Source organism: Quercus lobata, chromosome 12 (genome assembly GCF_001633185.2).
Source record: "Quercus lobata isolate SW786 chromosome 12, ValleyOak3.0 Primary Assembly, whole genome shotgun sequence".
NCBI classification, from domain to species: Eukaryota; Viridiplantae; Streptophyta; class Magnoliopsida; order Fagales; family Fagaceae; genus Quercus; species Quercus lobata.
Window position 1 is genome coordinate 26,570,031 of NC_044915.1, and position 70,757 is coordinate 26,640,787.

Genomic DNA, 70,757 nt, shown 5'->3' on the forward strand with positions numbered 1-70,757 from the left:
CAAAACTTGTAATTTTTATAATTCTTTGTACTTGGTTTCCCCATAGGCTTGAGTCCGAGGACTATACAAGACCTTGGTTCTGTCCAAAACTTGTAATTTTTATAATTCTTTGTACTTGGTTTCCCCATAGGCTTGAGTCCGAGGACCATACAAGGCCTTGGTTCTGTCCAAAACTTGTAATTTTTATAATTTTTTGTACTTGGTTTCCCCATAGGCTTGAGTCCGAGGACCGTGCAAGGCCTTGGTTCTGTCCCTGGGCCGCGAATTTACTGGGCCCACAAATTAAGAGGTGTCTCCATAACCTTTGATCACGTGGTACCTTTTGGCGTCCCAGTGTTCGAGGTGCACCTTCTCGAGACTCCTTTAGCCTCAGGGTTGCAGACGACGTTGGAAATCGAGCCAGAGACGTTTTGTCTGTAGCGTTCCTTGGGACGCTGCGCGAATTAAATGCCACCGGTTTACTTATGGGTATAAATGGGATAGGGGATCACTTCACTTGCACATGAACTCTCCCGTTCCCTTCAGAACTATATTTCTTCCATATCTGCGATCCCTCTTTCTAGTGCCACTGCCCCAAAGCAAGATGTTTGAGGCTTGGATAGGGACGAAAGGTCTCCGTACGCTTCAGAGGCACCGAATCCTCAAGGTGATATGGTATGGACAAGGATGACACAGATTTAAGCCAGTCCTCCATCTTGAGGGGAGGAAGATGGTATTCCTCCTTCTTTTAATCAAAACCCGAAGCAGGTTCTGGTCATGCCAGATTTTTGGTATGTCAGAAAAAGGAATTTCCGCCATCAGCACTGTCTACTTGGTGGTAGGCAGATTTTTGCGGGGGCTTCCCAACTTCCGGCTCCCTGCACCTTTTCTGTAGATGGTGTTAGCCTGAGGTCAGGTTCTTTTGCTGCTTGAGTTACGGGCGTGCAAAAGCATGGAGGAGGAATAAGGTCTCGAGGCAGAAGCCAACCTCTCCTCTGAACTGCCTCCTCGGCTTTATCTTCACTCTCTTGTATTCTTCGTTACTCACGTAGTTAGCTTCGATGTAGGTTTTGTTTCAGCTTTCCATTGTACACTGTACTGTTCTTTTGTCTTAATAAAATATGGGTCTATTTCTCTATACATATCTTTCTTCTCCGTAACCACTACTTTATGCATGAATATTAAATATGAGCTTGCCCTTAATGATATTCTAGGCAGAGAAACGCCTTAACACAGATTCCTACTAGTTTAGACTTACAAATATTATCAAGCGTAACAAGATTAATCATCAATAAATTAAACTCCTGGAACTAACCGGGATAACGGCTAAGTGCTGCGCGATGCGTGCTAGAGCGATGTCCGAGTACGATAAGCTCTAGGTAATTCGTCCAAGAGGGTAGCCGAGTAGCGAGGGGCTTTGGTTGCGCTTTTGGATAATTTGTTGCGCCGTATCGCATCAACCCCTTTGATATTGGGGGATCAGAGGGTAGACTGAGGAACCCACGCAATCAAGGTATTAACCCATCTGTTAACGCGGAGCTCTCTTCAGATGAATTTTGAGGTTTATGTGCCATAGTTTTTTTTTTTAAATAGTGGGTTCCCCATCCAGGTAGTTGGTTTCCCCTGAGGCTTGGGTCCGAGGACCATGCAATGCCTTGGTTCTGTCCAAAACCTAGTTTTCATTACATCTAGGTAGTTGGTTTCCCCTGAGGCTTGGGTCCGAGGACCATGCAATGCCTTGGTTTTGTCCAAAACCTAGTTTTCATTACATCCAGGTAGTTGGTTTCCCCTGAGGCTTGGGTTCGAGGACCATGCAATGCCTTGGTTCTGTCCAAAACCTAGTTTTCATTACATCTAGGTAGTTGGTTTCCCCTGAGGCTTGGGTCCGAGGACCATGCAATGCCTTGGTTTTGTCCAAAACCTAGTTTTCATTACATCCAGGTAGTTGGTTTCCCCTGAGGCTTGGGTTCGAGGACCATGCAATGCCTTGGTTCTGTCCAAAACCTAGTTTTCCCTTTGTGCAGGATCTTGGCTTTAGGGGAGTTAGCTCCTCAGCCAAGCCCCTAGAGTTTATCCATACGGTTAACGTTATTAAGTGCCTAGTTTGCTCTTTACGGGGGACCTTGGCTTTAAGGGAGTTAGCTCCTCAACCAAGCCCCTAATCAAGAAACGTAGTTCCTAACAGAACTTTATACTAGAACCCTATAACCAACGGTTAGATATAACGAAGAAACTCTATCAACCCACTTCCTATACCAACACACAAGCCCTCCCCACAGACGGCGCCAATTGTAAGGACGCGATTCGTGGCGGACCGTAACAGTGTCGGGTTCGCACGTGAAAAGGCCCCCAACAATATCATTTGTAGAGCGTGGGTTTGGAGGGCTAGGCCTTGATCGATAGGAGGTGGGTTTTTCGCGGTGTCCGTACAAATTTAAGTTTTCCTACACCTCTGGAGTCTTTCTCCTGGAGGTAGGCTGGGAAGCTCTGGTTTCTGGCCATTTTTCCCAACCACCTTTTAGGTTACTTCTTTTTCCTTTTTATATTCGCCTGCGTTCATTGTCCGTCGTCCACGTATAGGGTCAACCTTTCCAAAATTGATACTTGTCCCATCAGCCCATATTCAAAATCGTTGAGGGTGGTTGTAAAAGCCAAATACTGCGGCTCTGTCAGGTTCAGAGCATAGAATGGCAGTGAGAGCAGCTTTCCCTGGATATTTTAGATCTTTCGTCCTGATTTCGGTCCTATACCGTTTTTACCCTTTCTTCAGGGAGGGGAACTTTGGGTCTGCCGAGGACTGAGCCATCCTCGGCGATATCCACAGGCTATTTTGTCGGGCTTGGGCCATAGCCCTCCTCGGCTTGGGCCTTCGGATTTTTCCCAGGTAAACGGGCCCGGCCCATAAATCATTTGGGCCCCACAATAACTTTTACACATTCACACAACAAATGTTACAACATTTTCTCAAAACATTTATTTTCAGTTGTGGTTAGTCATAATCTTATATTTTATTATTTTATTTCAATTTATAAAAAATTGACACCTCAATAATTGTGAAATTATTATGAAATTTGTTGTGTCAGTAAAACAATATTTTTATTTTTAGTTGTGATTATTTTCAGTATGATATTTTATTTTGACATATAAGGAATTAATATTTAAACAATTGTAAAAATATTGTGACAATTTTTTTTGAGAAACAAATATTGTGACAATTTGTTGTGTTAACTAACAGCTATATATAAAAATAAAATAAAGAAAGAGTTGACGTGGTGATATTGCAAAAAAAAAAAAAAAAAGACCAGTGAATAGTGCAAATCAAAAAGGAAAAAAAAAAGAAGTAGCTATTACTATAGCTTTACACATTCACACTTTTGTTATGAAAATATTGTGAAAAATGTTATAGATGTAACACTTCTTTTTTCACAATATCTTTATTTTTAGTTATGATTAATTATAGTCTGATATTTTATTTTGACTTATAAGGAATTAATACTTCAACAATTACAGATTCACACTTTTGTTATGAAAGTGTTGTGAAAAATATTATAGATATAATATTTCTTTTTTCACAATACTTTTATTTTTAGTTGTGATTAATTATAGTATGATATTTTATTTTGACTTATAAAAAATTAAAATAAAGGAGTGGACTAGACAATAATGCCCCAAAAAAGAAAAAGAAAAAAACAAAAAAGCGGCGAAACAGTGCAAAGTATTGAATAAATCAAAATACTGTAGTTTTTTTAACTGTTGCTTTAGCGCATTCGCGCTTTTTATATATAGATACTATGATTACCAGTGTGTTCTGTAAGTCCAAAATTTTTCTTTAAACAAAAGTTACAAAACCCTTTTTTATGCTTATTTTTAAGTGTTCTTTTTAAGAAGGAAAATGCATCCAAGTCCAACACACACATACGTGTAAAAGTTTATCACAGATGACGCGGTTTAGGGATTAATAAAAGAGAGGAAAAAAAAAAAAAAAAAAAACAAGCGTAAGGAAAACGCAATCCCAACTTTTCCACGTGGACATCCACCGACAGACCACATATAATTTAATGTCAGTTCTCTGTCGAAACTCGAAACCTTAACGGGGTTCTAAATTGGAGTACTACTTATTTCTCTCAAGTTAAAAAAGTTTTTAATAAAAGAAAAGAAAAAAACAGAGAAGAAGCCCTAATCTAAAAGACTAAAACGAGTCGATCTCTGGTGGCCTAGGTTTTCCTCATCGGAAAAGCCATGGTGTTCTACTTCAAAGCTCGACCAGAGGCTGGCGATTACACTATTTTCATGGGCCTCGACAAGTTCGAGAACGAGGAGCTCATCAAATACGGCTTCCCCGAAGATATTTGGTTTTTTCAATTTTCATTACCTATTCACAGCAATAATTCTCGTTTTTTTTTTTTTTTTTGTGTATTAATTACTGGTTTCTAAGTTAGTTAGTACAACATTGCACTTTTGATCTTAGTAGGGTTTGTTTGTTTGTCTGTTTGTTTCTAGGTTCCATGTGGATAAAATGTCTTCAGCCCATGTTTATATAAGACTGCACAAAGGTCAGACTATTGATGATATTAGTGAAGGTGTATTGGAGGATTGTGTTCAGCTTGTCAAAGCAAATTCCATCCAAGGCAAACTATCTGATTACTGTCATTTTGTTTATTTTTATTCTTTTTTGTGTTCAAAGAATCATTGTGTAGCTAATAATTATTGGAATAGATATTGTAATTTCATTATTTTATTGAGGTTTTATGTATGATCATTAAAAAAGGGTCACATATATGTAATAAGATCACTTACTAGACATTGCCAAGAGCCTTGTAGCTCGATTGGCACTTCCTGGTGTTTCCAATGGAGACTTCTCCCCCAATTTTTGAATTATCCAAAAAATATGACTTACTAGACATCAGAATAAAGTAGAAGAGAGTTATCATTTATTCTTTTTACGTGTTCAAAGAATCAGTGTTTAGCTAATAATTGTTGGAATAGATTGTGTAATTTGATTGTTATTGAGGTTTTATGTATGATTATTAAAAAAGGGTCACATATATGTCATAAAATCACTTACCAGAGATATCACTTCCTGGTGTTTCCAATGGAGACATCTAGCGTTCAAATTCCCCCTCCCCTAATTTTTGAATTATCCAAAAAATATCACTTACTAGACATCAGGAAAAAGTAGAAGAGAGTTATCAATTATTCCTTAAAATTGACTTCTTGTTGTTGTTCCATTTTGCTATGAATTAGGTAGTGCTGTGGTGTTTTAGATGTCTCACTTTTTGGGATTATATGGCAGGCAACAAGGTGAATAACATCGATGTTGTTTACACACCCTGGTCCAATTTGAAGAAAACTGCTTCTATGGATGTTGGTCAAATTGGTTTTCACAACCCAAAAATGGTGGGGCTCAATATCTTATTTGGGATGCTATTTTGATTTTTAACTTTTGTATCTTTTTCGTTTGAGCATACATGAGAGTTTGATCTTTTTTGGATTTTTATGCTAAATATAGGTTCGAACTGTGAGAGTGGAGAAGCGTATTAATGAGATAGTTAATAGGTTGAACAGGACAAAAGTGGAAAGGAAACCTGATTTGAAAGGTAAAATTAGTATCTCATTTTTCTTGAGGTTTTCTTTTTAGATGGATATGCTAAGCTAGTACACTTGTTGCTCATTATGAAGGAATTTGTGTGCAACTTTTGGGTCTTATGTTCCTCATAATGATATTTAGCAATAGACTCTGGTATCACTTTTATATTTATATGCTTGGGAATTCATTCATGAGTTATTCTGATTTTATGAATTAATTCATATTCTATTATCTTGTCATAATGGTACTACAAGTCACTTACTTATATCACGTAATTGCAGCTGAGCGAGAAGCGGTTAATGCAGCGGAACGAGCAGAGAGAAAACTACAGCTGAGAGACAAAGTGAGTTCGGTATACTCTTTTAATGATTGTTTCCCTCTTTGGCTACAATGAGGTCAGTAAGATCAAGAGATATCTAATATTTGGTTGAACAAGGAACATCAGCAACCAATATAGATGTAGCCTTATGGGTATACAATGTTCATAAAACTTGCCAAGCGCACAATTCTGAATTCTACCCCGATTAAAGGAATTACTTTGGAATTAATTTTAAATCAAATAAAGGTTTTGCACAGTAGAATTTGACATGTGTTTCTTGGTGGTGGAACCTTCATAGAGCTCAGATTCACTTTAGGTGCCTTGAAGGCTGCTTATTAAAACAGATTCGTATGCTTGATGCCTTGAAATCAATGATGCAGTGAGGTTTACATTTGACTTTTGTGATGTGTAAATACTAAATACGCTTTGGCTCAAGTGGTAAGGGATGGGAGTGAGGTTATGCTAGGTCTAAGGTTTAAATCTTACTGAGGTTATTTAAAAAATTACACTATGGTTTTATGGGCTGACCATTCTGAAGATCTCTTCCATTCAAATATTTTCCTCTGGAAAATCATGTCCAACACAGAACATCATCTTCCTTCCATTTTATATATAAAGCCTGAGGACCAGTAAGCATCATAGACTAGTTCTTGCTTCTCTAGCAACTAGTATGGCGGTAGGGTACCTCTGGACAGATGTCCAGTGGATGTGAATTTCAAAATTCCAATTGATTATCTAATTGTCCATGCCCCTTCCCATTTGATTCCATAAACTGGCTTTAAGGAGGGAATAGGATTCCTCTTGCTCAAATTTGACCACTATTCATAGTTTAACGTGCACAATATTCCTTGATCATGAACATCACTATTCATGGAAGGCATGTTGATTCCATCTTTAAAATTAATTATACTCTTTGCTTGAAGTAAGATACCCTTTTTCTTCTAATGGAATGGGAACAACTTTTTTTAATGGAATTGTGAGGTATTGAACTTGTCCACTTTCCAGTTCTCTTGCTTAAGGTGTCTCCTTCTCTTACCATGAAATTGTACTTGAGTTCCAATTATAGATCTATGCAACTACTTCTTGCTAAATTAGTTATCATGTTATGCTCGGGTAGTTTTCATTTCACCTTGCTTGTGGTCACAATCATTTGACTGCTGTAGGACTTTTTCTGTCATCTGAAAAATGTTATTACTAGTATAAGATAAGTACCACATTTGACTTTCCCCTTAGGTCCGTGCCCACCCATGTTATAATGAAACTTAGATCTCCTCCTGTTGGTGCTTTTAGTAGAACAAGGAAGCTTTCAAAAGGATTTATTATTATTATTATTATTTTAAAAAGGGTTGTTAAGTATGGCTTGCACAAAAGGTTTATTGGAAATGTTTTGGTGATCGTCTGGGTGCATTTGTGATTACAAAATTTAAAATGCAGTTAGGCACTTGTCTTCTTCCCTTTTCTTTTTGCTGATCTCCAAATGCTTTATCTTGTTACAAAATTTGAAAAACCAGGTAGGTCTTCTTCTTCTCCTCTCTCTCTCTCTCTCTCTTGTTTACTTTTTGTTTGGTTTTTTTTTTTTTTTTTTTTTGGTGGGGGGGGGGGTGTTTGTGCTATGCATGCTTCCTATCAAATAGGTAAAACAAAGAAACAGTTCAGTCATTTCCTGTCATCTGAAGTTCCCACAGCATTCGATTTCAGCTTTTTCTCTTGCTGTATGTTGTTAGTCATTGCCATTAGTTTAGGGAGTTCTCCTGCAATCCATCAAATGGCTTATGGTACTTAGTATATATATTTATTGGTCAGCTCTTGAACCCATAGTCTTACCCTCAATCTTGCTCTTACAAAGGAGGAGAGGCCATTTGAGTTAGCGCTCATGGGCTTTTAGGGTAATGTATGGCTGTAGTCTTTGGAAGGGAATTAGAGCTGGTTGGTGGAAGTCCTCTCCTTTCATTTCTTTTAAAAAAGGGGCTCGTAGGAGGACAAAAAAACGGCATGACATGTGGTGTAGCTTTGAAGGGGATGAATTTGGGTATTTGATTGCAGATAACACAGATGCTTCAGATTCATCTTTGGTAGGTTTTAGAGAGAGAGAAAGGGGGGGGGGGGGGCTCAGTACTGGAATTTGAGATTTGTTCAAAAAATTTATGATTGGGAATTGGAGGAGGTGGATTCTCTGATGGACTTGTTATACCCTCATTTTTCTAGAGGTACCGATTGATGTCTTAGCATTCAATATTATTATAATTGTCTACAAGTTGCCAGCAAAAGCATTTTACTTGGAAAGGTTTATAGAATAAAAAGGTGCTTAAGAAAGTGGCTTTCTTTGTGCAGACAGCTACCTTGAGTAAAACCTTGACTATAGAAAATCTTTATATTTTTATTTGCTGAATGACTATAGACATCTTATGAAGAGAAATATATCACTAGTATATTGGTGTTGTCTGTGCAAAAGAACCGGTGAATATTAGACCATCTATTACTCCATTGCTTGGTTGTTTATGATTTGTGGTACTTGTTTTTTTTCCCTGCTTTTCTTTTGGTGTACATTGGTTAAGGTCAAAGAGGCTGGTAGATGTCAACTTTTGTTGGCAAGAGTTGCATGGGAAGCATCATCATGTGGAATGTGACTACTCATTGTCTCATGTGGATGATTTGGAGGGACTGGTTTCAAAGATGTGGAGAGATCAATCATTGAATTTAAGTTGCTTTTTACATCTTCTGTTTTATTGTTGTACTGTGCTGCTTCTCTCTCTCTGGTGTGTTGGGGGGGAGTGGTTCTTGTAATTAAGTTGATTTTCAGGATCTTTTGAGTTTGAGCGTGTAATTATTTAGGAAGCGCTCCTATTTGAGCTGTCTTTAATAAAATCAATATTACTTATAAAAAAAAAACTTGGTGTTTTGAAGACTAAAGTCTTCAACTGCAGAACTTGGGGTGCTTTTTTCTTATTTTTAATATTTAGATGACAAGTTGATTCTAGTGCACATGGTTGTAGAGGAATGGTCAATCTTTTGATGGTTAAGTCATAAGCTTTAGAAGATTACGCACATGTTGAATTGGTAAGTTACATGCACCCAACTAGTTTGAACTCACGACCTCACCTTCCACTCATTCTTTTGGGAGGAGGAAGTGCCATTCTGCTGCACATAATTATGATTTTGATATTAAGTCTTTCTAATATTTTAGGTCCCATCTTCTTAAGTAAGAAACATTGAAGTTGTATTTTGTGTGTTTTAGCTATGATTACTGGTACTTATTCGTGAGCTCAGTAACATTCTTGGATTAAATTGGATTGCAAAGCAACTTTATTCCTTAGTTTTGAGTTCCCAAACAGCCAAGAGCCTCTTGTAGATCAACAACAGAGACATCCAAGATTAAAATCCCCCCTCCATTGTAACTATCAAAATTTAAATAATTTTTTTTTTTTTTTTTTTTGAGTTAACAGAAAAAATCTCACATTTTTAATGTGTTATATATATATATTGAAGATTGTTGATTAAAGTCCTTGACATTTGTCCTTGCAGAAACGACGCGAGGAGATGGAAAGGCTTGAAAAGGAGAGACAATCAGAGCTAAGAAGCTACAAGGGTTTGATGGTTTCTGAAAACATGACATCTAATAAACAGATTGCAACAACGAGCAAGTCCTTGCAGGAACTGGAAGAAGACTTCATGTAAGAGCATCATTTGTTTAAATGTTCAATAGATGCTAGCTGCCAAAGTTACTGGGCCTATAAAGAAGGGTGACATATAGTTTGTGATTCTAGGCCTCAAGAAATTTCATCATGCCTGAATAACACATTCCCTAGTCTGTTTCCTGTGGATGTTAAATAAGAAAATGGTGTCTGCAATGTTAACAGAGGAGGAAGTAGGTGGGGGGAAGAAATCTCCTTTTACCTACCATGAATGTACTTTGATGGTGATGAAAAACATTATTTGTATCTGCATTGGGATAGTGGGTGATAAAACTGTGTTTTCTTGCCCAACTTTATAAACAAAACTTATGTCTATTTTATTTAAGGTTTCATCTGGTTCAGATTGTCTAATATATCAACCTATGCATACATGCACATGTTATGTTTAACAAAGGGGGTGGGGGGATGAATCTTCTTTAACTACCATATATGTAACTTGGGCTATGATGAGAAACATTATCACATCTGCATTGGGATAGTGGATGAGAAAAACTGTGTTTTTTTGTCTAACATTATAAAAAAAAAAACTTGTGTCTAATTTATTTAAGGTTTCATCTGGTTCAGATTGTCTCATATATATCAATTATGCACACACATATGTTATATTTAACAGACGTTGGAAGGGGGTGGGGGAATGAATTCTCCTCTAACTACCACATTCATACTTGGGTTATGACTAGTAACATTAATTGTATTCGGCATTGGGATAATGGGTGATGAAAGCTGTGTTTTCGTTGTATAATTTATAAACAATACTCATGTCTAGTCTGTTTAAGGTTTCACCTGGTTCAGATTGCCTCATATATGTCAACTTATACACACACACAAATGTTCTAAGATTTACTTACACTATGTTCTAGAGTCATAAATTTTATTTTATTTATTAAAAAAACACTTTGTTTGAGAGTTCCTAAAAGAATAGGATAATGGAATTGGTATGGTGTATTTTCTTGTGTTTGGGCATTTATAAAAGAAGGATGAAAAGAAAGAAATATATAATTTACCATATATCCTTGACCTCTTACTTATCTTTTGTAAAAATAGATATAAAATTGATATTTCTCCCTTATTTCATAAACAATTGTTCTCCCTATATTTGGAATGAATGCTTAGGAGGGAATTTCCTTCCAAATCCTTCCATAACTTTCTATTAAGCTCCCTAGCATAGGAATACGTGAATATCACTTAATACTTTATTCCATTGCATTCCATTTCTCCCTCCCAAACAAGTTGTAAAGTAATGGTTTTAGGCTATTAGCAAGATTTTGTTTTGAGGTTGGATAGAGAAGGCTACGGACCACTTATAAATTATAATTGGTGCTCTTGGTTATTGTGTAGATTCTAATTAAAAAAGCAAGAATTGTATGTGTTTTATTGTTAGGCTTGAATATGACTCCTGGACCCTTAAAAATTGCTCCCTTGCTACAAATGGAGAATGTAGGAAGAACTGTGGGGTCCCCCAAGCTGGTTTTGCAAAGACATAAATGTCTGAGGATGTTGTATTGACGTTCATCCTTGTTTCTGATGAACTCAAGGATCTTGCTTAAAATTCCCTAAAGCTCTTAGGGAAATTCTATGGTAGAGTTCTTAAAATCTAATCATTCATGGTTAAATGAATAGTTCAGATTTTGCCACATCATCACCATTTTCAATGGATACCACACGATGTGCTAGTCTGTTCGCTTTGTTCATGATGTGACAATCTTAAACCTTCATTGAACTTTGAATGGCTAAGATTTTTTGAACTTTATGGCGGAGTTACTTTAATTTCTCTGGAGGATAATTCTCCCAATTCCCGACGGAATAGTTACCTATCCGCTTAAAGACTGCAATGGGTAAGTGTGATACACACTAGACATCTCCAATCATTGAAGAGATCAATACTCCTTAGCTATTTACCCTCGCTACTGAAATAACTAGTGTATTTGATATGTTACCACACAACTGCTAGTGTATATTGACTCATTGAATGCTGGTTGAAATTCAAACAGGGCCATAGATGCCTGTAGTTCCAGAAGCAAAAATCTCTTTAAAATCCTTGTTTCTTTGTACAATGTGCTGCATTCTTTACACTTTATCAATAAACCGCTTGTTTGAATTAGGCAACGATAAGAGATTAATAAGAAGTCTATATATAATGCTGGGTACATTTCTTGTCTTTAAGGATCCATTCGGCCATATGGGCCTAGTTTATATGGGCTGTAATGACTGATGACAATGGCCTAAGACAGTGACAACCCTGGTTATAAGTCTATATACAACCATATAAAGAGCGTTTCAATTTTCTAAAGTAATTGAAAATTCAGAACTCTGCCTAAGCAGTAATAAGTACTTAAAAAGATGCAGTTTGATTGTGTCATAAATTTCTGGGCATGTGTATGAAAAATCTCTCAATTGGCTTGGGAAAAAAAGGAAAAAATTTCATTCAATTCAGGTACATGAGTACATGACCGACCGTGCAGAGTCCCATGTGATTGTGCACACGCTTTACTATCTTAGAAAGATTTCCTTCTAAAAGCATCTATTGATTTGATTTTGATCTCAAGGGGTTTCAGTTCTCTGCGGTTCTCGCTAGTCACTGCTGCACTACTGGGATGGAGCTTGCTGCTTGGTACTCGTGCACTGGTTGTCCTTGTTTTTATTATAAAGGAATATACATAATATAAGTTTTGGTTATTTACAAATTACTTATTATGTTATTTTTTATCTTAAATTCTTTATGAACATTGAATAAAATTTTAAATATGAAAAATCAAACCATGTTAGGACTGCATGTGTTTTTGCATTAGCCCTCAAAAAGTGATAGATGTTTTTACCTAAATGACCATAATTTTTTTTTTTAATTATACTAATTTTCTCATGATTTTGAGAAATATATGATTCAATTGGATGGAAACCTCTAAGAAAATCATTTTTTTTTTGAATTTTTTTTACTTTTTATTTTAAATGACTTGAATGACTCATGAATGGCTTCAAATAGTCTATAATTAACACGTGGATTTGAAATCATTTATGTGCGTGTTGTTATGTTTAATTTATAATACAAGTGTTCTTATTAGAGCAAAATACTTAAAACCTGATATATTACATGTTAAAATTGCATAACTAGAAGTAATTATTCTTCAAATTTATTGACTTTTTTTATAATCAAAATTATTGATTTGAATCCTAAAATCTAAGACAACCATGTCTTTTTGAAAATAAACTCCTTAGACTGCCAAAACATTGTAATATCATTAACAATAAAGATATATTTAGTATATACTCTTTTAGTTCTCTACCCATACCAATTAAATATTTGAATTTAAAACTTTTACATTTTAAGCTATATATATATATATTTTTTTTAAACAAACATTTAAATTTAAACCATAAACCCATTTATAGTGATATTTCTAACATGTAGCTATTTTAACACGTGCCTACTATACATACATATTATTTCACTTCAAATCACAACTCAACTTTACATATAACGAGTTAATGGTTTGAATTGAATTGAACTTTTAGAGTATATGGATTAATTTGAAATTTCTAAAAACATAAGGGCAAATTTGAATCCACTTTAATTGATGGAATTTAAAATGTAATCTACCCAAATCATGAACAAGAACATATTCCAATTTCAATTTAAAAAATTGAAAGTCTCTTTTACACTAATCATATCATTGACATTGTTATATATGCATCCTAAAAAGAGAAATGCTAGATCTATTCTTATTGTCTATATAATTGGACTAAAAAAAAGGAATCGTCTACTCTTTAGACAAATATATAGAAGTCATCTCTGATTTTGACCTAACTATTACACTTCGAGCACATAAAGTACTTAAAAATATTTATGAATTAATAGTATGGTGAATAAAACTTAGGATTAGAACAATTAAAAATATATAAATATCCTAAAAGTATATGGTAATTTTAAAACTAGGAAAAAAAATAAACAATTAAAAAGTGGGTCCCGGTTTGGTTCCCATGCTGACGTGGCAAGGAAAGGAACAAAACCAAAGGAATTGGAACCGTAGAGAGAAACTTAACTCACAAGCCCGGTCTACTTATCAGTTCAAACACAGTGTACTATATATACATAAAGCCCCCAAATATATTATGTCCTACAAAACCCTAACACACAAATTAACACAGCACCCTCTGTCTCTCTGTGTGTGTGTCTCTCTCTCTCGCTATCGCTTTCTCTTTTCAAGCTCTCTCTGTACAGCGATGGCAACGCATTCGTTGGACGAAGAAACTGCAAAGAAAGTTCTCCGACAGGTCAAACAAACACCACTGATTCTTGCTACTTTTTTGGTTTCGCTTTCATAGGCTTCGAAATTCGTGTTATGTATATTTGAATGCTTATGGGTTTTTTTTTTTTTTTTTCTTGGGTGCTCTTGTTTACAGGTTGAGTTTTACTTCAGTGATAGCAATCTTCCAAGGGACAATTTTCTCAAGAAAACCATCAGTGAGAGCGAAGATGGATGTATCCTTGCTCTTCAGTTCATTGTTTTTTTTTTCGCTTTATACTCTCTCTGTATGCAAATATATGATATGTGTGTACGTGGGTTTGTGTTGGTACATACTAAAGCACTGTTTGCTTTGGTGGAAAATTTTCCTGGGCAAGATTTTCCGAGAAAATAGCAAGGTTAGGTGTAAAAGTATGCTTCTATCCTCCTAATTTGCCATTAAGTGTGAATGAAGTACTATTGTGAAAATATATATATATATATATATATATATTTTATTTTTACCATTCAGAGTATTTTGAGCTCTTTGTTTTGGGATTTGGGATTTTGGGTATTGATATTATTTGAGTATTGTTTCAATGCATCCCTTTTTTTTTTTGTTGAACTTGACTGAGAGTATAGTGGTGGATTTGGCATTGATATGTTCGTTTTCTCGGATGAGAGGTCATCTCAATTTGGGGAACATGAAGCCTGATGAGGTCCCTGAAGATACTGTTAAGGCGGTTGCCGAAACTCTTAAAACTTCTACTTGTCTAAAACTTTCTGAAGATGGTGAGTTTTTTATTTTTTATTTTCAAGGCTGTTATTGTTCCTGTATTCCATATTGGTTTCCAAGATAATGCAGCTAATGAAAGGAAATAGAATATACGTGTAAATATTTGTTGTAATGCTGTCCTTGTATTGGAATAAGAGAAAATTGATAAACACTGGACAGAGTTTTGTGCCTTAGATGGATTTAGCTTCTATGTATTTTGTGAGCTGGGAGAACATAAAAATTTATTTCTTTTTCTATTTTGGGTGAATTTGTCTGCATAAACTTGACTATGATGAGCAATGTCACCATCTACTAAAGTTTATTTATTTTTTTAACCTTTCCTTATTAGATATGTCCTGAAAAAAAAAACGAGATAATGTTGGGAAAAGGCATCTAATCATGTGTTTTTATCATTTGGGGCCTGTGAATATTAAACCATCCTGCAAGATTTTTCTTGATTCAGCTATTTCAGTTAGTTGAATTTCTCAGTTTTCCCCTGAAATTCATTATCAATATTTAATAATTGTTGTTGTTTTTTTTTTTTTTTTCCCTCTATATCTTGTCAATCAATTACAGGGCTGAACTTTATTGGTATTATTTGTTTAGTGTATATGAATTTAGCTTGTATCTATATTGATTGTTTAGCTTACGTCTATATTGATTGTTCTGAGGATTAACACTTCTTATATATATATTTTTTTTCTTAAAAAAATCTTGGTTTTTGTATTTCAGGGAAAAAGGTGGGTAGGACTACAGAACTTCTAAAGCCAGAAGACGTAATAGAGCAGTTAGACATAAAAACAATAGCTGCATCACCTTTTGAGTACAACGTGACTCGTGAAGTTTTGGAGACATTTTTTAATGAATTTGCCAAGGTATTGGTTGTCCCAATATCATTTGTTTGTCAGTAAGAAACGAAGATTGTAACAAGTTATCTTGGCATCAATACTCTGGAGGCATGCTTCCCTCTGTTGTTCTTTTAGTAGTTATATGCAGTTACTGTGGGTTAAGTTTAAAAAGAAAAAAATAGAGCTCAAAAGTGTTACACACATATAAGGTTTGGACCAGGGATACATTTCTTGATTAGAAAAAATTGAGTTCTCTATATTTTTTAGGATGGCGGATTTTGTTTATTATGAAGTTGGTTTGAAATATTAGTTCTTTGAATTTTTATGCTAAGATGAACTCAATTGCTTTTTTAGACTTTTAGATCTTGTGTCTCAATTTACTGAGAAAAGATATGCTGCTTTAGTTACACTCCTGTTTATAAGAGTTTGGTTTAACTTGTTTCAGGTTAATAGTGTGAGGTTGCCTCGTCATGTTGGAGATAAGAAGTTCTTTTGTGGCACTGCTTTGATCGAATTTTCTACAGAGGAGGATGCTGAAAAGGTTTTGAAGCAAAGTTTGGTTTATGTGGGTGTGACATTAGAACTAAAACCCAAGTAAGCTGTTCCTCTAGCTGGGGGTTTTAAGAGTCTTTCTTTGGGAATTGTTTTTAAAATTGAAATTCATGTCATTTGAGTATACTTGATGAAAGAACTAAAACATTCACAAGTAACTTTAGTGGTCTGATGTTGTTCATCTGTCAGAGGCAATGCTGAGAGCTATCATCACTAATGATGTTGATGTTCTTGATTCTCTTCACCCAAAAAAGAGAACAGCTAAAACTGTGGAATTTTTCATGCGATTTAATTTTGTAGTTCATTCACCTCCTAAGAAGACTATTATTATTAACTAGTTGGAAAAAAAAAAAAAAACAGCTCATGTTGTGTAATGTGATATTTCCTGATTGAAGAATTTATCATTCAAGTCAAATTCTTTAATGTTTATTTGACATTTTGCTTATGGGATGGTACCTTTGTCCTGGCATATGTGCTCTAACAGAAATTTCCTGTTTCAGGAGGGATTTTGATATCGAGAGAGCTAGAGAGGCGGAGGAATATGAGAAGTCTCGTTCCCTTGGGGTTTCAAATCGTAAGAATAATTCAAATGCAGAAGCAAAGTAAGTAGTTGATATCACTATTTTCTACCATCTTCCCAGCCTATGTATTTGTTAACGTGGTTAACTCCATATATAATGATTGCAGCTACCCAAAAGGCTTAATTGTTGCATTTACATTGAAGAGCAAGTCAAATCGTGGCTCCACAGAAAAAAATGATACTAATGACACAGCCAATGGTGTTAAAATTATTAGCAAAACAGATGGAGGATTAGATTCCTCAGAAAATGTGAATACAGAAACTGAAAAGATGGTTGCAGATGATGTTAGCACAGATGAAAAAACCCCTGGAGAGAATATTGAGAAGGATGACAAAGAAAATGTTGATGAGAACAATGGTTTGGGAAGTGAAGAAAAAGAAACTGAAGATGTAGAGGATTCTCCTGAAGCAGGTGGTGATAAAGAAGAGAAATCTGCTGCTTCTGTCTACAAGGATGACATGAACGTTGTTTTGCGTGAGGATCTGAAGGTCATCTTTCAAAAGTTTGGCAAAGTCAAGGTATCTTGTGGATTCCCCTTCCTACTTCCTTGCTTGAGATTTTACACGTGAAATATGTTACACCTTTTGTTTTAGTGTCATGATTTTTCATGTCATATCCTTCAAAGCTCTCTTTACCCATGTTTTCATCCTATTGTGATTTTAAAACATAAATAATTATGCCAATCCAAGTGGACTGTGCTCTTATTGGCAAATTTGCTCATCTTTTTCTTGGGTCATTTGATCATGATGGTGAAAAGGATCTCCGTTAGTGTCCCCAAATGGTTGGGACTATGCTTTCTTTTACTTGATTCTGACATATCTCTGTATGTGCTTTTGTATTTTCCTGTGAAGTTCATTGATTTCAAGATTGGAGAAGAGTCGGGATACATTCGGTTTGAACAACCTGAATCAGCTCAGAAAGCTCGTGCTGCCGCTGTCCTTGCTGAACAAGGGGGTCTCCCTGTGAAGAATTTCATTGCCACTCTAGAACCAGTAATTGGTAGGCAGCAATTTTTATCTTCACACACACGCATATAAAATGTTTGTTAGAAGTTCAGTAATGCTTGCATGATGATTAATTTTCTTTTCCTAGTTTTAGTCTTTAGAATGTTCAACTACCATGTCAGTGGCTAGCATAGCTAGTTTGGGAAATGGTAAAATTTATGAATATGCAACAGAGTGAGATGCTATTCACCTTGGCGTTTGCTATTGATGTTGAGATGTAAATCATGAGAAAACATAGCAGCACATGTGGACTGGTATGCAACTATTTTTTGTGTACAGTAAGACGGTTCCTAATTGAGTTTGTTGCTGAAGGTTTGATATTATCTTTTCTTTTCTTGGGGCTTTTCATTAATTATGGGAAATTAACCTATGGAACTACTTCTGTTTATGTATGTTTATGGGAAATTAAGAATGGCTGCTGTCATTCTTTTTTGTTATTCAGGGGGCTAAAATAATTTATTAAATGCATCTGAGTGGTGTCATTCACGGGTGTATGACATTTATCGTATGACATTTATCGGTCTTTTTTCTACATTCCTTTGAGCGTATTTACTGCCATGCCAACCTTTATTCTGACTTTTAATGAGATGAGGCAATGTACACTAAAGTCTTGGTGATTTGGGCATTGCAAACAGTTGAAGTAGAGGTTCATTTGGAGATTATTTGGATCCGTGATTGTTAATAGTGACACATTTTATGTTGTTTTTACTGTCTAAAACCTAAGCCCATGTAATGCAATTGTTGCCTGTTTGATCCCTTGTTGAAATTTATTACTATAGTTATTATGCATGTTATGAATTGAGTCACTAATAGAGTGTTCTGCCCACTATGCTTTCAGGTGATGATGAAAAGGAGTACTGGAGCTTTCTCCGTAATAATCAAGATAGGCGCCGGGATAACAAGGGCAACAGAGGAAGGTTAGTATGAGTGTAAATCCAACCAATTTTCACGTTCATCTATATCAAAAAGTTTTACCTGCAAATTCCCTACTTTATACTACTCCCACTTTTTGTGAAAATTTATTTGCACTTGTTAGGGGAGGAAGATACAATAATAGAGGTGGGAAACATGGCCGCTCTAGAGAAAACGACTCTGGAACAGGTCGGCCAAATAAAGCTCAGAAAGTTGGAGCTTAATAAGAGCCATCTGCCATCAGTGAAGCTTAAATCGGTTATCGATCATTTTTTTCTGGACACCTTTCGACTTTTGGTGAATAAGTACGCACTGCTTATGGATCACCTGGTGTCTCTTAGCTATATAAGTTTATGCTTTTCATAGTATAAAATGTGTTGAATAATTTTGCTAAATTGCCTTTTTTTTGAACGATCCCTTCTACTATCAATGTACTAAACAAATTTTGTTATTTGGTTCTATTTGTTACCATTCGTAAATATGAATTGTCTTTTAGGAAGTCGTAATTATGAAGAAATTATATAGAAGAACTCTGAGAAATCCTTCTTTTTTCTCTCTCAGAAAGAAAGAAAAAGAAACCCTTTTTGAAAGACTTGAAAAAGAAAAATAATTTGTTTTGATGCTGGAAGAACTCAAATTAGCGGAACAAAGTTATTAAAATGTTTTTGTTGAAGTCTATTTTCTTAAAAGAGAGAGACGAACTAAAATCTTTAACTCTGAAATGAATGCTTTAGATAACAGTAGCAGATTTATCATAAAAGCAATACAAGAAATGTTTTTGGAAGAATAGTTAATAAACTCGTGCAAAAATTAAATTTAAAACATATCATATTCATAAAAGGTGTAGGGGTGTTGGGCTCAGCAATATATATCTATGTATATATTGGGTCGGGGGCCTAATTCAAGGACGTAAAGTAGTTCAAGTAGGGTGAACATCATTAGAAGAGTTCGTGTTAGTAAGTGAAGAGGTTAGTTTTGAGCATAAGGGTCTATGAGGGTGGTCCGAGGACAAATGCCTCCTCGGCTGATCAAAGATGAGGTCCGAAGGGGTGGTTAACCATCTAGGGTTATGTTATAGGAGATTCTATTGACACGGATAAGCATCACAGAAGCATAGGATAAAAGGAAGTCCTAAAATATTTAAAGAGAAAGCTGCTATTATCGCATTGAATGCTCTACACCTAACTAACTGGTTGCATTAATGTGGAGGTGATACCTGAATAATAATTTTCAGCCTTACAGCTACTATCAGAGATTTCAGAAAGGTGCTGATGGGACAAGGATCAACACTAGTAATCTACCCTACACGTAGAGGGTAGAGATGAAAGAAGAAATATAGTATAAAATAGAAGGCAAACCCTGAAGGGAAGGGATCTAGAAATTGAGAGGAAAACACTGTAGCAATCAATAGTTGAACTTGTAATCAAACTTGAGAAGAAATATATAATAATTGATCTCCTTGGATTATGCCGATAACGATTTTCTTTAGATTAAACCAGTCTATCTTTATTTTTTTGTCATCTGGATCCACTTTACTTTTCGTTTGACTCAATAAAGCCTAGTTTTCCAACCCACTCTCTACAAATTTATTGTATTAGATTTTTTGGGCCTAAGTTTATCCATTCTTTGGGCTTGGGAGCCAAACTGTGACCTTACAATTGGCGTCGTTTATGGGGAATTATTGTGTTTTAGTGAGTTTGACGTCTAACTATGGTAGGTTCAGGTCCGAATCTGGAGGAATCTATAGGGTCCCAACGTCGAGATCATTTTGTTAATCTTGAGCAAAGAAGGGATCGGAAGATTAGTGTGCATACCATCCATACTAGTAGGAGCCAGTCTCGAAGCGGGAGCCACCTTTCTCATAAGGAGAACACCAGAGCCATGCAACTGGAGATTGATCATCTAAAGAGGAAGTTGCGCCACGACCTGCAAAGGCGAATTCCCTCCAATTCTGATTTCTCTTCTGACGATGAGGAGGATGGTAGTTATAGACCCAAGTCAAGAACTCCTCCTAGCGAGTCTTTTTCGTATGATGAGGACTACCGCCATAAGCGCAGGAACATGAGCTCATCTTCCAAAGGCTTGGGAAATGATGTGATGAGCAGAGCGCTCAACCAAATTTCCAGATCACCTTTCACGCGCAGAATTGAAGGAGAGAGACTTTCTTGGTAGTTCACTCAGCTCAAGTTCACCATGTACAATGGTCAAACAAACCCTGTGAAACACGTAAGCCACTTCAACCAGAGAATGACTGTGCACTCCAAGAATGAGGCCTTGTGTGCAAGGTGTTTCCCTCCAACTTAGGGCCCGTGGCCATGAGGTGGTTTGATAGCTTATGATCAAGTTCAATTGATTCTTTTAAGGAACTCATTCGGGCGTTTGAATCTCGCTTTATTATGTGCAGTAAGGTTCCTCGGCCTTTAGATTCCCTATTATCTATGTCCATGAGAGAAAGGGAGACTTTGAAAACGTATTCGGACAGATATTGGGAGATGTTCAACGAGATCGATGGAGACTTTGATGATGTGGCTTTAAGGAATTTTAAGGTCGGCCTGCCTGCCGAGCATGATTTGAGAAAGTCCTTGACTAAGAAGCTGGTAAGGAGTATGCATCGGCTTATGGACTGTATTGACGAGTACAAGCGAGTTGAGGAAGATTAGCAGCAAGGGAAGGGAAAGGCTAAGGTTACCCTCAGGACAAGAGGGATTTTAGGTCGGATAGATACAATAATAACAGACCTCGAAGGGATTTTGCTGGGCAATCTGAGTCTACGGTTCTTCAGGTGGTTAATACGGTATTCCGAGAACCAGTACATCAAGTCTTAGAGAAAATCAAGATTGAGCCATACTTCAAATGGCCAAACAAGATGGGAGGAGACCCCATGAGGCGCGACCAAAGTCTTCATTGCCAATACCACCAGGAACGAGGACATATCACCGAGGATTGTAGAACTTTGTGGAACCATCTGGAGCAATTGGTCAGACATGGAAGGTTAAAGCAGTTTTTGTATCAATCCAATGGGCAGGGAGACCAAGTAGGATCTGGGGCTTAGGGGAATGCTTCTTTAAGGCCCCCTTTGGGCACAATTAATGTCATCTTTACTACTCCTAGGAGAACTGATTCTCATCCCTACAAGGTGATGTCTGTAACTCGGCCACCCGCCGAGGACTCTAATTCTGAGTCGAAGAGGGCTAGGGTGGAGATTCGACCGGCATTGAGTTTTTCGGATGAGGATAAAATTGGAACTATACAGCCACATGATGATGCTTTAGTGGTCACCCTCAGGATAAGAGGTTATAATGTGAAGAGAGTGTTGGTAGACCAGGGCAACGGTGCAGAAATCATGTATCCTGATCTATATGAGGGCTGAAGTTGAAACATGAGGACTTGGCACCTTATGATTCATCATTGGTAAGCTTTGATGGGAAAGTTGTGATTCCACGGGGTCAGATTAGATTACTAGTACAGGCGAGGTCCGAAGTGGTCGAAGTGGACTTTATTGTAGTGGATGCTTATTCCCCCTACACCACCATTGTGGCAAGGCCTTGGCTCTATGCCTTGGGAGCCGTTTCTTCCACCTTGCATTCGAAAGTTAAGTATTTGTCCGGAGACCAGAGTGAGGAACTAATTGAGAGTCAATCTATGGCTAGGCAGTGCTTGGTATCTGCAATTATGCATTAGCTCGGAGTTGAGTCCTCGGCCTCCACTGAGGGGGGTTCATAGCAGTCAAAGATCTCGATCTTGTTTACGGATTCTCATCCCTCTTTCTATAAAGGCAATCATTGGGATTACCACTTATCCCTCTTGCCTTTTCTCATGCCATTTCCCTTCCATACAATACCTAATTAACACTCCTGGCGGAATTCTATACTGAGCTCTAAAGCTCTCTATATTCTCTGCGGAGTCTACCAAGTGAGTAAATCTACCCATATTTGGAGAAGGGTTGGAGATGCTAAGATAGTAAGAGAGAAACTAAGAAGACCGAGGAGGAATAGACACAGAAAAAAGAAAAGTAGATGGAAAAATAAATGGAAAGGTTTGTAAAGACTTACGTAAAGAAGAAAAGTCTCCTTGGACAAGTTTTCAGAATTTGTGAGGGCACGAGTAGATTGAATAAGTGCGCAAGTTCAGTGTGTGAGTGCTAAAGTGAGGTGAATGAAGTGTTTAGGTAGTTTTTATATCAAAGAGAGGGTGACATGCAGGAAAATTCCCGCCCGAGTTCTAATAAAATCCTCAGCCGTTGGATCCGCATCGTGCAGTAAAACGTGGAAAATATGGAGCCGCAAGAATTTAATGAAGGCGCGTAAAAAGATACCTGCACAGATAGAGATGATGTGTGATAAGATACGAGGTCATTGTAATGACATTGAAATCCTCCTTTCTTCCCGAGGAGCCAGAAAGGAGAATTTCAAGGGGCTATTGTAGAGGTGTTGGGCCTAGCAATATATATCTATGTATATATTGGGCCGGGGGCCCAATCTGAGGATGTGAAGTAGTCCAAGAAGGGGTGAACATCATCAGGGGAGTCCATGTTTGTAAGTGAAAAGGTTAGTTTTGATCATAAGGGTCCATGAAGGTGGGCTGAGGACAAATGCCTCCTTGGCTGATTAAAGCCAAGGTCCGAAGGGGTGGTCTACTATCTAGGGCAACGTTCTAGGAGATTCTATTGACACGGATAAGTATAAAATATTTAAAGAGAAAGCTGCTACTACTGCATTGAATGCTCTGCACCTAACCAACTGGTCGCATTAATGTAGAGGTGATACCTGAACAGTAATTTTTAGCCTTACAACTACTACCAGAGATTTCAGGAAGGTGTTGATGGGATAAAAATCAACACTAGCAATCTACCCTACACATGGAGGGTAGAGATGAAAAAAGGAAGATAGTATAAAATAGAAGGACTTGAAGGGAAGAGATCGAGAAATTAAGAGGAAAACATTGTAGCAATCAAGAGTTGAACTTGTAATTAAATTTGAGAAGAAATATATAAGAACTGATCTCCTCGGATTGTACCGATGACGATTTTCTTTTGATTAAACTAGTCTATCTTCATTTTCTTGTCATCCAGATCCACTTTACTTGTTGTCTAACTCAATAAAGCCCAGTTTTCCAACCTACTCTCTACAAATTTATTGTACTGGGCTCTTTGAATCTAAGTTCATCCATCTTTTGGGTTTGGGAGTCAAACTGTGACCTTACAAAAAGCATCAAAAAGAATAATTAATGTGTTGATATAATTCTAGTAAATTTAAACCAAATGAATGTGATTATGTTATATTTGTAAAATAATTTTTAGTCAATTAATTAGCAATAAAAAGTTTTTTATTCGTATTGTAGCTGAATACTTTATTATTAGAACATATAATAAAACTTTTAAAATTTTTTTGAAAACAGTAAAAAATTATTGAAGAGATTATTTAAAGGTACAACAACATTGCAAATTATATTTTCGAAGGTGAATTTCTTCAAAGCTCTAACACTTTTCTTGTGTATTATCTTAGCAAGAACTATCATGAAGAATTCCTAAACAAGTAGCTAAAAAAAATTAATATTTATACGGGAATCTATGAATCCTAAACAATGTGAATGCGGTGTTCAAAGGATTCCAACCAAGAATCTTCACATCATGACAGCGATGCCATTCTCAAATTAATGGCTTCAAAGGTGCTTGTTACAAGGCCTATTATATATATTAGGATAAAGCTAAACAATCTTTTCTTAGTGCTATGGAATTGGCAGATTTTTATTTTGAAAACTCTAAACAATACTATTCAGAAATAATAGATGTGACTCTTCATAAGCATTAGTTTTTGGAAAAGAAGAGTATTCCACCACCTACATCTATTGATCTCAACTCCAATGACCATGAGAATGCTAACTATAAAGGTTATATACAAGGAAATTAAAAATATCCCAAGAGATACATATATGAGAACTTGAGTTCAAAACTTCTTGCTAGCATCATGAGGCTAAATCTATGGGATTACTCCCTATAATAATTTGATGCATGTGGGATGAGGAGACTGCATACATTCAAGAGAATAATCAAATAATCGAAAAAATCTGGACACCCTCATTTGTCAATATATATATAAATATATATATATATATTCTTTATTTATGGCTTGGAAATGATAGACTTGAATTTATCTCTTCCTCTTTATCCTTGAGATAATTTGTACCTGGCATTTTAAGAATTTGAGTATTTTCATTACAATAGCTACTTAATTAGAAATATTGCCTTCTCCTTACTCCATAGTTCTTTGTGACTTTAAAACTTATTCTCATAAATTTTTATCATTCATCTTTTTGACAAGGAAAATCTTTTATCCATTTATGGACTCTATCATCCAAAAAATAAACATTTTTCCTTAAATTTGAAGAGATATAAGGCTTGTGTCTTTATTTTGATTTTCAATTAAATTATTTAAAAGCTTTTTCTTACACTTGAAGATCTCTACATAATGGGATGTTTCCCCTCTTATAGGGAAGAGAAAATGAGGATTACCATAAAATAAACCCTAGCTTGCCAATTTTAACAAAGTATCCTAAAGTAATTTTATTTTTGTTGTAAGTTGGTCTTCACCTTTTACAAATGAAGAGTATTATATTTACAATATTTTCACAATAAATTAGAGGTGTTAAGTCATTACTGATTTACTGGTTCTAATTTAAACCCACAATTGAAATTACTTTTTTACCTATTAGTAACAATTAATAACAACCTATCACTTAAAATTTGTTGTGAAAATGTTGTGGACATATTATTTCTCTTTGCAAATAAGTCCATTATACTTTCACTAAATCTATAATGCTTGCTTTTACGATGATTGATTTTTACCATCAAATTCGACAGCAAAAAAATTCACTTATTGAACTAACTACAATACACAACCTACCATTTTTTTTATATGACTTTTAGGTGTATCCCACTCCCAATACAAGAGATGAAATGTACCCTAATTGTTTCACATGATAATAATTTGGACCCTTGGTAAGTCTCTGTTCCCTAACAATAGTAGAAACCCAAGGGTGGAGCCACAAGGTTGACCAAAGTTGCCCCTTGACCCCACCAGAACCGGCCAAACCTAATAGAGACTTTGTTGTGATAAAATTTGTTACCGACATTTTATTTAGTCCTGTCCAGTTGTCATTTACACTAAAATCTTTGACTCTGTCACTGAGAAACCCATGTTGGAAGTAGGATGTTTGGGAGTGTATTTTGAACAATAATTTTTAGTGTTTCAATAATATTACATTTATTTTCATACATTTTTTTACCTGTACATATTTTCAAAAAATATAAATAATGTTACTAGAACAACATTACTAAACGGGCCAAGTTCTAAAAATTCATATGAACACCATCTGGTATTTCATGTAAACAACCCAAAAAAACAATAATTTTCATTAAGCCATGCTTATGTATTAAGATTTATGAAAGTGTAAATTGTTTTCCAATCATCAACGTGTCAAAATAACATCTGTGATTTACACAATAGATTTCTTTTTTGTATGAAATTACATGAATTTCTATTACATTTATTTGATAGGAGCTCATTAAAGGTTTATATTTATTTTTTATTTTTAAATAATGGGTTGAACATTAATGTAATTGTCAAGGGCCTTGTAGCTGAATTGATATCTCCTCATGCACAAAGTGCAGATCTAAAGAAAAAATAGTTCGAACTATGGGGTTAGCAACATATTTTTATAATCGCTATAAAATAAAAATAAAAATTTGATTTGAGACAAAAATTCAATTTTGAGGTTTATAGTGTAATTAAGCCAAGGAAGGGGAAGTGGGGGTGAGTTACAATGAAGACTGAAATAAAGGCAAGGATCCAAGAAAGGAAAGTTCTCTATGGTGTTTACCAAAAAAAAAAAAAAAAAAGTTCTCTATGGTACATTAAATTGTTCCTTATAGTTGGAAGTGATGAAGGTTGGGAAAGCAAGAGATATATCATATATATATATATATATATATATGTTCATCTCACTTTTGGAGGAGATATAAAAGATCAAATCATTGCTAGGTTAATTTCTTTAGCTTGACTTAGATCCTGTGAGAGAGACACAGATATGTTGGAAGGAAAAGCTGTAGTAATAGATACAGACATGTCATTGGAGATGCAAGCTCAAGCAATGGCTTTTGCTTCCCAAGCTCTTGATCTCTATGAAGTCTTTGATTGCAAAAGTATTGCTGCCTACATAAAGAAGGTAAAATGCTTATGTTATCTAATATTTCCTTCATTGTTTTCGTTAACTTTGTTTATTTCTTTCTTATTTTCTCTATAGGAGTTTGACAAAATGTATGGCCCTGGGTGGCAATGTGTGGTGGGCACAAGCTTCAGATGCTTCTTACCCATCTCGAAGGAACTTTCATATATTATTCACTAGAAACTATCAATTTCCTCATCTTCAAAGGGGCCTCTTCTTCATTCTAATTACAAACTCAACCCTTTTTTTTTTGGTTGAAGTGGAAGAAAGAGTAAAGACAAATAAAATAACAGTGTGTCATTGAGATAAGAAGGTGACTTTTGTGGATTCTTTCTGTTTGATTGGGAATCATCTAATGTTTTGAAGGCACATGTACAAAAGATCTTTTGTTTGCTTGCATAATTGATTACTTGAAGATGCGTTTGTAAAGTTCTATATATATATATATATATATATATATAGAATAATACAATTGCTTAAGCTCATTTGTTTTGGGCTTTGCACACTTTTTTTTTGAACCTGGGGTCATACCTATTTAAAATAAACTCTACACTTGTGTAGCATGCATATATAATAATAATAATAATAATAATAATTTTTCTAAAATTAAAATTGATCATATTTCCTTAATTCTTATTATAGTGACTTTGTTTTCAATTATTTATTAATACTACAACAATGAAACTGAGGCTAGTCAATTACTTTGGGATGTCCAAAATACAACTACCAACACAAAATTATTTAATCCCGCCAATAATAGGGTTGAACTACTAAAATTTTAAAATTCCTAGTTTGTCATATAAAATCTTATTTATGTTTGTTGTATCTCATCAGGCGTTCCCAGGTGATTTAAAAAAAATATTAAATATTAAGACAAATTTAAATTCCCGTATAGTAATGTTGTTAACTTGTTATAGTAATGTTGTTTGTATTTTTTAAAAATACATATAAGTGAAAAAGTGTGTGAAAATACATATAATGTTGTTTAAACATTAAAAACTGTTTTTTAAAATACACTACCAAACAGTTCTAAAAGATTTCAAATTCCTTACTTTGTTTGGAAAACTAAATTGACTGCTATTTATCATTCAGGACCAAATACTTTTTTCAAAAGAGTACTCAAACTCATAGGTAGTCAAGCCGGTGAGTAATTGCATTATTGGCTTATTTATGGTGGGGTCCTTATATAAATGGTACATTCACAATTTTTTTTCCTTCAAATTCCATAATTGATATCCTTCGACTAACAAATATTTTTCCTATCACTCACAATTATAAAAAAAAAATCAATTCAAAAATTATGAAATTTATTGATTTATTTATTTTTATGGGAATTTCTCTATTTATTGTGTGTGTTTGTTTCTAAAAATTAAAAATAAAAAGTAAAAATAAAATTTCAAAAACTCCCTAGTTATTGTCGGTGAAGTCACTAATATGAAAATAAAGGTCAAAAGCACCCGTGCCATATTTCGAATTATTACTTTTAGTAAGTGGGTTAAAAAAGAAAATAAAAAAATTGAAAAAGAAAAAGAGAAAAAATTAATTTGTCCGTTGAACTTTTAAAAAAAAAAAAGACCCAGCAAGAAATCAGAACAGAATAGTCCACGTGTCGAGATCGTAACCGTCCAAATAAGCAAAACTTGCTCGAGGTTTAGCCTATAGGGTTTGAAAGTCCAAGAGTCCGCCCCTTTATGTTTGAATGAATAGAGCACCAGACCGTTTCACTCTCTCTCTTTCTCTCTCTTCTCTTTCTCTCTCTAAAAAAAAGGCATTTAGCAGATCGAGTTTTTTTTTTTTTGGTTACCAAAACTGAGAGAGCTTCTTCTTCTTCTTCTTTTATTTTTTTTCCCCAAATCGCTCACTTGGATCTTCAAATGCGCACCGTTTTGATCCCATCACCGACTTCCTCTCCCAACAAATTGATTCTCTACGCTTCGCTTTCTGATTCTGAAGCTCAGTTCGGTGAGTTTTTCTCACTCTCACTCTCACTCTCTCACTGTGCCTTTGCTTTTAACCTAAACAACTTTTTTTTTTTTTATCAGTTTAAATTTACTTTGGCGAGTGCTTGTGTGTTTTTTTTTTTTTTTTTTTTTTTTAAGGTTTGATCTGATGGAATTTTTGTTTGATCTGTAACCTAAGCTTCGAATTTATGATAATTTTACCGTACTTGAGTTCGATGGATTTTATGTTTTTGTTTTTTTGAGACATGTTCAATGTTTTGTCGGAAGCATAGCACAGGTTTTGATTTCTACTATGTTGTTTCATGTTTCTTTGTGTAAATTCTTCGTGTTTTGAATCTTATTTAGCTCAATTTTAAGTTACCGATCTCTCTCTCTCTCTCTCTCTAAAAATGTCGTGTAATTAGCAAATTATTCTGAGCAAGATCGCCATTTAAACTCGCTGAGCCGAGGAATTGTAAATATCATGGACAACTATTTTTTATATATGAAGCTTTTTTTGTTTTAATTGTTTGTTAAAAAAATCATTATATGAGATTATGAATTTTAGTTTTAGTTCGCGATGATCGATTGGCTGCTACTGATTTTAGTGTTTAATTTTAGCTTTGGATCGGTGATTTAACTCTTTCTAATGCTTTGTTCTTACTATCAATTTTACAATTGGGTTATTAATTTTATGATTTCTGTTTTTTCTGTGCAAAAAGGTAGCTACTGCCTCTGCGTAGGTAGAAGATAATGATTTGGAGAGAATATTCTGGAGATAGTTGTTGTCGTGTTGGAATTGGGGTATGTAGCTTTACCTATTTGTCAAGAAACTATGGAAGGTGATCGGAAAATCTCTACCACCCAAGATGGGCTCGGGGATGCTAGCCAGAGAATGCGAGCTCTACAAGGGTAATTTAATAGCCTGTTTGGTTATTTCATCTTTAGGTGTAACCTCAAAATGTAGCCATTATTCTTCCTCTTGTTTATTATATCTTGGAACCTTTTTCATCGATAAGGGCTAAGCTGTCTCAAGTTCATTTCTGTGCTTGCTTTATAACTTTAGCTGAAACACATTTTAATTGGTGCTTAGCACCTTTTCTCATAGATATAGAGTTAATGTCGTTGAATTCATGCAATATTGGGATTTTCTCTAGTGTATTATGCCAGTGATGTAAAAAATGAAGTTGTTGAGAGACAGTTTCTCTAAATTTTTTGTGTTTTTATAGAACTACAAACAACAAAATTTAACATCTGATTGACTTATTGAGGAACTCTTTTTTTTATTGATATTTTTATTTTGGAAACCTTGCTTCCTAGTACAACAAATTCAAAGATGCTATCTCAATTTTACTCATATCAGGGATTATCTATGCTCTGATTGAGGAATAGACAATATAGCAACTGAATTTTTCTTAACATTATATTTATCTTTTTTAGGAGGACTAGTGGTCCTACAAGGCGTTCTACCAAAGGACAATGGACACCTGAAGAGGTAAAGTCTATTTTGTTTTACTACTTTTCACTGTTGCTGCTATATTAATGGAATCAATATAACAAGTTCTTAATTCATTGTTGTGCTTCTGTGATGATTATAATTGTTTAGTTGTATAACATTATATTTTTTGTTATATTCTGGGTATGTGAATGCATAAATTTTCCTTGTGTTTTAGGATGAGATTTTGCAGAAGGCCGTTCAGCGTTTTAAAGGAAAGAACTGGAAAAAAATAGGTATTATTGCGTGTTACCAGTGTGTTTATCTTTGGAAGCTTATTTTATAACAAATTATGGGAATCATTATACTTAAGCATTTATTTTTTCCTTTTGCTTTTAGTTGTTTATTTATTTATTTTCTTTGTATATATGCCCTCTTAAGTTCTTCAAACATTTTGCTGTATAGATTTGCATATATTTTGTATATTATAGATTTATGAGCTATTGGTTACTGATTAATTTACACACTATATGAGACAATGAGTAGCTGTATAGATGGCCTAGAGTTTTTCAGGCCCATGATAATGTTCTGGTTAATTAATTTTTACAAGAACAAATATGGCTATTATTGGATATTAGCAAAGGAAACAATAACTTTAATTTGCAATTTCAAACAGTGGACACTAGATTACCCAACAAGGGAGGAATCGTTTCAAAACTAACACTTCTATTTGTTGGTTAGGTTTTCTTGCCTACTCTATATAAGTTCAATGAAATTTAAGGCAAATTTGAGTCCTGCTCAAGCTTTTACTTCTGAAAATTGTTCCAGATAACTTTCTCTTCTCACTATCAATTTGTGTTATATGAATTTCTTATTCCTTCCTTTTGGTGAGTATCATGGAAAAAATGTTTATGCCACCTCCCCCTCCCCCTAATTTATGGTAGACAAAGTCAAGATAGAAGCCTTATGGAAAATTGTGAACTTAATTGAACAAAAAACCATATTAAGAATAATTATTAAATGATAGAATAATGATTAATTTCTCCATTTCCTTACTGCTTAAGCTTTTGGGACAATTAGTAATTTATCATGGTATCATAGTAAGAGGTCCTAAGTTCAAACATTGTCTCCAACTCTCCTCTCTACCTCCCATTAAAAAACAAAGTTAAAAATCCTGTGTTGCACCCCCCAAGGGGGAGTTTGGACCAACAAATGAGGGAGAATGTTTATTTCAGCCAATTTACTATCATTTCCTAGTTGGTACTACTTTTGAGTCCCAAACCATCTTTAGCATTAGCATTGTTCTTTGATTGCCTAAATTTTGAAAGTCACTTTTTGTTTGATATCTGTTACATATGACCAAACCCTTCAGCCAGTGCTCCAATTTTTTAATTGGTGGTACTTTTGACTTATCATAATGTTTCATATTCTTTAATTGTAAAATTTCTCTTTGCAGCGGAGTGTTTTAAGGACCGTACCGACGTACAATGCCTTCACAGGTGGCAGAAGGTCTTGAATCCAGAGCTTGTCAAAGGTCCATGGTCTAAAGAGGTGACCTACAATAGCTGGTTCTGGTTTTCTGTCAATTCCCTCTCTGCATTTCACCAAAGTTGCATTGCCGTTGACTATATAAAAACGTGCTTTTTATGGTTTAACATGACCTTACTGGTTACTTTTGTAAATGTAAATAGGAGGATGAAGTTATTATTGAATTGGTGAAGAAGTATGGTCCAAAAAAATGGTCGACCATTGCTCAGCATTTACCTGGACGTATTGGTAAGCAATGTCGGGAAAGGTATGCCTAAAGTATACTTGTACCTAAAAAAAGTGAGGTTTTAAAAAATTGTACATAAGCAAATAAGCTAAAAGCTGAACAAAAAAGCCTGTGGCAAACAGATAGTTATAATTTTACTCTTCAACTAGAAATTGTATTTTGTTGTTGTATCCCAGCAACTGTATGGTATGTGTACTCATGTAAATTGATACCAATTACAGGTGGCACAATCATCTTAATCCTTCTATTAACAAAGAGGCATGGACCCAAGAAGAGGAACTGGCTTTGATTCGCGCTCATCAGATCTATGGGAACCGATGGGCAGAGCTAACAAAGTTCTTGCCTGGAAGGTAAATATAGTTAGTTGTATAAGAGGCTGCACCTTTCCATTTTTTTCTTTATTTTAGTGTTCCTAGGTATTTTTCTGTTCCTAATATGCTCTATTTCTTCCATCTTTTGTTCCATGTTGAGTTTTATGCTATAACAATCTGCTCATTTGACTGGCATTTGATACTTGCAATCATCTTGTGTTTTGATATATCTGTGTTCATGTGGTCAACAGGACAGACAATGCTATTAAAAATCACTGGAACAGTTCTGTCAAAAAGAAATTGGATTCTTATCTAGCATCAGGTTTACTTGCTCACTACCCAGTCCTTCCTCATGTTGGACATAGAAATCAATCCATGCTTTCATCTTCTTCAAGGATGCAGAGTAGTGGAGATGATAGTGGGCTCAAAGGGATAGAAGGTGAGGAAATTTCAGAATGCAGTCAAGATTCAACCGTTGCAGGTTGCTTTCAGTCTGCAAATGAAATGGCCAATGCAGTTTTACATAACATAGAGGAACTCCCATTGACTCAAGAATCTGGTTTGGCAAAGGAGCAAAACTCCAGTCCATTATCATGTTCTGAACAATATTACACATCTCTGGAAGATGTTGCTTTTTCAATGCCAGATATTTCTTGTGAAGCTGGTTGCCCTGACAAATTGCTTGAGCAAAATTTCTCGCATGATGCTGGAGCTTCTGTGAGCAGGGAAAACAAATTTAATGTACATGGGTTACCAAATATCTCGTCACTGGAATTGGGGCAGGACTCATCACAGTTGCAAACTCATTGTATAAGTACTAATGAAAGCCATGAAATAGTGAATGTTCCTTGCCAAGCTTCTACTTCAATGGGATATATGGCTATGGGTTCCTATAATAAAGCAGAGCACATGTTGATACCTGATGATGAGTGTTGTAGAGTCCTATTTTCAGAGGCAATGAATGATGGTAATTTTTTCACTGGAAATCTCACAAAAGGCTCAAATATGGTTGCCTCAGTTGGAGGCACAGATTCATTTCGCTGTCAATCATCAAACGGTATGATATCTGAAACTGTTGCAACTTCAGCTTCACAATCATATTGTCCTCCTAGGTCTGATATAATCGGAACTTCGTGCTCTCAGCAGTTTGTGCCTGCACCGTCACTTATATCTGTTGATGGTGGTACACTTATATACAGTGATGAACCCAACCAGTTATTTGAAACTCAAGAACAAGAGTTTGTCATTAGTGCTCATGATGGCTTTGTCTATACCAAGGACTCTCCCAATTCCCCTTGCAATAATGGTACAAAGAACACAGGATTGCAAGAACAACCAGATTTTGTAAAGGAACCTTCAAAATTAGTCCCTGTAAATTCTTTTGGTTCAGGATTAGACATAAACCATACTTGCCCTTCTCTGGGTGAAGGATCACATGTACATACAGAACCGCAGGATGTTGGAGCTCTATGTTATGAACCTCCTCGTTTCCCAAGCTTGGATATTCCATTTTTCAGCTGTGATCTGGTACAGTCTGGTAGTGACATGCAGCAGCAAGAATATAGTCCACTTGGAATCCGCCAGCTTATGATGTCTTCTATGAACTGCCTTACCCCATTTAGGTTGTGGGATTCTCCATCTCGTGATGATAGTCCCGATGCTGTGCTGAAAAGTGCTGCTAAAACTTTCACAGGTACACCATCCATATTGAAGAAACGGCATCGTGACTTATTATCTCCATTGTCAGATAGAAGAATTGACAAAAAACTTGAGATTGACATGACGTCTAGTTTGACCCGAGATTTTTCACGTCTAGATGTTATGTTTGCTGACAATGGGACCCAAAAAGCACCTTTGCTCTCTCCATCATCTAACCGTAAGAGGAATTCTGGAACTTCCATTGATGATAAAGAAAATCTTGATCATGCCTTTGAAGAGGGGGATGAAGGAGCTGCCCACATTGTGAGTTCTTTTTTCGTTTTTGAATTTTTTGAGCATTGGTTTTCTAAGAATGAAGAAATTAGTTAAGACCCCTTTTACTTTGGTATAAATCTGTCAAATTAAGATGTGGTAGGCTCTAGCTAATTAGCTAGTATGTAACTTCCAAGTGTGATATTGACTGTCTTCATGGTGTTGATTATAATGTTGGGCTTCCAAAAAAATTGTATTATTATTCTCCTTTTTGATTAATTTGTTGATTCTTCTTTTCTTGAAATTTGGATTTTTCATGTTTAGTACAGCTTTATCATTTTTCCTTTAATTGCCAACCCACCAATTTTATATTATCAGTGTCACGGAGGGGATTGGTGGATAAAACTGAAGTTTGTTCAATAGAGTCATTATGTTTACCTGTGTGTGTTTTCTCTCTCTCTCTCTCACTAATTTTTACCTATTTCTGGTTCAGCAGTCTTCTGGAGTGCTTGTTGAACACGACATGAACAATCTGCTATTACATTCTCCCGATCAAGTTGGGTCCAAAGCAGACAGAGCATTATTAGGTTCAAGTGCTGGAACTCCAAGAAATCAACAATCTAGGAGCTTGGGGGCTGCATCAAATCAAGGAATTCCTAACAAATCATCATTTGGAAATCCATGTGCACCTGTTAGCTCTCCTACTGTTTGTGGGAAGAAACATGAAAGTCATTCAGTTGCAGTTACATGCCTACAATCTGCTTCTTTGTCAGTTCCCCTCGAGAATAGAGGTGATAATGCTGGGAATGATGCCAGTTTTGAAACCTTTGGCATGTAAGATTCAGCCACTTTTCCTTTTGTTATCATTTTCCATATTATTGCTCTAGTGTTTGCTTTGAGAGACTATTGGTGATAATGCTGGGAATGATGGCGGTATGGAAAGCTTTAGCCTGTGAAATCAGAAACATTCTTCCTTTAGCATTTGTCAACCATTGAACCTGCCCTTGCATCAAGAACTTTTTTTCATATGCAAGTAGAAATTTTATGTGAAAATTTTATATTACCAGCAGCCTGAATGTTCTTGTGCCTGATTTCTTGTGACACTGAGCTTTGAGCTTAGTGTCCCCTGCTGATTTCTTGCTGATCATTGAAGATTGACCATGATTGTTTCTGACTGTGGTTGCTTTGCTGATGGTGTTTTCAGGTTTGGAGGAACTCCATTTAAAAGAAGTATTGAATCCCCTTCAGCATGGAAATCCCCATGGTTCATAAACTCTTTTCTGCCTGGCCCAAGGGTTGATACTGACATTACAATCGAGGTATTACAAGTTTTGGTTGAATAGTGTTTTCTGTATGTGTTTGATATACTCTATGGTTCTTTATTAATACTTGCAAATAATTTCCAGGATATAGGGTATTTTATGAGCCCAGGGGATAGAAGCTATGATGCCATTGGGTTGATGAAACAGATAAGTGAGCAGAGTGCTGCTGCATATGCCAATGCCCAGGAGGTTTTGGGAAATGAAACTCCAAAAACATTACTAAAGGGAAAATCCATCAGCCAGGGGAATCTGGACCGAGAGAACAGTCATATGCTACATGATCCTCTGGGAAACCGTTCCCATTTGGCTCCAAATGTTTTGGTATGACCATTTTTGCTCAAGTTTTTCTTTTTCAAGAAAAAAAAAATATATATATATATATATTTATATATATAATATATCCACAGAGTTGAGACAACAATGGCCCATTCACTTGAGGCAAATAAGCCTGCCATCTATAGTAATAATAGAAACAATATGGAAAATGGTTATGAAGAAAATAGGCCTACAATAACTCAAAACATTATGGAAAATGGTCATGAAGAAAATAATCCCTTTTATCTACCAGTAATAGACTCCCTGATAGATATCAAGAAATCTGCTGAATAGATTTTTTGAAATGTTTGCAGACGGAGTGTCGCATCCTTGACTTCAGTGAATGTGGAACACCTGCAAAGGGAACCGAAAATGGCAGATCCTCAAATGCTTTAAGCTTCTCAAGTCCCTCTTCTTATCTGTTGAAGGGTTGCAGATAGCGGTTCGTTCTATAGCTAAAAAGCCTTATTGCTGTCATAATTTGAAGTTAATATATACATAGTCCTCTCTCTCTCTCTCTCTTTTGCTGTTTCATTGCTGGATCTCGATTTAATTAATTTACAGAAGATTGTACAAGTGTATTCTTTCCAAATTATGTTACCTTATTTTGCAAACAGACCCTTGCCTCATAATCACAACAGGTAAACTCCATTAGAAGATGATGCATCATACTCGTATCACTTTCCCGCAAACAAGCTTCCGCTATGTTAGGGTTTTTTTTTTTTTCTTCGTGAAACAAAACAACTGTTCACTCTTCAAACGACATTTGTTACAATTTAGGTAACCTGGGATTTCAGCATTACAATTTTTTGTCAAAAGCTGAAAAGTAGTATTCGGTCCATTTCTTCTGTTTATTCTTGTTCATTTCGGCCCATCTAGTTTATTTTAGTCCTTAAGAATGAGAAAAGACAAGTTTGAGTAAGGAGTATACCCATTTTAAATCTGAATTTATTAAAAAATGTAGATTTTAAACTTGTTCACCTAAAAAGTTGAAAGTGCATGGAACGCATTTGCACTATTATGCTTTCAACTTAATTGGATTTACTAGTTAGATCTCAGGATGCATGAACTTACAAAAATCAAACACACACGGGGAGAGGGCTGTTTGTGGTGCGCTGTGGTTTTGGGCCATTTAGTGCGCTGTGGTTGAGTTTAGACAAAATCATAACTGTATTGTACTTTATTTTTGCGGTCACATATGTGGTGTAGTGTATAAGATGTGGTTTGAACAATTTGAAGTCGGTATATTTTTCAAATTTTAGGCTTTTTCTACCTGGTCCAAAACTAATTTTTCTCTTTGTTTTCGGTTAAGTTTTAAACTATTGAGTTAGTTTTTCTGTCAAAACTTACTGGATTATCAAACTTGAAAAAAAAAAAAAAAAAAAATCCTAAGGTTAATATATTAATATATAAAGAGGTGCAATATGTGCGATTTTCTTATCATAAAACTACAAAACCGCATTGTACCATGCAATGCGATTGTTCCATTTTGCGAGTGATTTTGGTGCAATTTGGTAACCACCCGAGAGGGAGAGGGAATGTGATTCTAACTTTTAACCTACTAACCTTATATTTGTATGAGTTATATATAAACTTTACCACAATCTGGAATGTTTATATCAACCAAATTAAAATCAATAGCCTTTTATGCCTTACACACAATACAAAGTTCAGAAAATCCAATATCAAGTTTTTATAAAAGTTTATTTTATAAATAGAAAATGTACCTACAATTATAAATAGAAATATACATACATATAATTGATATAAACTTGTCCAAGAATATATTATTACATTTAAACCTAGTTTGTTTATAAATGACGCCTCAAAGGTGGGCTTGACTAATTGATTATATATATATTGAGAAGATAATTGATTAAATAAATAAACATGAACAACTTTTTTTCCCAAGTTAAATCCATGATTGTATATAAAATCATTTAGATAAGTTACGTAAATAAAAGTACACACGGATAATTTATAAATCATCACGTAGTAGGTTTGAGGAATTTTCCTCCAAACCAGTTTGGAAGAAAATTTTGACCTTATATGTCAAACTAATCTTTCTCATCTTTTTCTTCCAATGTTGTCAAAAGTAATAGAGGATTAAAGAAATACTTTTCTAGAAGCAACGTTGAGCGCTATAAAATTTAAGTTGCAATAAAATTCTCAGCTTAAAAGCAAATCTTTTGAAATATTCCTCCACTTAACAAAACGCTTTATCTTTAAACTCTCGATGGTTGAGGGCTATATCTTTAAACTCTCAATAGTTGGGGGGCCAATTATTACAACAAAATAGTAAAGGGGACGAGTCCATCGAAATGGGAAGGCCTTTCCCAGTAGAAAAATGTTGCCAGCAACAAAATCAGGCAAAACTAGTAACAGCTGCATGAATAGCATCTGCAAGATGAGGGACTGTCCTGGAGCTCAGACCTGCCATGCTAATCCTCCTGCATATTTGACAGAAAGCAAGGACTTAGTAATCAGAGTTGACAATTGTTTTTGTCTCATAAGAATGTATTGTTGCACGCAAATGTTTAATCATGCTTCTAAACTTCGTCCCAAGGCTTTGGATTTGAAAGGTAATATTTTTCATGCGTCTATCCAAACTGGATCACCATTATGACAAAATGAGAGTACTGTGTTTTCAGCCAAAAAAAAAAAATCCCTCAAATTAGGCAGGAAAAAGAAAGCCGCCCTTCCACAAATCCTAACTCCACAGCAGATACACTTGACACATGTTTGGATTTCTATTTTTAAATCTATAATACTAAAGATTTTATTCCTTCTCAAGCCTTAGCAATTTTATTATCTACTGTAACATTTTAAAAAGAGGCACATAATCTTGTATTTGGGGGGATTAACTGTGTGGTGGATACATTTATGCCGACTATATTTTAGCAATGTGTCCTCAAGAGCTTCCAAGTAAGGCTTTGAGGATAATTGAAAGATAAGTGCATAGATTATAGGTGAGGATGGTATTTCATTTAGCAAAACAAATCTATTCGACATGAGGATAGAACATCAAACACCAAAATTGCTTCTTACTGTAATCAACCACATTGCCATGAATTTGCCAAAGTAACACTTTCATGCATATTCTTAAATTACAATCGAAATCAAGCTTCATAAGGAACTTAGGAGCTAGGCATGATATATTTTCTAATTGTTTATTGTTTAATAAAGAATGTTCTTAGGTAGACCATGAATGAACAAGATTGTGATGCCTAGGAAGCAAGGATTGCAGGAAAAGATTAGTACTTCAAAATCTGGATGACATCATAAACACCATGAACAATGTAACATGGATTCAAGCAAGTGCATAAAATTAATAAACATAATTAAAAATGTCACATGGACTAATGCATGGTCACAATATTAAGCCACAGATATAAGAGTCACGGATATCCTCAAGACAGGAATTTCTTTTATTAAAAAAACCTACACCTGTATATTAATAAAGTCAGGAAAAAGCTTCTTACCCATCAGATGTCATGTATATATGGTACTCCCTAGTCATGAAAGCCACTTGTTCTGAGTTCAATCCCGTAAAAGTAAACATACCAATCTGCTTAATAATGTGACTCCAGTCCCCAGGTGTACCTGCCGAATAAATAAGCAACATGAATGCCTATATTATGTACACTTTTTATCACACAATTAAAAGGCAAACATGCATTCATGTTATGCACACCAATGCCTAAACCAGAGGCCAAAGGAAGAGGGGGGAGAGAGAGATAGAGATTGGATCAATCTATACTTGTTCACAGACTTTAGCACACTCAAGACCAACACAAACCCAATAAGTATGCGTTAAAAAGAATAAAAACAAATTTTATGCTACTATTGAAGGACAAGAAATGAGTTTAAGAGCATCAGAAAACAGTAAACTAAAAAAAAAAATGCTGACCTCTAGCATGTAAGGCATCAAAAAGTTGTTGACGCATGCTGATAATACGGTCAGCCATTGCCTTTAACTCAATGGTCCACTCAGTGTACAAGTTCCTGTGATGCAACAGAACAAAATAAGAACCCCACAAGTGAAGGAAATTCATCATGCATGCTGTCTATTGTTAGGATCTCCTTTTTTCTCATTGAATAAAATAAATAGTGGAAGCCACCACAAACTTTATCACTTGATTTGGTCAGTTTGATATCAGTTCTTATTTATTTTTATTTTTTTCTTTTCAGAAAATGTAAAACAAGAAAAGAAAAATCCCGATACTTTAAAGTTACTCCTCCCTTGCCTAATTGTGCTATAGCCAGGCATCTTGTCAAGCTTTAGAATGACTACCTGTCCTTGAGGATTGTAGCAACAATAGATGCACCATGAATGGGTGGGCTTGAATACATGGGTCTGATCACAAGTTTCAGCTGGCTCTCAACCCTGCTCGCAACATCAGCTGACTTGCAGACCTATAATCAAATATAAGGTCGAGACAAAAATAATCAGAGAGATGGAAGAGGTGGATAAAAAAAGGCAAAAACTTGTTTTACAGTGTGTGTTCTGTGATATATAGCTGAAAACATGATTTAAAGTCACATTTCGAAGTTATAAAAACATTAACACCAGCCAAAAAAAAAAAAAAAATCCATTCACATTTATACCTTGTTTGGACGTTTTTTAAGGAAGGAGGGGGAGGGGTTTGGAGGTCTTTCAACTAAGTCTAACCCCTCATTTTTAATTCCTCCAAATTGGAGACATTTGGAGGGAGAGTAGAGTAGATAAATTATTGACCAAATGAATTCCCTAATTTACCCTTTCTTAATTAAAAAAAATTACTCCAAAACATCCATTTGTCCATTTTCAAATAGGGCTAAATTTGTCTATTTTAATCATTTCCTCTCCTCTCCATCTTAATTTTTAAAACATCCAAATAAGGAGAAGGGCTAATTACACCCTTCCCCCTTACTAATTTTAAAAACATCCAAACAAGGTGGAGGGGAATCATTTCCCTCTACTCTCCTCCCCACTACTCTCCTCCCCTCTACTCCCCTCTACTCTCCTCCCTCTCTAAACTTCCAAACAAGCCATTAGTAATATGCAAGATGCACAGAAGAATAAAAGAAAATACAAAGTTATGAACATATAATTTATATGGATATACAAATCAACCTACTCATCCTTACAATATTGAACCATTAAGGTAAGAACTGCCCCCTCCCCCCCTAAACAAACATTAATTGAGTGGAAGTAAGAGTCTTACTATGCTCAAGGCACCAACACGTTCCCCATAGAGTCCCATGTTCTTGGCATAACTCTGAGCAACAAGGCATTCACCACCATCTGCAACAAACATACGAACAGGCTGTGCGTCTGCATCCAGACTCCCACTTGCAAAACCCTATGACACCAGAAAGAATAATTTGAGTTCACAAGAATGGAATGGAGTTAAACTAGAATAAGCACTTGAATTATAGTGATAGGGAAATTACTTGCTTCCAATGAGCTCTAGCTCAACTAGCACCTCCTCCCCTTGCAAATGCTAGGTGGAGGGTGCAGTCATGGGATTCAAGACCCACTGGGTGCATGGGAAACTTTATAATAAATAATAAATAAATAAAATGCTTGCTGCATTTGTTGCAAACACAGTTACCTACCTGATAGGCACTGTCAAAGAATGGCAATAATGCTTTTGATCTCATCAGCTGCCTGATCTGCTCCCACTGCTGAATGGTTGGATCAACACCGGTGGGGTTGTGTGCACATGCATGAAGGAGCACTATAGCTCCAGATGGGGCAGAACCAAGGTCTTCTAGGAGGCCTGTTAGCCATAATAGAGTAACACATAACATGAGAAAGAGCCAAAAAATTATTACGTTCTTTGTGAGTTACATACGCAAGAGAAACATAACTACTCTAATATAAACAACTTAAGTTAAGAAAGAAATACAAAATTAAAGGGAGGAGATCATAAGATAAAAACAAAATACAAGAAACATAAGGAAAAATAATTAAGAATATCACCTGATGATATTTCTCATGTACATATATAGATCAAATCTACATGAATAGCAATATGCATTTAAGAGCATCAATTAACAACTAGTACAGTAGAAAGTTCCAAACCTTGGAAGTCCAGTCCACGTGTTGCTGGATCATAGTAGCGGTATGTTTTCACAGATAGACCTGCCAGAGTGAATATTTTTGGGTGGTTTCCCCACGTTGGCAGGGGAATGTATATTGTAAGCTGCAGAGAAAAAGATACGTGGCAAGGTTTATGATGTCACATAATTATCAATTTAAAACCAAAAAGACAATTCAATGAGTTTGAAATTTACTTCTTCTTTTTTTTTGATAAGTAATAAGAGTTAGAAATTTACTTGATGATAGTGCCTAGCCAAAAATTCACCTCCAACTCTCAAAGAGCCTGTACCAGACAAGCATTGAACAGTGGTAACCCTGTTCTCTTGAATAGCAGGGCTGTATCCATTGCCAAAAAAACAGAAGGGTAAGCAATCAGGCAAAGAACCAGCAAGAAACCTCTTAAATCGAACATCCTGATATTCCATACAATGCGTAATCAGACACTACTAGCTCTAATTTATCACATAAAACAATGGGCTAATGCACCTGTCAGCGCCAAGAATAAGCTTAGCACTCAATTTGTTGTACTCAGCAAGTCCAACAATAGGAAGATACTCCTTCACACGTGACCTGGTTATCATGTAAATTGGAATTCAGTCACTAGTTTGCACAAACTACAGGGTTAAGATCACAATGATAACCATAAACATAAATTTACCTGTCATTAACAAGCTGCTGCTCTGCTTGCCTCACTACATTCAGAACAAGAGGTTTTCCTTCCTGTTATGCCATTGAAACTACTAGCTCAGAAAACAGATATAAAGACATTTCAGCACAATCAAATTCCTCTTAAGCTGTTTGCGACATACAATCAATTAAGCCAAATTTGCAGCCAATCACACTTGGCAAATAAATAATCTGCCTCTCACCTTCCATATCTTATTAATGGAAATAGTTAATGAATTCCTAAGGGCATTTGTTAGTGAACTATTTTAGGAAAGTTTTTATAGGAAAAAAAAAAAAAGAATTAATGTTATGACAACTTTTTCTATTTCCTAAGACCATTGATTAAGTGGGGTCCAACTTTCTGAAAATGGTTTATTAAAAATTTTCCTAAGACCATTGATTAAGTGTAATTAAATTCATTATTTCCTATCACCTTAAGCTTTTAGAACAATCGGTATTCATTATGGTACTAGTGCAGGTGATCTCAAATTCAAACCAATTTTTGGGCTATCTCTCATTTAAAAGGTTCAAAATCCCATGAGTTTTTTTTTTTTTTTTTTTTTTGAGAAACCAAAATCCCTTGAGTCGGACCCCACTGATCATAGGAGAGTCTGGGCCCACATCTGAGGAGAAATGTCAAGATATCGATTAAGCGATTAAATTCACTGATTCCTATTAGCTTAAGACTTTTGAGACAATTGATAATTTATCATTATTTATTATTTATTTTTTATTTTTTGATAAGATTGATAATTTATCATTATATAACAAATTTTCAACAATTGTAATTGATTTCACGTCCATGAAAAGGAAAAAAGACTCACCTCAGTTCGATAAGCACCAACGCCCAAGTTCAGCTTAATCGGGCTTGGATCTTTGTTGTATGCAACAGTGACCTGATTTTCAAACAATGATACATATAATTATTACTATTATCAATACCAATAAACAACAATCATAATATCAACCAATAAAAACTCGACAGTCAAATAATAATAATAATTATTTTTCACTCGGATGAGTCGGATCACATAATAATATCGTTGACGCTCTGTTTGGATGCTGAGAAAAATACAGAGCAGCGACATAAACTCAATAAATTTTTAGAGATCTCACCGTCTTTTGCGTTCGTGATCAACATCCTTTACACCGACAACGAACAATTTCAATCACAAAAATAAACAAAAAACAAAAAATACGAATCACAGAGAAATCAGATTTTCTTTTTTCTCTCAGTTTTCTCTGCAACCAAACAGAGGCTAACACGTATCTACCAACATACATATACATAGATAGTGATGATGCCGAAAAATCAAAATTATCCTTATCAGATAGATAAAACAGAGAGTAGAGAGAGAGAGAGAGATTACGCCGAGGATAGGATCTTCAGGAGCGCGAACGAGGTGAGCGAAGACGGAATCGGCATGGAAGGCAGAAGAGGTGGGAGAGGGAGAAACGGTGTCGTTAGGGTTCTGAGAATGAGAATCCATCACAGGCACAGGCGATGAGTCTACAAAGTGTCTTACGAGAGTTTTCAATCTCCGATCACTGGCTGAAGAAGAAGATGAAGAAAGAGAAGAAGAAAAAGCACTTTCTGTTGTGGGAGAATCAAAACCGTGTGCTTCAAGTGACGTAACCTGTTGGCGCATTTTTTTTAAGTTTTTCCTAATACGTTATGGAATATACAAATTTCGCTTCTGCTTTTTTTTTTTTTTTTTTTTTGAAGAGAATTTCGATTCTGCTTTTTTTTCTCTTTATAAATAGCTAATTTTAGTTTGGGTATGTGGTCTATTGCGGTATTGCCTTTTATAGCGTGTACAGGTTTTCTTTCTGCTTACGTGTCAACGCTCTACACGCTACACTGCTGCGTGTTCATGCACCTGTCTTTTCAAAATGTGTAGAGACTCTCTCTCTCTTTTTTCTTTTTTTAATTTTTATATAATATATAATGGGCCTTGTCTTATCTTATACTGTCTTTTTTCTTTTTTTGTTAGTTAAATATGAGAGTATTTTAATTTTAGTTGTCCTATTATTAAATTAATTAGATAACAATGTTTGTTTTGTTTTTGATTTGATTAGAAATATTAATACATAGAGACCACATCACTTTTTCTCGTCTCGGAACTCAAGTCCTCATCGCGCACTTAAGGCATTGGGAGGTATTATTCTATTCAACTCACCTAATGGTAGTAAATACAGTATAAATAAGGGCCGGTTTGGTAATGTTATTTTAATAATGTTATTTGTAATTTTTGAAAAGATATGTGAGTAAAAAATATATATAAAAATACATAAAATATTTTTTAAAAACTAAAAACATATATTTAAACACATGTACCAATCATGCCCTAAATTCTTATAAAAATATTCTAATTATATCATCTATTATTAGAGTGTGACACAAACTGTTGACACTTTTGACTTGGTTATTGGTATAGTAAGTAGTATTACTGTTATCTTCTTCTTTTAGTTGTTTGACGTGACAAATTGACAAGTTAAGAGCAATTACATCAGTCGGTGCAAAATATTTCGTCTATTTTACACAAAAACTTACTTTTTCTATTTTATACTATCACTTTTACAAAACACCCATATCAGTTTATCTATTATATACACTTTTTTTTATTAAAATAATATTTTCCCTCAATTTTTTTATTATTTCCCACCTAACCCTCTTTTTTCCTCTGAATACACCCCCTTCTTCTTCACACAATCCTTATCTCTATCTCCGCCTCTCTGTCTTCTCCTTCTTCTTATTCTTCTTCTTTTTTTTTTTTTTTTAAGAATCTTTTTCCTTCCTCTTCTCCATCAACCCATCACAACCAACATCATCATCACTACCCGATCGGCAAACCACTCAAGATCAAACCAACCCAAGATTAGAAACCCACCCAATCCGAAACCCACTGATCAAACAACGAGAAATCAGTGAGTTGACCGGTGACGATTTGATCAAGTTTCGTGCAATAGTGGTTTGATCTTGATCAGCGAGTTAATCGGCGGCAATGGTTTGATCTTGATCAAATGAGAAAAACGGAGAGTGAGGGAAGAGTGATCAGTGGCAATTTGATAAGGCGGCGTGTGGTTTGATGTTGATCGGCAGCGAGAGATTGGTGGCGATCGACAATCGTGGAAGCTAGAGGAATGAGATGAGAGAAAGAGAGAGCTGAGAGTGTATTTCGCCGTTCTGATCTGATTGAAAAAACGAAAGAGGTGAGAGTCAGAGGGGATAGAGACAAGAAGAGAGGGTGAGAGAGAAAAAAAAAATACTAAAATATAATATGCAAATGCTACAGTAGCCGTGCATATATGTACGGTTACTGTAGCAATTATGCATAAATGCACAATTTTGCCCCAACTGATGTGGGTGTTTTTTGAGCCAAAATATGTAAAAAGACTACCTTTTTCTATTTTGCACAAGTTTACACAACCTGATGTAATTGCTCTTAATTGCATACTATAGCTTGGGAATGAGACAAAAATAGTTCGATAGTGACTGTAAATAGCATTAAGCCATGACGCATGCGGATTCTTCTTCTTCTTTTTCTTTTCTTTTCTTTTTTTTTTTTTTTTGGGAGAGGGGATGATCTTTTATACATTATCAATTTTATATATTAGGTTTATAAAAAAAAAAAAAAATTATGTATTAGGGAAAAAAATGACGGAATTTGTTGATGATAATGTGCAATCACTCACTACATTAAAGTTGTTTTACTCACAAGGTAAAATATATATATATATATATATATATCATGTATTAGGGAAAAAAATGACAGAATTTCTTGACGGTAATATGCAATTGTAAGGACACGGTTTACAGCTCAAGCCCAAGATGTATGGGATCTTTGCCCAATGAGCCCAATACAATAAATTTGTAGAGAGTGGGTCAAAGAACTAGGCTCTAATGAGTTGGACAACAACTAGTACAGAATTAAAAAACAATCAAACATAAATACAGAAAAGAGGTTCTAATGTCAATGGACTTTCAGTCTGAGGAGATCACACTCGTATAAATTGATCACAATTGGGTACAAATATAGTTTAGATTGCTACAGTACTTTCTTTGATGAATTTTCTGATCCTCTTCTCATGAAGGGTCTCTCACATTATATAACTTCCTTTGAACCATCTTGATCCTACACTTGTTAATCATCTGAACCTTTACTTGAGTACCTGTCACATCGGACACCCTCTTTGGTTTTCTATGAGTTGTGATGGCTAAGGCAGTACTGTTCAGAGGTCTTCTCTACATAAATGCAGCCAGAAAAGTAGCTGCAGTGCATTTAATGCTGCCGTAGCAGCTTTCCCTTAGATATTTTTAGGTTTCCTTCTTTCTCGTATGTTCATGAGACATGTCTTTATCACTAGAGTTTTCTGGAAGGTCACCGTGATTGTTGGAATACGTATTTGAGATGAATTTATCATATCTGAGGAGATATTCTTCCTCGGACTATCCTCCTATCTGTATTTCGCTCATTGAATCCTAGGTTTGAACCATTCATTACCATTCACTCGTTCTCGGATTGCTCTCGTCCTCGATTAAGGCCTAAGGCCCAATACATAATTTGGGCCCTTAACCCTACAATAGCCCCTTAAAACTTCGGTTTTTTCCTCTTATCCGAGGAGAAAAATGAGGTTTTGATTTTCTGACATTAATATCATTTTGTCCCTTGACTTGCACACATGGGAGGGCCATTTACGAGTCCTATGATTGCTATTGACGCTTCGGAGCCCATGAGGCTTCATTAATTGCACTAGGTGGCACATTGTTCCCTCCATCCAAAGGTGAGGTGCTAATCCAATGGTTGGTATTTCTTATTGGGTTTTGAGTGGGATAACTCCCACCCAATTTCGTCCTTTAAATAGAGCATCTGGGGAAATCATTTCCCTCATTTCACAAGTCTTCAAACTCTCCAGAGATTCTAAGCATTCAAACTCATAAAGCTTCCTAAGTGACTAGACTTCCCATACCTTTTCTTTGAGAAATCCTTGAAAACTTTCTAAAAGTTTAAGGGATTTATGCACATCTTAGTTCTTGTAAGTTTCCATTTCTTTGTTATTTCCTTTTTCTCCTCAGCCTGTCTTCTCAGCCTTCCAATTCTTAGTTCGCCCTTTATCATTTTTAGTCGTTCCCCTTTAACTTGTCCAAATGGGTAGATTCAAGCATTTAGTAAATTCCCCTGCCAAAATAGAGGCCTTTAAGGATAAATATCACATACCCCAAGGAGTCGTTCTGCGATATTGTTCCCCAGAACAAAAAGTGACGCACAAAGAAAGGGGGGAAGTCATCATCCTTATGATAGCTTTCATAGAAGGGGGGATGACTCTCCCCATGGGTAGGATAACATGGGATTACCTCCTCAACCATAGGATATGCCCCCACCAATGCGCGCCTAACCTTTTTAGGGTCCTAAGTAGTGTTGATGCTCTTAACGAGCATCTACGCTTGGGGCTCACCTGGCACGATGTGGTCCACATGTACGAATGTCACTCCCTCAAAAACGCGGGATATTATCTTAGGTCTCGATCGGACATTGTCAGATTAGTATCATGTCTACCTAAATCTAACAAGGGTATGAAAGACGACTATCTGATAGCTTCGGGAGCGTGGCATGATGGCCTTCCCTAACCCGTCCGAGAGGGAGTGCCAGGTGGGATACCTTTAGAGTTAGGTTCTATAGCAAGTGATCTAGATTCTTTGACCCTGACCATGTCATTATTTCTCTTTCATCCTGCTTTCTTTTGATGATGAATTTTAGCTTTCTAACCATGTTTTGTACTCTCAATTACCTGCTGAGATCCGAGATTTTTGTAAGTGAAGACAGGCAGCTACGAGCCGTCCACCTAATTTTGGATTCCAGCCAATCTCGAAGATATATCAAGACGTCGGCAATGCTATAAGAGCGGGTGACCCAAGGTTGGCTCGAATTGACGTTTCGCGGCCAAATTTCTTAGCCCAAGACAATCTTCCACCAATTGCACTTCCACTTCAACAAATTCCACTGGAAGTAGCAGCAACACCCTAGGAAGAGATTGCCTCATCACGTCTATCACTAGAGGAGGAGATAGACAAATTCCACTTCAAAGAAGAGGAGAATCCGGGGGTTCCTTTAGTCACCATCTCAGACGTCGAGGGTGAAACTGACAGGCACTCTAGTGTTCACACCCCCATTTTGGTGATTGCCCGCCCAAACAACTCCTCCGAAGAAAAGGAAGACGGGATGGCATTGAACAATGGCAACAAGAGTTTAAGAGAGCTCATGGCTTCCAAGGGCAAGGTGTCAACTTCAAAGGAAACCATCAAGTCCCAAGTTCCCACTAATCTTTCCCCTCCTCCTTCTCAAATCCCCACCGACCTCGCAGTGCCGGCTGAAGCTATAGGCGATTTAGGCCACTGCCTAAGGCCCCTACTTCTAAGAGGCCCCCAAATAGTAATAATATATTATATAATATTAATTTTCAATTTTTTTTTAAAAAAGGCCCCGTTTCTCACTCTGAACCTAACATGAAGGCAAAAATAAATAAAAAAATAAAAAAAGAGCCCGTGAACTGACATGAAGATTGAAGGCTAATCCCAACTCCCATCATAATAATAAAAAATTTAAAGAAATTAAAAAAAAGAAAAGAAAAAAGAGAGAGCCGTTTCTCACACTGAATTGACATTAAAGCTAGTCCCAATTCCCATCATCTGAAAAAAAAAAATAATAAAATAAATAAATAAAAAAAAGGGCCGTTTCTCACACTGAAGTGACACTATTCCCATCCCAAAATCTTTTGCTTGCAGAAGAAAAGATTGCAAAAGGCAGAAATCTTTAGCTTATAGGCAGAACCGCAGAAAGAAGAAACAAATAAGAAAAGACAGAAAAAAGAAAGAAGAAAAAAAACAGTCTCACTCTCTAACTCTCTCCATCTTGTTTCTAAAAAAAACACTTTTTTTAGTTAACTTACTCATCAATTGATGTTAGCAATAGACTTGGTATGTTCACAGATCTTCATTTCAGGTTCTTTTTTGCTTTCTCTTCCTTTGCCTCTTTCGTCTTCTTCAGCTGCTGGTTGTCTGAGTTTTTTTTTTTTTTGAAGAGGAGCTGTTGGGTTTTTACTCTTTCTTTTTTGGCTATAGATTTCTCTAGAAGCCTATTTGGCTATGGAATGGTCCAAATGGACCCCTTAAAAATTTAAAGTATTGTTTTGTTTTTGCTCTTTTTTTTTTTTTTTGATGTGCTGTTGTTTTTGCTTTTGGCTTTACATGTTTTGTTTTATTCTTCTTTTTGGCTTTACACGTTTGTTTGTTTGTTTGTTTTTTTTTTTTTTTTTAAAGAAATCAAATTTAGTGGGATGGAGCCACGAGGGATAGTGGGCTCTAGGTTGGTCTTAGTTTTAGTGTGGATCAAGTTGAGTCTTACACATTTTGTTAGTGGGTTGGTCTTAGTAGATCCAATCTTTTGCTAAAAAAAAGGTTTAATACTACACAAAAAAAAAAGAGTATTGATAAGTGATAACAAAATTATAAATTTAGAATAATTTACTTTGTATTAATATTAATTTTAATTTTTTGTGTGCAGGTTTAAAGTGTAAAGTGATCATATTAAGTAAAGCTGTAATTGTGCTTTTAATAGACCAAGCTCTATTGTTTTATACATTAAATTTATATTATTCTAGTTAATTTTATTATTATTATTATTATTATAGATTGTGTTTCATTTATTCATAAATATTTTTTAATTACAAATGTCTACTAGAAAATGTCACAAAAAAGATTAAGTGAATTAGCCATATTATCAATTGAAAAAGAAATGTTAGCGAAACTTGAATGCAAAAATTTAATTAGTAATTTTGTCTCTCAAAAAGCAAGAAAAATAAATTTTAATTGAAAAAAATATATGAATTTATAATTAAATATAATAAAAGGCCCCATTTAAAGCATTCGCCTAGGGCCCCAAATTCATTAAGCCAGCCCTTCGACCTCGGATTGAAGCCAATTCCTGATCTAAAGAAGAAAAGGCCAATCGATGTGGGTGGGTCCTCAGAAGGGGACAAAACAACAGAAGGTGGCAAAAGATGCCCAAGACAAGAGGTCTTCTTTTGTTGATAGCCGGGAGGAGCAAAATAGGGCCAATGTGCACCTCCTGTAGCACACCTGGTCTCCTCGACTAGAGGTTGATGGAGCTACCATCCCTTAGAATGCCTCAGTCAGGGACTTGCAACGAGGGCGTGCGGGCTATCTTGCTAAAGCCCTAGAGCAGCCTCTTCTCCTCCCGAGAGACATGGAGGCGTACAGGCGCTTCAAGCAGAACGACTTCTGCTTGTCTTTGAAAAGGGACCTCGCTATGGTAAGCTGTTTATGACATCTTTGAATTTCAATGCCAAGCTTCGCTTTTGTTCTTTCCCTACTTTTTTACTCAAATGATTCTTCCGTTGTTTTTGGGCAGGTTGCTCAACAAATTTTTGTGGCTGAGGAGTGGGTGCGCGACCAGTGGCGACGCCACGTTGAGGGCAGGGTGTTCCTAGGAATACCCTGACCTGAAAATAATTTTTTTTTTTATATATAATAATTAAATTTTTTTTTTATTTTTTTACCTTTAAAAAAAAAATAAAGGAACACCCTTAACCAAAATCAAGAACACCCTTAAATAAAAAATAAAAAAAATTATCTGTTCTACTTTCAAGCAAAAAAAAAAAAAAAAAGAAGCCCAAAAAAATTTTTTAAACTAAAATCTGAAAAAAAAAAAAAAAAAAAAAAAAAAAAAAAAAAGGTAACTGAGCAAGCCCACTGCCCAAAGCCCAACATCATTCCTAAACAACAGATGAGAAAGCAAACCCAATCTAAAAAAAAACAACAACATATGGCAAGCCCAACAGATGATAGCAAACCCACGGGCCACGAATTCTCCAAAGAAAAAAAAAAAAAAAAACCAAACCCAACCTAAAGACAGATGGTAGCAAACCTAACCCACAGATGGCAGCAAAAAATGAAATCAGAAATGGAGAAACAGAGCTCATCGCCTTCGCCTCCGCCTCCACCTCAAACTCGAGCAACATCGGTCATCGCCTTGGCCTCGCCAGTTGGATCGAAGATCGGAATAGCACAGATCGGATCGGAGATTCCTTCCTCACCTTGTTGCCTCGACGTGTTGCCCAGCCTGACGGTGTTGCCCCTCAGCCTTAGCCTCCCTGCTCCCTCAACCTTAAGGTATTTCATCTTTACTTTACACTTTTCTTCTCTCTGACTCTCTCTTTTTCTCTAATGGGTTTTCTCTCTCCTCTCTTACTTCTCTCTGTATCTTTCTCTCATCTGAAGAGTGAAATTATGAAAGTGGAGTGAGAGTTTCTCTCTTTAAGACTAGATTGGCTGATTCTCTCTTTCTTTTTTCTTTCTTTTTTTCTTTTTTTTTTTTTGGTGAAATTGCTTAGCTTTATTTTATTTTATTTTTTTGATACGGGCTTGCTTAGCTTTATTGAACCGTAACTGCTTAGCTTTACTATAACTTTATTAATATTTATGATTGGTTGATTCTCTTTTTTGTTTTTTAGCTTTACTGTAACTTTATTAATATTTGTAATTGGTTGATTCTCTTTTTTTTTTCTTTTAGTGTATTGTGTATTGTGATGGTGGTTGTAAATTTCTGATTGGCTCTTGTGATTAGGGCTTGTTTGTTGAGTGAGGGGAGGGGTGAATGGGGTGTGTGCTAATAGTTAGTAAAGAAAAATAATGAAGCAACTAATAAACAATAATTAATAATTTAATTAACCAATACATTATAAAAGATAAACAAATTAAATTATGTTAGGCTAAACAACAATTAATAATTTTATAATTAATGAAACAACAATATAACAAATTATAGTTTATAAAAAACAAACAAATTAATGAAACAACTAAACAATAATAATTAATAATTTTATTAATGTGGGTCCGGGAAGTTTACAATCCGGTCCAAACTCTATCTGGGCTCAGGGCCCGTGCCGAGGAGGTCTTTTGCCGAGGACGAATGATCGATGGCCGAGGTGTCAAGGGGAACGGCTGAGAAACTACCCTGTCTTCGGCACTCCAGAACTTCAATGGGAAGATCGACGTCTTGGTGAAGGCTACCCCCAAACAGCCCCCTGAAGGGGATGTGAGTGGAATAGGGCCCACAGGGGAGCAGGGTGTAAAATTGGATCAAGGAAAATGCGTCCCCTCCGCAATAAATGCACCTGCCAACGTCCAGATCCGATTAATGAGAAAAGACGTTTGGACGGTGTAGTTTCGATCTTCGCAACTAGTAGAAAGTAAGAGGGGACGGCTGATGGGATGGATACAGAAATAAGCACCTGCCTGACCAACAAGTGGAGGGTTAGGATCAACCAAGAAGGACTATATAATGAAAAGGTAGGTGCACCAAACGAGAGGCTGGGAAAAATGGCCAAAAACCAGAGCCTCCCAGCCCGCCTCTTGGAGAAAGACTCCTAGGGCGAAAATAACTTAGCTATGTATGAACATCACTAAAAGACTCACCGCCTGGTGACTAAGGTCTAGCCTTTCAAACCCACGCTCTACAAATGATATTGTTTGGGCCTTTTTACGTGCAAACCCAACACTATTGTGGTTCGATACAAATCGTGTCCTTACAATTGGCACCGTCTGTGAGGAAGGCTTGTGTGTTGGCATAGGCAGTGGGTCGAGAGAGTTCCTTTGCCATTTCTAGCTGTTGATTATAGAGTTCTAGTGTAAAATTCCGCTAGGGGCTATGATTCTTGACTAGGGGCTACGTTTGCTAGCGTCAATCGCTTAGATGGCTCTAGGGGCTTGGCCGAGAATCTAATTCCCCTAAAGCCAAGGTCCCACGCCAAAAACTGAGTTTTGGACAGAACTAAGGTATTGTATGGTCCTCGGACTCAAACCTATGGGAAAACCAACTACTTGGATGAGAAAAACTGAGTTTTGGACAGAACCAAGATATTGTGTGGTCCTCAGACTCAAACCTATGGGAAAACCAACTACTTGGATGAGAAAACTGAGTTTTGGACAGAACCAAGGTATTGTATGGTCCTCGGACTCAAACCTATGGGGAAACCAACTACTTGGATGAGAGAAAACTGAGTTTTGGACAGAACCAAGGTATTGTATGGTCCTCGGACTCAAACTTATGGGGAAACCAACTACTTGGATGAGAAAACTGAGTTTTGGACAAAACCAAGGTATTGTATGGTCCTCGGACTCTAACCTATGGGGAAACCAACTACTTGCATGAGAGAAAACTGAGTTTTGGACAGAACCAAGGTATTGTATGGTCCTCAGACTCAAACCTATGGGGAAACCAACTACTTGGATGAGAAAAACTGAGTTTTGGACAAAACCAAGGTATTGTATGGTCCTCGGACTCAAACCTATGGGAAAACTAACTACTTGGATGAGAAAACTGAGTTTTGGACAGAACCAAGGTATTGTATGGTCCTCGGACTCAAACCTATGGGGAAACCAACTACTTGGATGAGAGAAAACTGAGTTTTGGACAGAACCAAGGTATTGTATGGTCCTCGGACTCAAACCTATGGGGAAACCAACTACTTGGATGAGAAAAACTGAGTTTTGGACAGAATCAAGGTATTGTATGGTCCTCGGACTCAAATCTATGGGGAAACCAACTACTTGGATGAGAGAAAACTGAGTTTTGGACAGAACCAAAGTATTGTATGGTCCTCAGACTCAAACCTATGGGGAAACCAATTACTTGGATGAGAAAAACTGAGTTTTGGACAGAACCAAGGTATTGTATGGTTCTCGGACTCAAACTTATGGGAAAACCAACTACTTGGATGAGAAAACTGAGTTTTGGACAGAATCAAGGTATTGTATGGTCCTCGGACTCAAACCTATGGGGAAACCAACTACTTGAATGAGAGAAAACTGAGTTTTGGATAGAACCAATGTATTGTATGGTCCTCGGACTCAAACCTATGGGGAAACCAACTACTTGGATAAGAGAAAACTGAGTTTTGGACAGAATCAAGGTATTGTATGGTCCTCGAACTCAAACCTATGGGGAAACCAACTACTTGGATGAGAAAAACTGAGTTTTGGATAGAACCAAGGTATTATATGGTCCTCGAACTCAAACCTATAGGAAAACCAACTACTTGGATGAGAAAACTGAGTTTTGGACAGAACCAAGGTATTGTATGGTCTTCGGACTCAAACCTATGGGGAAACCAACTACTTGGATGAGAGAAAACTAAGTTTTGGACAGAACCAAGGTATTGTATGGTCCTCGGACTCAAACCTATGGGGAAACCAACTACTTGGATGAGAAAAACTGAGTTTTGGACAGAACCAAGGTATTGTATGGTCCTCGGACTCAAACCTATGGGAAAACCAACTACTTGGATGAGAAAACTGAGTTTTGGACAGAACCAAGGTATTGTATGGTCCTCGGACTCAAACCTATGGGGAAACCAACTGCTTGGATGAGAAAACTGAGTTTTGGACAGAACCAAGGTATTGTATGGTCCTCAGACTCAATCCTACGGGGAAACCAACCACTTTCATGAAACCTAGGCACTAAGCAGGACGTGGCAGTTACACGTGATATCTAAAATGATGCCTATATCTTAGTTGAATGGGGATTAGAAATGAGTCTAAAGGCTCTGCGGGTGCAAGTAAGCTAGGGTTTTGAAACATGATGTTAAATGTATTGCATGCATAAATATTTGTACATGTTAAGATGAATCAGTGTAGAATTCATAAACAAATATTACGTATCAGCGAGGACAACTAACAAGTAACCAGGAGGAAAAAGGAAAAACAAGATTTCATATATACATGTTCAAACGCTTTCAAATTATTAACAGATTAGAAAGTTTTCGAAATAAAAAGAAACAGGTTAATCGTTAAACTAAAAACGAATACAAAAGCCTAGCCAGGATTTCTACTTTTCTACTTCTGTGTCGGTCACGTCCTGAGAGGAAGGAATAGGATCAGCTTCGACGCCCTGGAAGATGGTCCCTTCTGGGGAAGGCTGAACAGGGTCAGCATTGGTACTCTGGGGGACCACAGCAAGGGGAATTGCCTGTGGCGGCTGGGCAAGTGTGGCTGGCTCCTCCGTACTAGACACTTAAAATCCAACCACGGGCTCAGTAACCTCTTTAGGTGCCTCAGGATCCATATGCTGAGATATCACTATCACATCCTGAAGTTCTCCCTCTTTGAGCGCCTTGCCAGAAGAACCGCTGACCTGTAAGTCTTTCTACGGGGTGAGCCCTTCCTCGGGTTGGTCATCCACAGCCACGGAGCTGGTGGAAGTGGCCTTGCGGATGGCCGTAGGGTAGAATATGTTCTCCGCCTTCCACAAATCAGATGAAGCATCCACCCCAGCTCGCTTCAATGCCTCTTCCCAAACCTGGGAGCAATAAAACTTGCACACTCTAGGAATCTGGGCCTTAAGGGTGGCTTGGGTTTCAGCCACTCCCATATTATAACCGTCATCCTCGGCCGTTTCCTTAGCAGCCTCTGCGTCATTCCTGGCAAACTCGGCCTCCTGCTTGGCCCTTAGGGCTTCCTCACGGGCGTATTTCGCCACCCCTTTGTCATGCACGGCCGCGGCCAGCTGCTTATTTAAACCCTCGATCAGGTCTTTGGCTATTCGCAACTGGTCCTCGGCTTCAAGTACGCGCTTTGTTTGGTCCTCGGCTTGTTTTTGGGCGCTAGCTAGGCCTGCCGAGACGTTATCCCTCTCACGGATAGTTATTGTTAAGTCAGCCTTGACTTTGGCAAGTTCATCCTCAGAGGTTTCGAGAGTCTTTGAGGCCGTTATGCGCCTCTTGCATTCGTTCTCGGCCACCTTACTCTTGTTATTCACCTCTTCCTCCATCCTATAGGTTGCCTGGAGAGCCTGGTAAGGGAGATGAGCTTGTAGTTAGTGGCAAACCAATGGCAAGAGTTAATAAGGCTTTAGGTTTCAAGAAATCTTACCATGCCCAAGTACCTCTTAGTACTGAGGAAGACCTCCTGCATCCTCATTTTCCTCAGTTCATCCATGTCATTAGGGAGCAACATGGTTCTTTCTAATGCGTCTGCCACGTAGCCACCCTCGCCATCTCCAAGGTCCCTCACGGATGCCGTTTCCAGTAGTAGACCCTCGTGAAGTATTAGGGTAGGAAGCCAAGCACTCGGTAAGGACTGGGCCTCAATCCCCTTTCCCTTGTCTTGAGAAGTTTGGACTTCAGTCTCTTTGCCCTTGCCCTGGTGTCCAATCTTCAGTTGTTTTGTGTGCGGAGCCTCATCCTTCTCCTTAGAAGGTTGGGATTTTCCCCCGTCTGTGACTTCCTTGCCCTTGGGGCTCCTCTTTCTCTTTGAATCAACGCCTTCAGGTCGAGGAGGTTGAGCTGGTTGGGAGGAGGCAGGAAGTTCAGGGTGGGGGGATTGTTGCCGTGACTTGGTGGAAGATGACCTGGTCTGGATAGTAGGGGGCCGAGGTGGTGGAGGAGGAGCATCGGGTTGTGGCGTTTCCTGCGTATCCTTCCCAGGTTGGCCCTCGAGGAGTTGGAGAAGGGGGGTCAAGGGTTTTCTCTTGAGTCCCATTTTGGATTGAGAAGAGGTGCCTATTGACGACAATTCCGCCTCGAACAAGGCTGGGTCACCTATATCACCAGAAGGATCTTCGGATTAGTAGACTAGGTCAAATACCCCAAAACCTTCCTCGGACCGATCTGGCTCACCTTCGTCCTCTGCTACTTGATGAGACGAGGAGGGGCCCACCTGTGAGATGTTCTCGGGGACAGCTGGCTCCTAGGAGATTAAAAATCCTGTTTCGACCACGGTAATTTTTGGAAGCTAAGGACGGCGAGCGCTGATCACGCGCCTTGTGTCCGCAAATGACTTCTGAACAGGAGGGTACCCTAGTATTTTGTGAGCTGCTCGGACTTGACCATCTCTGTCATTCACAAAAACTGCCGCTTGTAAAACGATCTCCAAGTCCGCCCGGTTGACTAAGTGAAAATGCCGTGTGTAGGCATGTAGATCTACAAAAAGACAAACACGTATGCATGGTTAGTTACCGAACAATATTAGATTAGAATGGCGTAAAGGGTTATCCCCCTTCCATTCCCAGTACCCCACCTAGTTCTCCTTCTACTATGGGGCACGGATCGCCATCATGCCATTCCCCAGAGACGATAAGGAAATCCTTGTTCAGTCCCTTGTTGGAGTTAGGGAGGCACTGGATTAACCGAACCCTTTCGTCCCTCGACCTCATTTAGTAGGTTTTCCCCTTCAATTTTTGGAGGTTATAGCACCAGTTCACGTCATGGTGGGTCAGTCTTAACCCCATCTTCTCATTTAAAGCGTCCACGCAACCCAGAATCCTAAAAACTTTGTCGGGGCACTGGGTGGGGGCTAAACAGAAATTTCTGAGGTAACCCCTCGTCACTGGCCCCATAGGAATTCTCATACCTCCCTCTACAAAGGCAAGGACAGGAATTACTACCGCACCCGTTTCCCTCTTATAGTGCCATTCCCCCATCTTACAGTGCTTCAGACTTACGTTCGGGGGAATCCTATAATCAACGATGAACTTATTCATCGCCTCTTCAGTATCGACTAATTTCCTCAGTCTCAATTTAGTCATCTTTGTGATTTACTAAACAAACCCGACCCGCGACGGGAAAGGAAAGGGAGCCAAAGAGAAATAAACCCAGAAAAGAAAAAGCACGAGTTAATGGAGGTAGGGAACTTACATAAGAGAAGAATTACGCTTCGGACAGGCTTTATGTGCTTGAGATAGACTTGAATTTGGGCGGAAGTTCAGATGAACCCAGAATACACGCACTAAAACTCTTAAGTGCAGAACTGAAGAGACGGATCCATCCCCAAAAAATCTTTTATACTTTCTAGGGTAACTGTACACCTTTTCCCGCCCAAAGAGATCAGGAGATCACTACCGTTCGATTTCCATCATACCGTAGAACGTGGGAAACATAAAGCCACCCGTATTTAATGAGGCCACGTTTCGCCTTCCAAGAGCTCTAGGAACGTGCCTTGGGCAGGTGAAAAGCCTCGGGAACCGATAGGTGACAAGGATTGACAAGCATTGGCAGATCTTTGATGTCATCAAAACCCTCCTATCCGTCCGAAGAGACGGATAGCAAGATTTTGAAGGGCTATTGTGGGTCCGGGAAGTTTACAATCCGGCCCAAACTCTATCTGGGCCCAAGGCCCGTGCCGAGGAGGTCTTTTGCCGAGGACGAATGATCGATGGTCGGGGTGTCAAGGGGAACGGCTGAGAAACTACCCTGCCCTCGACACTCCAAAACTTCAATGGGAAGATCGACGTCTTGGTGAAGGCTACCCCCAAACAGCCCCCTGAAGGGGATGTGAGTGGAATGGGGCCCACAGGGGAGCAGGGTGTAAAATTGGATCAAGGAAAATGCATCCCCTCCGAATTAAATGCACCTGCCAACGTCCAGATCCGGTTAATGAGAAAAGACGTTTGGACGGTGTAGCTTCGATCTTCGCAACTAGTAGAAAGTAAGAGGGGACGGTTGATGGGATGGATACAGAAATAAGCACCTGCCTGACCAACAAATGGAGGGCTAAGATCAACCAAGAAGGACTATATAATGAAAAGGTAGGTGCACCAAACGAGAGGCTGGGAAAAATGGCCAAAAACCAGAGCCTCCCAGCCCACCTCCTGGAGAAAGACTCCTAGGGTGAAAATAACTTAGCTATATATGAACATCACTAAAAGACTCACCGCCTGGTGACTAAGGCCTAGCCTTTCAAACCCACGCTCTACAAATGATATTGTTTGGGCCTTTTTACGTGCGAACCCAACACTGTTGTGGTTCGATACGAATCGTGTCCTTATAATTAATATTTCAAATGAACTTATAGTTTATTGTATAGATAACTTTGTTCATTTCTTTTATTTTCATTTTTTTTTCCTTTTGAGGTTTTTCAGTGTACAGAATGCAAATTTTTTGGATTTTAAGAACTTTTTTTTTTTTTTAAGCACAAACTTCATGCTGGCCAAATCTTGAATTTCGGCCGGTATTTCCCGAAACACCTGAAATAGACCGGAATGACCCGAAATTTTTTCAAAGTAGAATAGGAACACCTTAGACAAAATTCCTGGAGTCGCCACTGTGCGCGACGCCCATAACGAGGCTAACGCAGCGGATCTCGCTCGTGCTAATGTTGAGAAGTCCTTGGGGGCTCTCAAACAAGAATAGGCAGAGCTATCTGAGAAGCTTAAAGAGGCGGATCAGGCCCGCCGGAGTGCTAAGGCAGGTCTAAAGACTGTTGAAAGGTAGGCTGAGGATCAACGTCAAAAGCTGCACCTGATCGAGATTGATCTGGCTACCGAAAGGCAGCTAGTCATGGATCTCAAGGCCAAGCTGCGGAAGACCAGGGAAGCGGCTCAACTGGCCAAGGACGTAGTTGAGACTGAGAAAAAGGCCTCCTATCAACTTGGCATGGAAGAGACGGAGATTAGGCTTGTCGAGGAGCTCTCCAAGGTATGCAGGGATTATTGTGACCCGACATGGGATAAGGCCCTTAGCGCTGCAGGAGTCCCTGCAGACTCTACTCTGAGGCAGCCGGGGAGTATATACTACCATCCAGACATCTGTGTCACCCCCGATGCCATCCCCTCTTCCACTACCATCGCCCCAGACACTTCTGAGCAACCCTTTGCTATCCAAGCTGCTCTCCCTCCCCCTAAGGCTTCAAAGGGATCCAGCCAGGTTGGTGATCAAAGCCAAGGGGCCGAGGGAGATAAAGACAAAGGTAAGGGTAAGGAAGCGGAGGCCAAGACCAAAGAAGCTGATCCTAAGGCCAAGGACACTCCTACCTCTCAGCTGAGCCAAAAGGAAGATCCTCCCACTCCCAAATTCAAGGCTTAGCACTTAGGATTTTCTTGTTGTAGTTTTTTTCTTACTCTTTTTTTTTTTTTTTTTTTTTTGTTGTAATGGTACTCTGCCGCTGAATATAATGTATTCCCTTTCTTGTTTGATGAAAATGGTTTTCTCTTTATCTCCTGTTCTTTTGCTTTATGTACTTTGAAGTTTATCATTATCATACATAGCATTGAACTGTTGTTATTATGCCTTCAATAAAAGCCAATAATAATATGCTACCAATAATCTAAGTAATTTGATCAAGTGCCAAAAGCAAAGTCGTGTATCACACTTTTGTATTGTGAATTGAACCTTCTGTAATGAGGGTTGAAATTGATAAACTTATACTTTGTAAGGGAATATAAAAGAGGTAGACAACCTGCATCTTGCTCATCACTTACGTAAATAACTAGAAACTTCAGCTTACTTAAAGTTTTCAATTCGAGGATTTGAACATAACCCTGGATCTGTTTTGACACTTGGTGAAAAACAAATGGATGTTACAGAGTGTTAATTTCTCCAAAGTATGTGGTCCGAGGAGTCTAACATAACTTAAGTTCTGTTTAACACTTAGAAAAGAATGAGTAGATGTCACTGAGTGTTAATTTTACCAAAGCATGCGGTCCAAGGAGCCTGACATAGCTTAGGTTTTGTTTAACACTTAAAAAAGAATGACTAGATGTCACTGAGTGTTAATTTTATCAAAGCATGCGGTTTGAGGAGCCTGACATAGCTTAGGTTATGTTTAACACTTAGAAAAGAATGAATAGATGTCACTGAGTGTTAATTTTACCAAAGCATGCGGTCCGAGGAGCCTGACATAGCTTAGGTTCTGTTTAACATTTGGAAAAGAATGAATAGATGTCACTGAGTGTTAATTTTACCAAAGCATGTGGTCCTAGGAGCCTGACATAGCTTAGGTTCTGTTTAACACTTAGAAAAGAATGAATAGATGTCACCGAGTGTTAATTTTACCAAAGCATGTGGTCCCAGGAGTCTGACATAGCTTAGGTTCTGTTTAACACTTAGAAAAGAATTAATAGATATCACTAAGTGTTAATTTTACCACAGCATGTGGTCCGAGAAGCTTGACATAGTTTAGGTTCTGTTTAACACTTAGAAAAGAATGAATAGAGGGAAGTACAATGTCTTTATACAATAAATGAACATATTGATAAAGGAAACTTTCATTAATAATAATACATTTTCAGGTTGTTTACATTCTAAGGGCGCGATATTACATGCTCATCTAAGTCTTCTAGAAAATATGCTTCTATACCAGCCGCAAAGGTGATATGATATGGACCTTCCTAATTAGGTCCAAGTTTTCCCCATGCCGGATTCTTTGTCGTACCTAGAATTTTTCTCAACACCAGATCACCTGGCCCTAATGGTCTTAGCTTTACGTGGGCATCATAACCTTATTTGAGTTTGTGTTGGCAGTATGCCAATTGAACCTTTGCACGTTCTCTTATCTCCTCAATAAAGTCTAGGCCCTTTTCCAATAACTCATTGTTACTACTTGGATTAAACGAAGTGGTCCTTAATGTTGGGAAGCCAGTTTCTAAAGGAATGACAATCTCGGTTCCATAAGTCATTGAAAAGGGGGTCTCTTATATTGACTTGCGAGGTGTAGTTCTATACGTCCAGAAGACATGGGACAACTCTTCTACCCACTTTCCCTTTGCGTCGTCCAGCCTTTTCTTAAGTCCGTTCATTATGACCTTATTAACAGCCTCGACCTATCTATTTCCTTGAGGATAAGCTGGAGTGGAGTACCTGTTTGTAATTTTAAGATCACAGCAGTATCTCTTGAAAGATTTGCTGTCGAATTGAAGGCCATTGTCTGAGATGAGGGTACGAGAGACCCCGAACCATGTGACAATGTTTTTCCAAAAAATATTTTTGGCATCCATATTCTTGATATTTGCCAAAGGTTCAGCTTCAACCCACTTGGTGAAGTAGTCCGTGTCGACCAGCAAATACCTCTTGTTTCCTGCTACTTTAGGGAAAGGGCCAACGATATCTAAGCCCCATTGAGCAAATGGCCAAGGTCTTGATAGGGGGTTAAGGACTCCTCCTGGCTGATGTGTATTTGGTGCAAATCTTTAACACTGGTCACACTTCTTCACATATTCTTGCGCTTCTTTCTGCATATTTGACCACCAATAGCCTTGAGTGATGGCTTTATGAGACAAAAATCTTCCTCTTGTATGGCTTCCACAAATCTCTTCATGCAACTCCTCAAGGAGTAGTTCCGACGCTTCGAGGTGAATGCAGAGCAAGTATGGCCTAGAAAAAAAAAAGCGCTTGTATAGTTTTAGTCCTCGGATAGCTAGAAACGAGGCGCTTTTCTCCGTACTTTGTCAGCCTCTGATTTATCCTCTGGCAAGATGTCCTCTCTCAGGAATAATACTATGGGATCCATCCAACTAGGCCCTACTCTGACTTGGTGAACATGAACCGTCTTTCCCCTACCTCCATGGGTTTGCACAAGTCTTCTATGAGGATAACCCGAGGTAGGTTCCACGCCGAGGAGGTTCCAAGTGTGGTTAGGGAGTCAGTGTGTGTGTTTCCACTCCTAGGGATGTGTAGCAGGCTGAATGATTCAAATCTTGATCGCAAATGCCTAACTTGACTTAAGTACCCCTGCATTCTCTCGTCTCTTGCTTCTAATTCGTCTTTCACCTGGCCGACGACTAATCTTGAGTCTGAAAACATCTTTACTGCCTTTCCTCCCATTCTTTGAACCATGGACATTCCTTCTAGCAAAGCTTCATATTTAGCTTCATTATTTGTGACCGAGAAGCCCAATCTTAATGATTTTTCAATGGTGAGCTTCTCAGGTGAGATCAAAATTAGCCCCACTCTAGAGCCTTTTTGATTTGCAGCACCGTCTACATATACTTTCCACAATAAAGGCTTTTGTAGGGAGATTGTGTCAATCAATTTTTCATCCATGTTCAGCGTCGCTGGCACTTCTTCTAATAGGGGTTCAGTGAACTCCGCCACCAGGTCGGCAAGGACTTGACCCTTGATAGAGGTACGGGGCATGTACTTGATGTCAAAAGCCCCTAGAACTGTGCCCCATTTAGCAATCCTTCTCGTGTAGTCGGTACTTCGAAGTACAACTCTGAGTGGAAGCTGAGTCAGATCGACAACAGTATGTGCTTGGAAGTAATGGGGAAGCTTTCATGTACCATGCACTATTGCCAGGATGGCTTTCTTCAATGGTAGATAGCGTATCTCAACCTCATGTAGTGACTTGCTCACATAGTAGACTGGCCGTTTTATGCCACTGTAAACTTGTATCAACAGCAAACTCACAGCATGAGGGGCCACAGCAATATAAGATGATAGAACTTCATCTATCTCAAGACTGGACATGATAGGTGGATGAGAGAGATATTCCTTAAGCTGTTGGAAGGCCAAAGTACACTCCTCGGTCCACTTAAATCCCTTTCATTTATTCATCAACAGGAAGAAAGGTCTGCATCTATCTGCTGATCGAGAGATAAACTGGTTCAAGGCAGCAATCATTCCGGTTAGCTTCTGAATTTCTTTTGGATTTCAAGGTGGCTGTAAACTGTTTATTGCCTTAACCTGGTTGGGACTAACCTCGATTCCCGGGTGAGTCACCATAGAGCTCAGAAACTTGCCTAATCCCACACCAAAAGAGCACTTGGAAGTGTTAAGGCATAACTTGTGTTTCCTCAAAATTTCAAAAATGTTTCCGAGGTCTCGCACATGCTTAGACACCACCTTACTCTTCACCACTATATCGTCTATATAAACCTCAATATTCTTGCCCAACTGTGGTTCAAACATCTTAGTCATCATCCTTTGATAGGTGAATCCCCCATTTTTCAAGCCAAAGGGTATCACCTTGTAATGGTAGTTTCCAATGGGAGTGACAAAAGCTGTCTTCTCTTGATCATCTAGGGCTAGTGGTATTTGATGGTATCATTGAAAAGCATCTAAAAAGCTCATCTAAGGATGGCCTACAGTGGCATCCACCAACTGGTTTATTCAAGGCATAGGGAAGGGATCTTTTGGGCAAGCCTTGTTTAAATTCGTGAAATCTACACATATTTTCCATTTCCCATTCTTTTTCTTCACTACCACAGTATTGGCCACAGTAATGTGGAAGCTTTCGTGTACCATGCACTATTGCCAAGATGGCTTTCTCCAGTGGTAGATAGCAAATCTCAGCCTCATGTAGTGACTTGCTCACATAGTAAACTGGCCGTTTTATGCCACTGTTAACTTGTATTAACACCAAACTCACAGCATAAGGGGCCACAACAATATAAGTAAATAGAACTTCATCTATCTCAGGACTGGACATGATAGGTGGATGAGAGAGATATTCTTTAAGTTGCTGGAAGGCCAAAGCACACTCCTCGGTCCACTCAAATCCCTTCCATTTATTCATCAACAGGAAGAAGGGTCTGCATCTATTTGCTGACCGAGAGATAAACCGATTCAAGGCAGTAGTCATTCCGGTTAGCTTTTGAACTTCTTTGGGATTCTGAGGTGGCTGTAGACTGTTTATTGCCTTAACCTAGTTGGGATTAACCTCGATTCCCTGGTGAGTCACCGTATAGCCCAGAAACTTGCTTAATCCCACACCAAAAAAGCACTTGGAAGCATTAAGGCATAGCTTGTGTTTCCTCAAAATTTACAAATGTTTCTGAGGTCTCCTACATGCTCAGACACCACCTTGATCTTCACCACTATGTCGTCTATATAGACCTCAATATTCTTGCCCAACTGTGGTTCAAACATTTTAGTCATCATCCTTTGATAGGTGAATCCCGCATTTTTCTAGCCAAAGGGCATCACCTTGTAATGGTAGTTTCCAATGGGAGTGACAAAAGCTGTCTTCTCTTGATCATCTAGGGCTAGTGGTATTTGATGGTATCCTTGAAAAGCATTTAAAAAACTCATCCGAGGATGGCCTACAGTAGCATCTACCAACTAGTCTATTCAAGGTATAGGGAAGGGATCTTTTGGGCAAGCCTTGTTTAAATCTGTGAAATCTACACATACTCACTCTTTCCCATTATTTTTCTTCACTACCACAGTATTAGCCAGCCACTCAGGGTAGAAAACTTCCTTGATAGCCCCTGCCTGTTTAAGTTTCGTCACCTCATCTTTGATAGCATTAGAATGGTCTCTAGATGAGCACCTAAGAGGTTTTTTTTTTTTTGGGTAACAGTTGGATTGACATTCAAATGGTGGAAAATGAAGTTTGGGTCCACCCTCGGAGCTTCGTAAGCACTCCACATGAATACATCAATGTTTTTTCTAAGGAACTCAATTAGCTCTTCCCTCTCATAGGGAGGCAACTGGGAACCGACCTGAAAGAACTTCTCCTGATCATCACCAACAACAACTTTTTCTAGTTCTTCGTACTTCGCTTCCTCGGTTGATCCATTATTGGGCAATACCGGAGTTTTTTATTGTTATAAGTCCCTTTCAGTAGAGGCCGATGACTTAGCTTTGGGCAAATGTAAGATGGCAGCCACTATGCACTGCCTAGCCGTGGACTAACTCCCCACAATCTCTTTAACCTGACCCTCCGACGGATATTTCAGCTTCTGGTGCAAGGTAGAAGAAATGGCTCCTAAGGCATGAAGCCAAGGTCTAGCCACAATAGCTATGTAGGGTGAATAAGCGTCCACCACAATGAAATCCACTTCCACCATGTTCGAACCAGTCTGTATGGTTAGTCTAATCTGATCTCTTGGAGTAACAGTCTTCCCTTCAAAACTTACTAGAGGGGAATCATAGGCCGTTAGGTCCTCGCGTTTCAAATTCAGCCCTTGTACAGGTTAGGGTACATTATCTTGACAAAACTGCCCTGGTCTACCAACATTTTCTTCACGTCATACCCCCTATCCTGAGTGTCACCACCAAAGTATCGTCATGAGGTTGGATGGTTCCAATCTTATCCTCGTCCGAGAAGCCCAAAACTGGTGAGGTCTTTATTCTGGCTCTTTTTTGGCTTCAAATTGTTGTTCTCGATGGATAACCGAGCCACAGACATCACTCTGGAGGGATAAGAACCGATCCTACCAAGAGCAACAAAGATGACATTGATCGTTCCTAGAGGAGGTCTTGAAGAAGCATCTATCCGGGGATCCGAACTTGTCTGCTCCGCTTGGCCATTGGAATGGTGCAGCAGTTGCTTCAACTTCCCTTCTCGAACTAGCTGGTCTAGATGGTCCCATAAATTCCTACAATTTTCTGTAGTGTGCCCTTAGTCCTAATGGTATTGGCAATAAAGGCTCTGATTGCGTCTCATGGGGTTTCTAGCCATCTAGTTCAGCCATTTGAAAAACGGCTCGTTCTTAATCTTCTCCAGAACCTGATGCATCGATTCTCGAAATACTACATTAATTGTTTGGGTATTGGTAGACCCTGATTCTCCAGCAAAATCTTTTCGAGGTCGGTTATTATTAAAACAGTCCGACCTGAAATCCCTCATCTCCTGAGAGATAATCTTTGCTTTACCTTTCCTTTGTTGTTGGTCTTCCTCCACCCTCTTGTACTTATCAATTCGGTCCATGAATTGGATCACACTGGTAATCGGTTTGCTAGTCAGAGACTTCCTTAAATCATGCTCGGTTGGAAGGCCGACCTTAAAAGTGCTGATAGCCACGTCATCAAAGTTACCATCTATCTCATTGTACATCTCTCAGTATCTGTCCGAGTACGTTTTCAGGATCTCCCCCCTTGCATAGACAAGGACAGTAATGAGTCCAAGAGCCGAGGTACCCTACTACACGTGAGAAAACGAAAGCTAAAGGCCTGGGTGAGCTCCTTAAAGGAGTCTATGGAATTGGCCCACAGACCATCGAATTATCTCATCGCCACAGATCCCAAACTGGAGGGAAATATTTTGCACATCAAAGCCTCGTCCTTAGAGTGGACAATCATCCTTTGGTTGAACTGGCTCACATGTTTTACAGGGTTCGTTCGACCATTGTAAATGGTGAACGTGGGTTGATGGAACCGTCGAGGAAGTTTTGCCCTCTCTATCTTGCGCGTGAAAGGTGATTTGGAGATTTGACTCAACACCTTGCTCATAGCATTGTTTCCCAAGCCTTCACGAGGCGAGCTCTTGTATCTTCGCCTGTGGTGATGCTCTTCATCGTAGGAGAAAGACTCGCTTGGTGGAGTTCTTAACCTTTGTCTGTAACTAGCATCCTCTTCATCATTAGAGGAGACGTTAGAACTGGAAGGGGTTCGTTTCCGTTGTGCATGGCGCAACTTTTTTTATTTTTTTATTTTTGTAAATCGTCAATCTCCCTTTGCATGGCTCTTTCATTCTGCTCTTAAGAGACATGAATCCCAACCCTGGAATGACTTTTACCAGTATGTGTGGTGTGTGCGCTACCTTCTCGATCTCACTTGCGTTCAAGGTTAAGGAAGTCATCCTGTTGCCTAGAACCCATGGATTCTTCTTGATGAAGACTTGGTCCCACCATAGTTAGATGTCAAACTCACTATTACACAAGTTCTCCCACAGACGGTGCCAATTGTAAGGACACAGTTTACAGCCCAAGCCTAAGATGTATGCGATCTTGGCCTAATGAGCCCAATACAATAAATTTGTAGAGAGTGGGTCAAAGAACTAGGCCTTAATAAGTTGGACAACGATTAGTATTGAATTAAAGGACAATTAAACACAAATACAGATAAAAGGTTCTGATGTCAATAGACTTTTAGTTCGAGGAGATCACACTTGTATAAATTGATCACAATTGGGTACAAATACAATTTAGATAGCTACAGTACTTTCTCTGATGAATTTTTCGATCCTCTTCTCATGAAGGGTCTCTCACATTATATAGCTTCCTTTGGACCATCTTAATCCTACACTTGTTGATTATTTGAGCCCTTACTTAAGTACCTGTCCCATCGGACACCCTCTTTGGCTTTTTGTGAGTTGTGGTGGCCAAGGCAGTACTGTTTAAAAGTCTTCTTCACATAAATGCGACAAAAAAAGTAACTGCAGTGCATTTAATGCGGAGTTAGCAGCTTTCCCTTAGATATTTTTAGATGTCCTTCTTTCTCGTATGTTCATGAGACACATCTTTATCACTGGAGCTTCCTAGAAGGTCATCGTAATTGTTGGAATACGTATTTGAGACGAATTTATCATATCCGAGGAGATATTCCTTCTCGGACTATCCTCCTATCTATATTTCGCTCATTGAATCCTGAATTTGAACCATTCATTACCATTCACTCATCCTCGAATTATTCATGTCCTCAGTCAATGCCCAAGTCCCAATATATAATTTGGACCCTTAACCCTACCGCAGTCATTTACTACATTAAAGTTGTTTTTACTCACAAGGTATATAAAAAAAAAAAAAAAAAAAAAAAAAAAAAAAAAAAAAAAATGTATTAGGGAAAAAAAAAATGACAGAATTTGTTGACAATAATGTGCAGCCATTCACTACATTAAAGTTGTTTTACTCACGAGATAAAATTTAAGTATAGTTTATCAAATGCATCACTACTTTGATTTTTTTTTTTTTTTTTGGGATTTAATTGTCCTTATATGATACTATTGTATAACATTAATATATTTTGGACATCATTATAATCATTTATTTGAATTTAAATAGGATAATTAATCATTATTAATACTTAACTTAGTACAAATAAACAGAATTTCTATCCTCAAATTTTACTTGACTCTTTTCTAAAAAAGAAATTTACTTGACTACTTTTTGTACAATTTACATGTACTCTAGTATTAAAAAAAAATCAATTAGACCATTGAGGTTTAACCGTTTGGGTTTTTTTTTTTTTTTTTTCTTTTTTTGAGAATCTACCATTTGGGTTTCACAATACCATTTGTTGACACATTAATAATTGAAATGAGTAATTTTAAACCCTTAAATGTCTGTATTAAAAATACTAAAATATTTTATTTGAAGTACAAAACTTTTAATTTGAAAAAATATCTTATAAGGTAATCTTTTATATGAAGTTGATACATAATGAAAGAACGACGTCTCATGACTGTGTCATGAATGACGTCTCTTGACAAACACTCAACATGTCATGCTTAGCAATTTATTTTATAAAAGTTTTGACATCATTTTTATAGAAAATAAAAAAAATTATCAAAATATTAATTATTTTTTTTCTTTTTTCATAAGAATTTTCTTTAACTGGATTCTTAATCAGTACCCTACAAACACTTATTAATATTTTTCACCAAATAAATAATTTAACCAAAATAAATAAATAAATAAATAGAAGATTCAGATCAGATTTGGTCAGAAGCTGTTATCCAATGATGTAGATTTTTAATGGGATCAAAGGATAAGGCGAGGCTCGGACACGTGGCGCTTGCTTTCTAGTCTTGGGGGCACGTAAGTCGATGTTGTGGCAGCTTTCTGACGTTTCAGAATGCAACAATTGAAAAAAACGTCAAGAAAAAACACTTGTGAGCATTAGCAAAGGCACATCGTTCAATGATGTATTTTCAGAGGCTAATATTTTGTATCGCTATGGTCCATCAGTCATGAGGAATGATTAATTTCTAGTTAAAAATTATGAGGAAAAACAGTAAGAAATAAAAAAAATTAATAATAATTTAGTCAGGGATGGAAATGTAGGGAGTTTTAAATTTTTTATAAATATATCTCGAAAATAGTTGTTTATATGTGTTTATTCAATCCACTAAAAAAAAAAAAAAATCTCGTGAGTAGTATTTGTATATATGTGTCTATAAATTTTATGTGTTAAATTTTAACCAGGGTTGTAAACTTTGTGTTAAACAATGTGCCTGCAATGGGCTCATATTGTTTCTTTAAAACTTTCAACTAGAGACTAATATTTGTTTATTTATGTTTATTAAATCCACTAAAAAAATGTTTATTCAATAAATCAATTATTAAGTTTAATTTAAAATATTAAATAAATCAAATTTAAACAAAGTAATATAGTCATGAACAAATTTATGAGTATAAGATGAGCAAAATAGGTGAGTACTAAGTACTCTTAATTTTAAAATTATATAGCAAAATATCTATCTATCTAAAGTATTTAGCAAAATGTTCTTATTTTAGAACTCAATTTTATCAAAATTGAGTTATGTGTAAAACTCGATCTCTTCAAAATCGCGTTCTATGTGTATTTTTAAATAAAATTCGATAATAGCAATATTGAGTTTCACTTAATTTTTCAAAAACATTTAAGTGGCAGAATATATAATGTCAAGTTCTGCTTATAACTTGATTTTATTAATACCAAGTTCCAAAAACATGGGCATTTTGCTAAATACCTTGGAAAGAGGAGTATTTTGTTACATAATTTTAAAATTAAGAGTATTCACCTATTTTGCCTGTATAAGACTTAACTAAAGTATATATTAGATTATATGTTTACATATATGAAACAT

The 70,757-nt window shown here is 37.2% G+C and overlaps 5 protein-coding genes and 1 pseudogene across 8 annotated transcripts; 5 read left to right on the forward strand and 1 right to left on the reverse strand.

The window, feature by feature from the left end:
- Positions 1-4,063: 4,063 nt before the first annotated feature.
- On the forward strand, positions 4,064-9,930 carry LOC115971672 (coiled-coil domain-containing protein 25). 2 transcript variants are annotated; one of them, XM_031091679.1, is made up of 6 exons: positions 4,064-4,331; positions 4,480-4,607; positions 5,273-5,376; positions 5,489-5,576; positions 5,848-5,909; positions 9,408-9,930. In XM_031091679.1, the coding sequence occupies exons 1-6, from the start codon at positions 4,219-4,221 to the stop codon at positions 9,558-9,560; spliced, it is 648 nt and encodes a 215-aa protein (XP_030947539.1). In that variant the 5' UTR covers positions 4,064-4,218; the 3' UTR covers positions 9,561-9,930. The 2 variants fall into 2 exon arrangements, with proteins under 2 accessions (XP_030947539.1, XP_030947540.1); XM_031091680.1 differs by having other exon boundaries at positions 4,240-4,331; positions 5,224-5,376.
- A 3,739-nt stretch (positions 9,931-13,669) lies between these two features.
- LOC115971963 (la protein 1) lies at positions 13,670-18,948 on the forward strand. Its single transcript, XM_031092091.1, has 10 exons — positions 13,670-13,846; positions 13,976-14,054; positions 14,440-14,589; positions 15,305-15,447; positions 15,866-16,014; positions 16,473-16,574; positions 16,660-17,071; positions 17,405-17,552; positions 18,396-18,474; positions 18,594-18,948. Exons 1-10 carry the CDS (start codon positions 13,685-13,687, stop codon positions 18,691-18,693), a joined length of 1,524 nt encoding a protein of 507 aa, XP_030947951.1. The 5' UTR covers positions 13,670-13,684; the 3' UTR covers positions 18,694-18,948.
- Positions 18,949-20,907: 1,959 nt separating this feature from the next.
- On the forward strand, positions 20,908-21,839 carry LOC115970456. Its single transcript, XM_031090089.1, has 3 exons — positions 20,908-21,066; positions 21,252-21,460; positions 21,581-21,839. The coding sequence occupies exons 1-3, from the start codon at positions 20,908-20,910 to the stop codon at positions 21,837-21,839; spliced, it is 627 nt and encodes a 208-aa protein (XP_030945949.1).
- A 4,715-nt stretch (positions 21,840-26,554) lies between these two features.
- Positions 26,555-26,919, forward strand: LOC115970457 (annotated as a pseudogene).
- A 1,536-nt stretch (positions 26,920-28,455) lies between these two features.
- On the forward strand, positions 28,456-36,362 carry LOC115971269 (transcription factor MYB3R-1-like). 3 transcript variants are annotated; one of them, XM_031091081.1, is made up of 12 exons: positions 28,456-28,654; positions 29,355-29,544; positions 30,073-30,127; positions 30,306-30,363; positions 31,524-31,618; positions 31,759-31,862; positions 32,063-32,191; positions 32,404-34,114; positions 34,557-34,897; positions 35,268-35,382; positions 35,470-35,706; positions 36,015-36,362. In XM_031091081.1, the coding sequence occupies exons 2-12, from the start codon at positions 29,468-29,470 to the stop codon at positions 36,138-36,140; spliced, it is 3,048 nt and encodes a 1,015-aa protein (XP_030946941.1). In that variant the 5' UTR covers positions 28,456-28,654; positions 29,355-29,467; the 3' UTR covers positions 36,141-36,362. The 3 variants fall into 3 exon arrangements, with proteins under 3 accessions (XP_030946941.1, XP_030946943.1, XP_030946942.1); XM_031091083.1 differs by having other exon boundaries at positions 34,560-34,897; XM_031091082.1 differs by having other exon boundaries at positions 29,359-29,544.
- Positions 36,363-37,834: 1,472 nt separating this feature from the next.
- Positions 37,835-44,235, reverse strand: LOC115971772 (aspartate aminotransferase, cytoplasmic). Its single transcript, XM_031091802.1, has 12 exons — positions 43,825-44,235; positions 43,279-43,350; positions 42,447-42,508; positions 42,275-42,358; positions 42,025-42,124; positions 41,771-41,891; positions 41,302-41,465; positions 40,908-41,045; positions 39,995-40,116; positions 39,611-39,705; positions 39,183-39,303; positions 37,835-38,150 (listed from the first exon to the last, which is right to left on the reverse strand). Exons 1-12 carry the CDS (start codon positions 44,101-44,103, stop codon positions 38,066-38,068), a joined length of 1,443 nt encoding a protein of 480 aa, XP_030947662.1. The 5' UTR covers positions 44,104-44,235; the 3' UTR covers positions 37,835-38,065.
- Positions 44,236-70,757: the final 26,522 nt, after the last annotated feature.

Bases quoted from the DNA above. Each gene is read 5' to 3' on its own strand.
- LOC115970456 (XM_031090089.1), top strand. From the start codon at position 20,908: ATGTCCATGAGAGAAAGGGAGACTTTGAAAACGTATTCGGACAGATAT. The intron at 21,067-21,251 runs GTAAGGAGTATG...ACGGTTCTTCAG, and splicing joins AGTCCTTGACTAAGAAGCTG to GTGGTTAATACGGTATTCCG. The intron at 21,461-21,580 runs GTTAAAGCAGTT...TACTACTCCTAG, and splicing joins CAATTGGTCAGACATGGAAG to GAGAACTGATTCTCATCCCT.
- LOC115971772 (XM_031091802.1), bottom strand. From the start codon at position 44,103: ATGCGCCAACAGGTTACGTCACTTGAAGCACACGGTTTTGATTCTCCC. The intron at 39,706-39,994 runs GTAGTCATTCTA...GTTGCATCACAG, and splicing joins GCTACAATCCTCAAGGACAG to GAACTTGTACACTGAGTGGA. The intron at 38,151-39,182 runs GTAAGAAGCTTT...TCAAATATGCAG, and splicing joins ATATACATGACATCTGATGG to GAGGATTAGCATGGCAGGTC.
- LOC115971963 (XM_031092091.1), top strand. From the start codon at position 13,685: ATGTCCTACAAAACCCTAACACACAAATTAACACAGCACCCTCTGTCT. The intron at 15,448-15,865 runs GTATTGGTTGTC...AACTTGTTTCAG, and splicing joins TTTTTAATGAATTTGCCAAG to GTTAATAGTGTGAGGTTGCC. The intron at 17,553-18,395 runs GTAGGCAGCAAT...CTATGCTTTCAG, and splicing joins CACTCTAGAACCAGTAATTG to GTGATGATGAAAAGGAGTAC.
- LOC115971269 (XM_031091081.1), top strand. From the start codon at position 29,468: ATGGAAGGTGATCGGAAAATCTCTACCACCCAAGATGGGCTCGGGGAT. The intron at 31,863-32,062 runs GTATGCCTAAAG...TACCAATTACAG, and splicing joins GGTAAGCAATGTCGGGAAAG to GTGGCACAATCATCTTAATC. The intron at 34,115-34,556 runs GTGAGTTCTTTT...TTTCTGGTTCAG, and splicing joins ATGAAGGAGCTGCCCACATT to CAGTCTTCTGGAGTGCTTGT.
- LOC115971672 (XM_031091679.1), top strand. From the start codon at position 4,219: ATGGTGTTCTACTTCAAAGCTCGACCAGAGGCTGGCGATTACACTATT. The intron at 5,377-5,488 runs GTGGGGCTCAAT...TGCTAAATATAG, and splicing joins GTTTTCACAACCCAAAAATG to GTTCGAACTGTGAGAGTGGA. The intron at 5,577-5,847 runs GTAAAATTAGTA...ACGTAATTGCAG, and splicing joins AAGGAAACCTGATTTGAAAG to CTGAGCGAGAAGCGGTTAAT.